We start from the raw sequence: 70,923 nt of genomic DNA on the forward strand, positions 1-70,923 counted from the left end.
AGATTATGCAGTGCAGTACTTCAAGTCCCTTATCAAAATAGGAGACATATTATCTTGAACAGGAGGGAGACTAATCTTCTTTTCCATATTCCCCCTTAGTGTTTACAGTATTGAGTTTCTTAAGAATTTAGGGGTATATATTACTGTACAAAAGAAAAATAATTTAGTTTGTTGATTGCCAATCCTTTTCTTGGACAGCAGTCTTAGGTACAGGGACTTTTACTAATACAAATGGTGCTTCTCAAGTCATGCTTGTTACTATTGTAGGGATGTAACAAGTATAAGCAGCAGAAGATTGATTTGATAAATTCTTTTTCTGTATGACTTGTTTACTTTGAGTTGGATTTGAATATCACAGCTCTATCTGCCACTGTCCTTCCATCCTATAAAGTCTCCGTCGACGAAGATTGAAACGATAACGACTATGACGGAGACGACGACAATGTTTTCAATGACGCCGGCCCCAACGAAAAATGTAGCCGTCTCTAGTCCACTCCAGGACAAAGGCCGCAGACATGTCTTTATTCAAATCTGAAATAATCAACATACCGTGTGAACAATGGGTAAGATTCATTGAAATAAGCAAGCTTTTGTATTGAGATTTATTAATTCAATAATTACCCCGTATTCATAGATACCCTCCCACCTTCTCACAATATAGTGGGCTCTGAAACAAACTGGATATACAGTAGTGTAAACATCAGTTACTACAGTCGCAGCATTGACATAAGGTGATGAGTGGGTGTTAGCTCATTGGTGGGGTATTTAAATCTAAAAGAAACTTCCGTTTCCACGTTATCTCGCTGAAAGTTGGTGCTAGGAGGATATGGTACAGTATAAACAAATTAATATTGGGCTAGTATTGAAATAATTAATTTAATCAGGAATTTAAAAGCATAACAGTGATTACATTTCATCTTAAATCTTTACATTCAGATTGATTTTCAGTTTACTCATAACTCATGCACTTAGATTTGATATGAAATTTTTTGTGTTAATGGCAACTTTCCTCTTGGTAAGGGTAGAAGAGACTCTTTAGATATGGTAAGCAGCTCTTCTATGAGAAGGACACTCCAAAATCAAACCATTGTTCTCTAGTCTTGGGTAGTGCCATAGCCTCTGTACCATGGTCTTCCACTGTCTTGGGTTAGAGTTCTCTTGCTTGAGGGTACACTCGGGCACACTATTCTATCTAATTTCTCTTTCTCTTGTTTTGTTAAAGTTTTTACAGTCTATATTGAAATATTTATTTAGATGTTGTTGCCGTTCTTAAAATATTTAATTTTTCCTTGTTTCCCTTCCTCACTGAGCTATTTTCCCTGTTGGGGCCCATGGGCTTATAGCATTCTGCTTTTCCAACTAGGGTTGTAGCTTAGCAAGTAATAATGATAATAAACGGATTTTGAGCGAAGCGAAAAATCTATTTTTGGGTAAGATGGCCATGTCGTTCTGATGGAAGTTCCTTAAAGGCAGCTTCCTAGGGTATATTACAACTACGGCGATATTCCCAGAGAATTTACCTTAAGGTACCCAGAATTCTAACTCCTGGAGCGAGTATCCCTAAAAAAGACCTTAGGGATATCGTAAATATCAGTGGACATATTCTTGACACGCCTCATAGCAATCTATACCCCGAATAGAGTTAACACTTCGTAGGGGTCAAATGGCAAGAAAACGAAAATGAGAAAGAAAAGGGGAGAGCCGTTCGTAAGGCCCTCTCTTCTCCCGTTTCGTAAGCGTGCACTGCGCCAATTCTGGCGCCATCTGCATTCCTTGTAGCGAAACACGAGGTGCTACAGATACTGTATGTAGGGAGGGGTCCTACGGCCCTTTCATTGAAAGGGAAGGGCGGGTCCATCAGGACGACATGGCCATCTTACCCAAAAATAGATTTTTCGCTTCGCTCAAAATCCGTTTTTTGGGCTCAAGCCATGTCGTCCTGATGGAAGTATACCAGAGCATTACTGTATCTGTGGATTCTCAAAATGTGCCGTACTCCTCAGAAGTATTTCCCCCAGTCGACGCGACCTAGAGACCTAAGATGTTACCGTCATACATCTTTTCAACTAATCATAAACCATGATAGAGCTTCCTGCCCCCAACAAGGACGAGTCTTACTAGACTCTGGGAAAGTCTCGAAGAGTACATATATCTAAGTATGAACCCCAGGCAAGCGAGTATAGTGGTCTCACCCCATACTGGGTAAAGCGAAGTTCGAAAAGAATCACTGTGTCAATATGAAATATCGACCAGTCCTCCGCTCAAAACACGTATTGGACAAAGGTTCATATCTGCTTAGGAGGAAACTCGTAAATCCGCCACCATCCCTTTATGGGATGGAGTCCTCCAGCTAAGGGGAAGCATAAACCAATGCAATATTAGCTTGCATAAGGGAACATTCTATTAGAATTATCCCCCGGTAAATATACATAGAATGAATGCTCACAGGTGAAGGAGACGCAAGGTTCTCAAGAACCAGTTTATTGACAGACAATAAACAAACAGGTTAACCACACTCATATATATATATATATATATATATATATATATATATATATATATATATATATATATATATATATATATCTATATATAAGAGGCGGATAACTAAAACTTTAAGCATAAGTATGATAGTAAACAGCAACTTGTTTGTCTGAAAGAAAAAACATTGGAGCCACTTTTAAGATACCAAAGTATCAAAGTCAAAAGTCTGTTTTACTAATCAGTCACATTAGCGTTAGAAACGCTCGGCACGCATGTTTGCACTTATGCTGGGTTCACCTTTGAAAGTGGAACAGTCAACGTGGGTCACCCAGTACCCTCACATAGTTTGTAGTACAACATGTGACTACATACTCACCCTGGAATTAATTGTCCCAATTAAGCTACTGTTCCTCGCAGAGTTAAAATGCAGGGTTAACGACGCAACCCACTGCCACCACAGAACCTCTTAGTTGCTGCACTTGCTTCGCATAGTGACAAAAGAACACTCTGGAAGACTTCCAGCCAGTGTACGAACGAAGATGTCCAAAATCCCTACAACTAAAGAAGTTTAAGGATGAAGCAACTTTCCTCGGATCGTGACCTGTGGGTGAACAGTCAGGATCCGCTCTGCGAATAAGATATGTGATTTTCGCCCTGAGTTATTTCAGTAATAAAATTTTGAGCCTGACGTTTCTCCCCTGGCCAGATGGCCATCCTTGAAGTCTGAAGTTCTACGAAGATAGACCTTTAGGCATTCTACTGGACATAGAGATGCATCTTCTTTCAGAGGGCAGATTCTTCAGGGGCCCCACCTGATGGTGGGTAACTCGTTCTTGGTGAGAAACGTAGGATCCGGAAACAGGTTCAGTTCACCCATCCAGGAACTGAACACGACCTTCCTCTCTCGAGAGGGGTATGATCTCACTAACCCTGGCCCCGGACGCGAGTGCAAAAAGGAGGATAACTTATGGGTCAAATCCTTTAACGCACACTCCTTATTGTTCAACAGTGAAGCAACATGAAGAACTTTTCTAGAGACCATGAATTGGGCTTTGGAGGTGCTAAAGGTCTGAGCCTAGCGCAGGCTTTCGGAACTTTTATAAAAGATCTCGTTAGCGAGGTCGACCTGGAAGGCATATAGAATGGGTCTTGTCAAAGCAGGCCTACATGATAAAATCGTGTTAGTTACCGATCCATAACCATGGAGATGGATGAAGAAAGACAAGCAGAAGTCCGTCGTGATCTCCTGCGGAATCTTCGTCTGACAAGGGCTACCCATTCTCTCCAAGATGACTCATATTGCCTTATAAAAGGTTTGCACTTATAATCCTCTAGGAAGTCCATGCTGGCTTTCGAAATCCCGAAACACTTTCTCACCTGTTAAGGAAAGAAATCATGAGCTGTGGGTCCGGGTTTTCTGTGATGAAGCGCAGACAATCGACTTCTGGACTCACTGGGTCAGAACTGGATCTGGTAGCGGTCGAAACTCCAATCGTAGTTCCAATGCCAGAGGGAACCCCACACTGTTCGGTCATTTGTGGGCCACTACTGCCGCTACTCCCTTAAATGATCTCAGTTTGTTGAGGACCCTCAACAGAAGGTTGTAAGGAGGGAACAGATAAATCCTGAACCATCTGTTCCAGTCGAGGGACATCGCGTCCACTGCTTCCGCCAAGGGGTCCTCGTACGGGGACACATACAGGGGCAACTTCTTGTTGTCTTTCGTCGCAAAGAGGTCTAGCTGCAGTTCTGGGACTTGACTCAGAATGAAGGAGAATGGTCCTGCGTCTAGGGACCATTCCGACTCTATCGGTGTGAACCTGGATAGAGCGTCCGCTGTCACATTGCGGACTCCTTAAAGGTGAACTGCTGACAGGTACCATTTCTTCTTCCCCCAAATCGGAAGATGGCCAACATCACCTGGTTGAGAGGTGGCGACCTTGATCCTTGTCGATTCAAGCATCTCACAACTCCCCCGCTGTCCAGCACCAACCTAATGTGGATCGAGGGATGCGGGGAGACTTTCTTTAAGGAAAGAAGGACTGTCATAGTCTCTCGAAAATGACTGTGAGGGGTCTTGAATAGACTGGACCAAGACCTTTGGGCCTTTTTCTGATGAGAGTGAACTCCCTATCCCTCCTTCGAGGCGTCTGAGTGACTCGTCACCGACGGGGGAGGTGGATGAAGAAGAACAGACTTCCTAAGGAGTCTGGTTTGGGACCAAGGCCTGAGAAGAGTATTTCGACGAAGCGGAACTGGTCTTCTCAGATCTCTTCGCGCATCTGATGCATAACTACTCCAATCTCCGGTTGCATCCTTTAGCTGTGCTCTTAGCACCGGGTCTGTCACCGAAGTAAACTGGAGAGACCCCAGTACACTCTCCAGTTTGCATCTGATATCCATACGGAATCTCGAAGTCTCTTGACAGAACCAGCTATCTCCTTTCATTTCTCCGCCATGACGGAGAAAACGGTGTGACATTAGGTCCCAGTGGATTCACACCCACCGGAACTTAGAGATGGAGGAAGTTGAGACTTTTCCTGTTGATCTTGAAGCCTAGATAATCTAGGAAATGGATCACATACAGGGAAGCTTGCAAGCATTCTGTCCTGGGTGCTGCCCACACCAGCCAAAAATCCAGGTAGGCTACTACCTGAATTCCCTTTAGGCGTAATTGACTGAGAACTACGTTCGCAAGCATTGTGAAAATCCTTGGGGCTATTTTAAGCCCGAGAGGCATGGCTTTGAAGACGTATAGTCTTCGTTGTAGCCTTAACCTTAGGTAGGAGGGGAATCGACAATAGATTGGAACGTGCCGATAGGCGTCTGACAAAACTATTAGAGGCGGTAAATGCCCTTTTGGGCAGTAAGGTCCTTATGTGTTGTATTGTTAGCATCTTGAACCTGTAGTTCGCTATGAACCTGTTAAGTGGCGACAAGTCCAGAATGACTCCGAGTTTTCCGAGTCTTTCTTGGGAACACAAAACAGCCTCCCTTGGAATTAGATGGACTTTACCCTTCGGATCACTTTTCCTCTAACAGTTCATGAATGAACTCCTCCAGAACGGGGGTGGAGTATCGGAAAAACGCCGAGGGTATGGGGATGGAGTGCTGTACCAGCTCCAGCCCAGTCCCTTCTTGAGTAGGCTGTGGACCCAGGGATCGAAGGTCCACCGATCCCAAAAGCGTTGGAGACTCCCTTCTACCAATATCATCTCGCTCGGACTGTTGTCCTGAGGTCTTGCCTCTCTGACCTCGACCACCCATGAAACCCCTTCTCCTTGAGGGGCGCCTAGACGAAATTCTGGCTGCTCCTCTAGGCTTGTTCGACAGGCAGTTGACTGACCTTCGAACGATGGGTTGAATGCCGGAGACTGTGTCGACACGAATTGGGGAACCCACTGAAGTGTGGTCGGGGTTTTTGCCACCATCTGGGGCACTGAGGGCATCAGCAAATGCCGTTGCTGCTGATGTCTACTTGACTTAGCTGGCCGAGAAAGTATCCTAATCCTTTTAGTCTTCCTCCAAGGTTGGGGACCCCATCCGGGGAAGAATTTCTCTTGGTAGACAGGCCCCACTCCTGGAGAAGATTTCTATCGTCCGTGGCGGCCCTATCAACCTTTTTGACCGACTCACTAGGGAAAAGGTCTTTGTCCCAACTGTTGGAGGAGATTAGTTTCCTTGGCTCGTGCCTCATCGTAGCCCGGGCGAACACGAATTCCCTACAGGTTCTCTTCGCCCTGACGGAGCTGTAGAGATCCTTCGTCACAGTGGCCAGATGAGTCTTGATCACAACCATGAACGTTTCATGGACCTTGGGATCACTTGTCATCGTCTCAAACGTGGACTGAAGAGACAAAGAGGCAGCCAGTCTTTCTTTTGTCTAGAGTTCTCTCCGCAAAAGATAGCCAGACAGCTTAGAGAGGATCTCGCCGAACCGGCATCCGGCAAAATCCGCCTCCCACATCTGGACTGAGAAGGTAAGATGGACGTCCTTCCAGTCCTTGTTTTGCTTACTAAATCTTCCTTTCTAAAGGCCAGCAACAAGGGTTTACACTCCACCAGGGAAGGGAAAGGCTTGCCAGCCTCGACTGTTTTCAAAACCGCCGCAAACCCTTTCAGCGAAAAAGGGGGAAGGCTGTGGCAGGAGAGGACACAAAGGAAGGGAGCCTCTTACTCAAATACAGCTACCTTTGAGTTCATGAAGCCCCTCTCTTTCATCGAAGAAGAAAGCAAGGCATGAGCCTAGCATGGTCTATCACTACGACCTCCTTCGGCTCTGTCTCTTCCTTTGAAGCTGGTATCTCCTTCCACCGGACCTAGCAGTCCGGATGTGCCCCTGCAGTTACAATGCAGCTGCCTTCCCATTCTTCTCCCTCTGCCTTTGTTGGATCAAGCCAACAATGGAGGGAGGGCCTGCTCTACTGCGAGAGCAGATGATGTTGAGGGAGCAGGTTCAAGGACCTGAACCGGAGCAGCCGACCTCTCTCGGCCTCTTCCGCTACCTTGTCCGGAGCTCGAACTTCATCCTGGCCTTCTGCCAGGAGGTCTTCCTCCAGACGTTCGGACACATCTGGTATCCTGTCGTCCAACTGGATGCTAAGCAAGGCGACCGTGACTTCAGCATCCACGGGATCTGAATTAAGGGGACCTCCTCTGAGGTTGGGGAATCACTGTAACAGTTGATACCCTAGGAAAAGAAAGCCCTCATCTTCTCATTTGGAAGATAAGGTCCAGAGGTAATCTTCTGAAAGCCCCTCACCCAGGTACGAAGCTTCTCCCTAGCTATATCCCTTGAATCCACCGTTGTAGGGGAGACGAAAACGGATTTTGAGCGAAGCGAAAAGAAAAAACCTCAATAGATAGGTTAGTGCATATGAAACATACCTGGGGAACCCAATACCGGAGAACATCCGTGGAGACAGCGCATGCCACACGCCTCCTTCAGAACCATGTCCGCAGAAGCCCTACTGCGGACGTTGCAGAAATACATCCGCACTACGGATGGTCCTCCTGTAAAGAGAAGAAATTTCCATGAGTATCAAGTGAACTACGTATCACTGGATATGCACAGTAGCATAACAAAACGGAAAGACACATCCTTGTATTTCCCGAACACCCAATTGTTGTAGCCTTCCAAATCATAAAATCGTATAGTTAATCTATGCCAGATTAACCAATGGAAAATTTCCAAAGGAAGAAGGTGTAGCCCCCCCAAGGAATGATTTTAAAATACCGGATAGTAGACAAGAAAGAACTCACTTTCTTATCTGTAAGGCCAACAACAACGGGTCGTGCAAGACCACAAAGAATAAGGAAAAGACACATACTTGTGAATCCCCCACAATCACCTGTGGAAGCCCACCAGCCATTAAAATCAAATGGTTAGTCTTTGCTAGAATAACCAAAGATCATATTTCCCGAGGGAAATTAGGTGTAGCTCATACCTAAGGTAAGATTTTACCATTCTGGCTAAAGATGAAAAGAGTTCTCTTTTCATCCCTGTAAGGCAACACCAAGTGATTGCACAAGGCAACACAAGTAAGTTAGAAAAGACAGTGTTGTAACCTACTATATCATGTTCTCCCCTGGTAGAAGACACTAAACAGGGAAGAACTGATACAGTACATGAGGGTGGTGTGCCGGCCGGCTCTTGCCGGTCAGCACCCCCACCCCCTTTTCCAAAGGTAGGTCTCAAGTATGCAACTTAGGATCACCCAGACGGGGGAGAACTCCAGTTCCTATGCCTGAACCGGTCGGTAGTGGTTGCCGGTCCATAGCTACCCGGTTGGCACCCAGCTGCCGGCCATCACTCTTAGTGGCCGGCCAACCGAGTGATGTAGCAGGCCGGCCCGGCAGCGGTGAGTAAACCCTGCCGGCTGGCATCCACCCCAGGTAGCGCCCGGCTGCCGGCCGCCACTCAAAGCGGCCGGCAGGTGAGCAAGGAGACCGGCCAGCAAAGGCATAAGACCACCGCCGACCGACAGCAAGAGAACTAGCGAACACCCCCCTACCGACGGCCGGCCACTAGGCCGGCAGACGGCAAGGACAACACAAGAGAAGACAACAGAATGGGTGCCGGGCTAAGAGGCTATGTACCTCCGCGCCCGACACCCGAAAGAGTGCCGAGAGGAAGGGGAGACACTAAGTCAAGCTTCCTAACCACTGCTTACTGAAACTACAGACGGCAGCGGTTGAAGGACCAAGGAAGGACCGGGCAGCACTCAAAGGATAGGGCCTCTGCCGGTCGGCACTCTCTGCCAGCCGACAGGGGACCACGTCAGCTCCCCATCCCAACCTATGCTAGGTACGGATGTGAGACGACTGACACAAAGGAAACGGAAAAATAGAAGGAAAGGACAGAGGGTCCTGTCCAACCTTGCCTTGGTTAAGGATCATTCCAAACTAAGAAAGCTCATCTCAGCCAGAGAGATCCAGGGAGGGAGGCCGGCACTACTGGCTGCCTCCCTAAAACCAAGGCAAGGAAGGAATTGCTATTCCGGAAAGGGAACATATCCCGAACCCGGAACAGCAAAGAGGACAAGTCTGAGGGGTCACCGAGCGAAGGGATCATAATTACCGAAACCTTCCAAGGTGAATCAAGGAGGATAAACCTCCTATGCCCGTGTCAGGCAGCAAGGGAGACTCTGCCCCACGCTAGACCAACACGGACTCAGACTAATACACTGCTGTACTGTCCCCCTCTGAACCAATTCAGTTGGAGCAGGAAGGTACAGTACTACTCCAGCATAGTTATATTTGAAAATTAATTCAAACAAACCACTAGAGTTAAGCCTAAGGCTTAAACAGAGGGAAAGGGTTTGCCCCTTCCCCGAAGAGAAGGGAGCAAACGGGGAAACAGATAATATTATCAAGACCTAAGACAACCTAGCCTAGGCACTAAGAGAATTGATTACCTAAATCACCGAAACTCACTCCAATACTATCTTGGAAATTACTCGAAAAGGGCTGTATGTATAACGTTGCCTAACGCTTTAAGCAATATAAAATCACACTTGGAAGACTAATTATCATGCAGGAAGTACAAGGACCAATAACTAGGCTACGAAGACTAGTGTTGGTCAGCCTAGGCAAAACTTTCGCCAGGCGCACTACTAACGCATCATAACAGAATTCCTAATTAAGCTAAGCAGCTAATTATTAAAGCGCAGGGGGCTGGGAACGTCGCTCTTGCTAACAAATAAATCCTATTCTAGCGAGCGACAGCGTCCATGACGCCTCCAGCAGGCAACAGCTCTTGTATCAAAGATAACTCTTTTAAATACTTTAATTTTAAACAAGAGCCTACATTTATACATAAAAGAAAAAGTACTCAACTTATCCGAAGCAGAAGAAGTTGGAGAAAGCATAATATGAGAGTAAATCCAAGATTTGGTAGAAACACAGGAAAAAACACCGAGTTGTAAAGCTACGCAAAAAGGAATGCAGATGGCGCCAGAATTGGCGCAGGGCACGCTTACGAAACGGGAGAAGAGAGGGCATTACGAACGGCTCTCCCCTTTTCTTTCTCGTTTTCGTTTTCTTGCCATTTGACCAGTACGAAGTGTTAACTCTATTCGGGGTATAGATTGCTATGAGGCGTGTCAAGAATACGTCCACTGATATTTACGATATCCCTAAGGTCTTTTTTAGGGATACTCGCTCCAGGAGTTAGAATTCTGGGTACCTTAAGGTAAATTCTCTGGGAATATCGCCGTAGTTGTAATATACCCTAGGAAGCTGCCTTAAAGGAACTTCCATCAGGACGACATGGCTTGAGCCCAAAAATATCATCTCATAGATTCCATAATTATGGTACTGTACTTGTTTATCCAAGCTTGTGAGGAAGCTGTTGCTGCAAAGAGAGAAAAGGTTGCCAAGGCACTAAACAAGAAGAGTTGATTGTTTCTTCCTCATAGATGTATACAAAATAATGTGAATGTATTTTTAAATATTTAACTTAGCCGGTGAATATATAGCTGCAACTCTGTTGCTCGACAGACAAACTGTACAGAAAAAACTCGCCAGCGATCGCTATACAGGTTGCGGGTGTGCCCAACAGCGCCATCTGTCGACCAGATACCAAGCTCAATGTAAACAAAGACTCAATTTTCTCTCTGTCGACGTGTCGACAAGACATACTTTACTCGCTGTTGCTAAACTGGAGTTTTTCACATCATATTGGTGAAGTACTATATTCTGGTTTTGAGCTTTCGCTGTGCAGGGTTTTTCTTCAAACAAATCCTTGAACTCTTTTTTTGTATCGGATTCTTTGTTGATGACTTAGATAGTTTTTTGGAATTTTCCCTTGACCAATTCAAAATGGCTGACCCTTCACAAGTTCCCAAATTTAGAAAATGCAATGCTAGGGACTGTTCTAGGCGTCTTCTGAAGGCTTCTATCGACCCTCACACTGTTTGTTCCAATTGTCGGGGTAAAACCTGTCAATTGGAAGATCGGTGTGAGGAGTGCGTGGGCCTTTCGGAATTCGATTTTATCGAATTTGAAAAGTACACACGCAGGCTAGAGAGAGATAGAATTAGGAGAAGTTCTTCTAGGTCTATTGATGTTTCCTCTCCTCATGCCCCACAACCTATTCCTTCCCCTGTAGTGGTTGTTCCTAACCCCCCTCCTAGCACTCAGGAACCTTCGATGGCTGACATGATGCGTGCCATCCATGCCCTGGGGGAGAGAGTTGAGTCCCTTGCAAGTGACCGCAATCAGCTCATGGCGGATGTTAAGGAGCTTAAGTGCCAAAGTGCAGTGGGAAGTGCTAAAGTGCCAAGTGATAGTGTTGTGAACAGTGTTGCGCTTGAGGATTCGTCTGTTCGTGCCTGTCGTCCTCCTAGTCCGGGACCTCTTGCAAGCTCCCAAGTCCAGGGGAGAAGCAATGTCGCACGACGCATGGGTTCGAGAGGCTTTAATCAGCGAACAGACGTTCCCTCCATGGTATCAGGCGTATCTCCCCAAGATCGCCCCTACCTACGTAAGACGAGAGAGCCCATTTATACCTCATCGTCTGAAGGTGTTTCTCGTAAGAAACTTTGGACCAAGGTATCACGACCTTTAAAACGTAAATCGGTCCCTTCAGGACAAGTCCAACGTCCCGGCTGTAGCCACTGGGTCAGTTCGGACTCGTTGCCGTCATCTGATGACTGCTCACCGCCTAAGAGAGGCAAAGCGGTACCACTTCAGGCACTAACACCGTCTGTCGCCGCACCTGCTCCCGTAGACCCTAAATGGGCTTTGCTGCAAGACATGCAGTCCAAGCTTACGTCTTTGATGCAGGACTTTCATGCGGAGAAGGTTGCTGCCGTACCAGCAGCGAGTGCAGTACCTAGCCTACAACCTTCCAAGCGATCGGTTGTGCGTCCTGTTGACGCTGAGGTAACCTTCTCACGTATTCCAGTTGAGGGGGTTCCTCCACCGATGCGATCCAGTGTGGGTTGCCAGCCGCATGTTGACGTTAAGCGACGCACGGAGGTGGTTGTTGACGTTCTGGACGTTCAACAACCATCAGAGGTGACTTGTTTTGACGCGGTGCGTCAACCTCCGCAACCCAGTGCGGTTTCCACTGCGCAACCCAGTCGGTCTAGACAGTCTCGGGTAGACGCTGTGCGTCCTCGCGCTACCATGGTTGTTGACAGTTCACAGACTGTGCAGCAGTTCCATGACGTTGCGCCCGGCTCCGTCACGCATGCACCAGTGCGACCGGACTCAGCGAACCAGACGTTACCCACTCCGTTGCCGTTTCCTCATCAGTTTTCGGATGAGGAACTTTCTGATGATGATGTTGCTGCACATCAAGATGATCAACAATCGGAACTGGACGAGCCTAAGTCAACGCAACCATCTTTGGACTTTAGAAAAGTTTTGGCTATTTTCAAAGAGTTGTTTCCTGACCAGTTTGTTTCTGTGGCTCCTCGTTCTCCGCCTTCAGAGTTTGTTTTAGGCATGCCTTCTACCGCACCTGCCTTTACTAGACTCGTCCTAGCACGCTTTGAGGGTGATAGGAGACTGGTTAGAGTCCAAGAAGAGTTTAGGGAAGACAGCATTTGCTTTTCCCCCTGCTAAACTCTCTTCTAGATCGAGCGTCTGGTATGCCACGGGAGAAGTTCTCGGCTTGGGAGTTCCTGCCTCTGCCCAGGGCGACTTCTCAAGTCTTGTAGACTCTCCCCGCCGCCTTGCCATGAGACGCTCAAAGATTTGTTGGTCATCATCGGACCTGGACCACCTTATGAAAGGAATCTTTAGGGCTTTTGAAGTCTTTAACTTCTTAGACTGGTGCCTAGGAGCCCTGAGCAGGAAAATCTCTTCGACAGATAAAGAGACTTCTTTGCTCATTATGTCCTGCATGGACAAGGCCGTCCGTGATGGGTGCAATGAGCTTGCTGCCTCATTTGCGTCCGGAGTCCTGAAAAAGCGAGAGTCTCTCTGCTCGTTCCTGTCTGCTGGAGTTACACCATTCCAGAGATCTGAGCTTCTCTTTGCTCCCCTTTCCAAGTGCCTATTTCCAGAAGTCCTGATTAAGGAAATAGCTGCTTCGTTAGTGCAGAAGGACACTCACGATCTAGTTGCGTCCTCAGCTCGCAAAGCTCCCCCTTTGCCTACATTGTCTGCTAGACCGAGGATTGACACTCCAGCGTCTCGCTTTATTCCGCCCTTTCGTGGCAGAGCCTCCAGCAGAGGAGGTGCTCGTGCCGAAGGGAAGCGAGGGAAGAGGAAAGGATCCAAGTCCTCTAAGGGCAGAGTCTGACTGCCCGCAACTTCAGACAGCAGTGGGAGCCAGACTCAAGAACTTCTGGCAAGCCTGGGAGAGGAGAGGCGCAGATTCATAATCTGTGAAGTTGCTCAGAGAGGGGTACAAAATCCCTTTTGTACGCAAACCCCCTCTAGCAACGTCTCCCATCAATCTCTCTCCCAGGTACAGAGAGGAAGAAAAGAGAACAGCCCTGAAACTGGAAGTGTCTCTTTTGCTAGAGAAGGGAGCGGTGGTCAAAGTCTCGGATCTTCAATCACCGGGATTCTACAACCGCCACTTCCTGGTTTCAAAGAAGACAGGAGGGTGGAGACCGGTGCTAGACGTCAGTGCTCTGAATGTCTTTGTCACAAAGACGAAGTTCTCCATGGAGACCACAAAGTCAGTCTTAGCAGCGGTCAGAAGGGAAGACTGGATGGTCTCCCTAGACCTAAGGGACGCCTACTTCCACGTCCCCATTCACTCAGACTCCCAACCTTTTCTGAGATTCGTTTTCGAAAATGTGGTCTACCAGTTTCGGGCCCTGTGTTTTGGCCTAAGCACAGCTCCTCTCGTGTTTACGAGGCTGATGAGGAATGTAGCCAAATTCCTCCACTTATTGGACATCCGAGCCTCCCTTTATTTGGACGACTGGCTTCTCAGAGCCTCTTCCAGTCGTCGCTGTCTGAAGGATCTCAAGTGGACTCTAGATCTGACCAAGGAATTGGGACTCCTTGTCAATTTGGAAAAGTCGCAACTGGTCCCATCCCAAACTATTGTGTACTTAGGGATGGAGATTCACAGTCTAGCTTTTCGGGCTTTTCCGTCGGCCCCCAGAATAAGTCAAGCCCTGTTATTCATCCAGAACATGCTGAAGAAGGAACGCTGCTCAGTCAGACTGTGGATGCGTCTGGTAGGGACGCTATCATCCCTGGAACAATTTGTGTCTCTAGGAAGACTACACCTCCGTCCGCTTCAATACCATCTAGCTTTTCACTGGAAAAAGGACAAGACGCTAGAAGCGGTCTTGATCCCGATTTCCGAAAAGATGAAGTCTTGTCTGACTTGGTGGAAGGACAATATCAACTTAAGAGAGGGTCTTCCCCTGGCTGTTCAGACTCCCAACCACGTTCTCTTCTCGGACGCATCGGACGTGGGCTGGGGCGCGACACTAGACGGTCGGGAATGCTCAGGACTGTGGAACTCGAGTCAGAGGAGCATGCATATCAACTGCAAGGAGCTGTTGGCAGTACATCTGGCCTTGAAAAGCTTCAAGTCTCTCCTTTGAGGCAAAGTGGTGGAAGTAAACTCAGACAACACCACGGCCTTGGCGTACATCTCCAAACAAGGAGGGACCCACTCACTGACGTTGTACGAGATCGCAAGGGACCTGCTCATCTGGTCAAAAGGTCAAGACATCTCCCTAGTAACGAGGTTCATCCAAGGCAACTTGAATGTCATAGCAGATTGTCTCAGTCGGAAAGGGCAAGTAATTCCAACAGAATGGACCCTCCACAAGGATGTGTGCAAGAGACTTTGGGCCACTTGGGGCCAACCTACCATAGATCTCTTTGCAACCTCGCTGACCAAGAGGCTTCCAATCTATTGCTCCCCAGTCCCGGACCCAGCAGCAATACATATAGATGCCTTTCTCCTAGATTGGTCACATCTGGATCTCTACGCATTCCCACCGTTCAAGATTGTCAACAAGGTACTGCAGAAGTTCGCCTCTCACGAAGGGACAAGGTTGACGCTAGTTGCTCCCCTCTGGCCCGCGAGAGAATGGTTCACCGAGGTACTTCGATGGCTAGTAGACGTTCCCAGAAGTCTTCCTCTAAGGGTGGACCTTCTACGTCAGCCTCACGTAAAGAAGGTACACCAAAGCCTCCTCGCTCTTCGTCTGACTGCCTTCAGACTATCGAAAGACTCTCGAGAGCTAGAGGCTTTTCGAAGGAGGCAGCCAGTGCGATTGCTAGAGCAAGGAGAGCATCCACCATTAGAGTCTACCAATCGAAGTGGGAAGTCTTCCGAGACTGGTGCAAGTCAGTTTCTATAGCCTCGACCAGTACCTCTGTAGCTCAAATAGCTGATTTTCTCTTATACTGTACCTGAGAAAAGGTCGTTCCCTTTCAGCTCCCACTATCAAGGGCTACAGAAGCATGTTGGCATCGGTCTTCCGGCATAGAGGCTTAGATCTTTCTAACAATAAAGATCTTCAAGACCTCCTTAAGTCTTTTGAGACCACCAAGGAGCGTCGTTTGGCTACCCCTGGTTGGAATTTAGACGTGGTACTAAGATTCCTCATGTCAGACAGGTTTGAGCCGCTACAATCAGCCTCCCTGAAAGATCTCACTCTAAAGACTCTTTTCCTGGTATGCTTAGCCTCAGCTAAAAGAGTCAGTGAGATTCATGCCTTCAGCAAGAACATCGGATTTTCGTCAGAAAAAGCCACCTGTTCGCTACAACTTGGTTTTCTAGCCAAAAATGAGCTGCCTTCTCGGCCTTGGCCTAAATCTTTCGATATTCCCAGCTTATCGGAGATTGTAGGCAATGAACTAGAAAGAGTCTTATGCCCTGTGAGAGCTCTTAAGTTCTATTTAAAGCATACTAAACCTTTACGAGGCCAATCTGAAGCTTTATGGTGTTCAGTTAAGAAACCATCTTTGCCTATGTCAAAGAATGCTTTATCATACTTTATCAGACTATTAATACGAGAAGCTCATTCACATCTGAGTAAGGAAGACCAAGCTTTGCTTAAGGTGAAGACACACGAAGTTAGAGCTGTTGCAACTTCCGTGGCCTTTAAGCAAAACAGATCTCTGCGAAGTATAATGGACGCAACCTATTGGAGAAGCAAGTCAGTGTTCGCGTCTTTTTATCTAAAGGATGTCCAGACTCTTTACGAGGACTGCTACACACTGGGACCATTCGTAGCAGCGAGTGCAGTAGTGGGTGAGGGCTCAACCAATACAATTCCCTAATTCCATATCCTTTTAATCTTTCTCTTGAAATGTTTTTAATGTTGTTTTTATGGGTTGTCCAGAAGGCTAAGAAGCCTTTCGCATCCTGGTTGATTTGGCGGGTGGTCAAAGTCATTTCTTGAGAGCGCCTAGATTAGGGGTTTGATGAGGTCCTGTTTTATGGGTTGCAACCCTTGATACTCCAGCTCCTAGGGGTCGATCAGCATCCTAAGAGGATCGCGAGGCTCCGTAAGGAAGACGTACTTATAAGGCAGAGTAATCGTTCAAGTCGACTTCCTTACCAGGTACCTATTTATTTTGTTTTTGTTATTTTGATAACTTCTAAAATGAAATAAAAAACTCTTAGCTCATAAAATGTAAACATATATTACTGGTCTCTACCCACCATCCTGGGTGTGAATCAGCTATATATTCACTGGCTAAGTTAAATATTTAAAAATGATATTTTAATTATAAAATAAATTTTTGAATATACTTACCCGGTGAATATATAAACTAAATGACCCTCCCTTCCTCCCCAATAGAGACGCAGTGGGACGAGGAGAAAATTGAGTCTTTGTTTACATTGAGCTTGGTATCTGGTCGACAGATGGCGCTGTTGGGCACACCCGCAACCTGTATAGCGATCGCTGGCGAGTTTTTTCTGTACAGTTTGTCTGTCGAGCAACAGAGTTGCAGCTATATATTCACCGGGTAAGTATATTCAAAAATTTATTTTATAATTAAAATATAATTTTTCTTTAAGTTGATTTTGAATGAAGTCAATTATGTGCATAAACTAATTTTAATTGATGAAGTCTTGATATGTTACGCAAAAGAATTTACTTTGAATTTGTTTCCTTTGTTGTTTGTACTGTATTTGGAAAATCCTTTGTGTTTGTTTACTTGTTATTTGGTGTCATTCCTTTCCTCGGGTGACTATTTTTCCCTGTTGGAGCCTTTGGGCTTATAGCATCCTGCTTTTCCAACTAGGGTTGTAGCTCAGCTAGTAATGATAATAATAAGTCCATAATCCATACAGAAACATTGTGTTTTTATTCATCATTAGAATGTATCTATATTGTGTTGAATTAAATAGGCAGCTTTTTAAAAGGAGAATGAAAGAGTGGTTCATGCAGTATTACATTGAGAACTTTTACCCATTGCATATTTTCCAATATTAAACTTACCCGATGATCATATAGCTGCAACTCTGTTGCCCGACAGAAAAAACCTACGGTCGGGATACGCCAGCGATCGCTATACAGGTGGGGGTGTACATCAACAGCGCCATCTGTCAAGTAGGTACTCAAGTACTCGATGTCAACAAAGAACCAATTTTTCCTCTGTCGTGCCACCGGCAAGACCTACTAAATACGCCGTCCCTAACTGGATTTGTTTTCACAACGATTTGGTGAAGTACACTATTCCAGTTTTGAGCTTTCGCTATGCAGGGGTTTTTCAATATTAATCTTACCCGATAATCATGTAGCTGTCAACTCTGTTGCCGACAGAAATCTACGGTCGGGATACGCCAGCGATCGCTATACAGGTGGGGGTGAACACCACAGCGCCATCTGTGGTCAGGTACTCCAGTACTTCTTGTCAACACCACCTCAATTTTTCCTCTGTCGTGCCTCCGGCTAGACCTACATGGATACGCTGTTGATTCTGGAGTTATTGCTCACGATTTGGTGATGTATTTGCTCTAGAGTTTAGCCTTCGCTATTCAGGAAGCTATATCATTAGCTTAGCAAGTTTTTGGAATTAATTTGATTTAATTTTTTATTTAATTTTGGTACGAAGAGAGTATGAACTCTCTTTCACTTTTAAATGGCCGACCCTTCCCTTAGACGGAAGTGTTGGTGTCGAAGAGAGTATAGACTCTCTTAATTTTGCTTAACAAAGTTATAGATTTATTTTATATCTCTCCGCCTTTTATAGGCCTCTTTGATTAACTTCCTTTTATTATAAACTTATTAAAATTAATTTTTATTTTTGTTTATATTCGACCTTTCCTAATAGTAGGCGGTCTTTTCTTGGAACCGAAGTTAATTAACATTGAGCCCGTCATTTCGTTTTTACCTGTTAACATATTATGCTATTTAATGTTTTTGAAAGAATTTCTTTGATAGTCTTGTACTGTTTTCAAAGTTGAACTAACGTTTTGTTTTGTCTCTGCAGTTGTTGACGTTCAGAACGTTCAACTTGCGCTCTATCGTTACGATAGAGAGAGAGTCTATCACGGTGTCACGTTGCAGTAAGAGTAAACCGATTCTAGCGTTTTGTTCATTCTTTCTTAGCTTAAATGGTTTTGATTCTAATAAAGGAACTTTTTATTTGGGAAATCTTTCAGTTTTTTTCCTTTAACAATAATATGTTTTAACGATATATATAATTGGGCTCTTCTCTCAGGTGCTAAGTCAAGAGAGAGAGAGAGAGAGATAGAGACGGAGGGAGAGAGAGGAGGATAAACGTTTCGTTCAAGCGGGTAACGTTGTTATCGTTTTTGCTCTTCTCCCTAGTCTCTTTAGGGGAAGAAGGTAAACGTTTCTAGAGTTTTATTCTTGTTCTCAGGCTTTATGCGGTGAGAGATTTTAAACGTAGTTTATTTGATCTAGTGTTTAGTCTCTTTTCCAGCCACTGAATTATTTATCTTTCATTATGTTTTTCTGTTACATTGTAATACTGTTTTCGCAATTACTAACTTTTAATGAAGGATAGAATTGCGTGTTTCAGGTACAAACCACTTAAAGTTTCGAGTTCAGTGAAATAAGTGCAAACAGAAAATCAAAAGTGATAAAGTGATAAGCGCAAAGTGTTACAGTGTTGCGTTCGAGGGTTCGTCTGTTCGTGCCAGTTGTTCGCCTAGTCTGGGACCTCTTACAAGCTCCCAAGCCCAGGGGAGAAGTAATGTCGAAGGACTTATGGGTTCAGCAGGCCTTGATCGACGAACAGACGTTTCCCTCCGTGGTTTCGGATGTTACCAACTCACGTAGCCGACGTGATCACCCCACCCACACAAAGACGAGAGAGCCCTTTTATTCCTCGTCTGCGGAAGAGGTTTCTCGCAGAAACCATGGACCAAATCTTGCAGCTTTTAAGTGCAAGTCGGTCCCTTCCGCGCAAGTCCAACTCCTAGGTGGTGCCATTAGCACTGGGTCAGTTCGGACTTGCTGCAGTACGACAACTGCACACCTCCCAGAGAGGCAAGGTGGTATCGCAACAGACAGTAACTCCGTCTGTTGCCGCACCAGCTGTTTTAGACCCTCAGTTTCAACGGACAGTAGCTCCGTTTGTTGTTGTCTTTCTTAAACTCTAGTGGTCTATGCTGCTGACGATGCAGTCTCAGCTTGCGGTGTTGATGCAGGAGTTTCAGGCAGAGAAGGTTAGCACACCTCCTCCTGCGAGCGCTCATGAGGCAGCCGCCTCAACTCCACCTCTGCGCAGTCCACCCTGCCAGACGTATGATGTTGAGGTTCCTCAACCTACTTCCACGCGTGAGCTGCCGCATTGGGAGTTGCCAGATACCAGCGCTGTGCAGCAACCTCCACTTTCCTTGAGGCAGGAGCCTCTTGCTATGCGGCAACCTCCTCAACACTTGAGGCAGGAGCCTTATGCTTTGCAGCAACCTCCTCTACCCTTGAGGCAGGAGCTTCATGTGTTGCGAACAACCTCCTCCATCCTCGAGGCAGCAACCTCTTGCGTTGCGGCAACCTCCACCATCCTTGAGGCAGCAACCTCAACTCTTGCGGCAGCCACCTCCACTCTTGAGGCAAGAACCTCAACTCTTGAGGCAAGAGCCTCAACTCTTGAGGAACCTCATGCTATGAGGCAGCCGCCTCAACGCATGCAGCAACCGCATTCTTCACAGCATGAGCCTCTCTCTGCGCAGCTACCTCCTCAACCCTTGAGGCAGACGCAACTCTTGAGGCAGGAACCTCACAGGAGCCTCATGCTATGCGGCATCCTCCTCAAACCATGAGGCAGGAGCCTCATGCTATGCGGCATCCTCCTCAACCCATGAGGCAGGAGCCTCATGCTATGCGACATCCTCCTCTACCCATGAGGCAGCCTCATGCTATGCGGCATCCTCCTCAACCCATGAGGCAGGAGCCTCATGCTATGCGGCATCCTCCTCAACCCATGAGGCAGGAGTCTCATGCTATGAGGAGCCTCATGCTATGCGGCATCCTCCTCAAACCATGAGGCAGGAGCCTCATGCTATGCGGCAACCGCCTCAACCCATGAGGCAGGAGCCTCATACTATGCGGCATCCTCCTCAACGCATGCGGCATAAGCCTCATCCCTTGCAGCTTGAGCCTCATCCCATGCAGCATGAGTCTCATACCATGCAGCATGAGCCTCATCCCATGCAGCATGAGCCTCATCCCATGCAGCATAAGCCGCACGCCATGCAACATGCTCTGCTTACCTTACAGCATGCTCTACATACAGCATGCTCTGCATACAGCATGCTCTGCATACCTTACCGCATGCTTCTCAGTCACACATCTTTGGTTGTTGCCAACTCACTAGACTGTCAAGCAGTTTCATAACGTTGCCTTCTAGTCTGCTGCTTTTGCACCAGTGAAACCCTCACTGAGAGAACTTAGCTTTTCTCGGATATGGTTCCTGTAGATGAGAAAGTGCTATTCTCCCTCCTTCTGATTTTCCCTTGAGGACTCTGTCATTTGGAGAGGAGCCTTTAGCTGCTTAGCCTCCTATGGACTTTTATTTAAGCATAGCATGCTTCCAGGGAGGGTAATGGTTCCACTTCAGTCGCTAACCCCGTCTGTTACCACACCTGCTCCCATAGACCTTGAGCTGTGTTGCAAGACATGCAGTCCAAGCTTAGTCCTTGTTAGAGGATTTTTTGTTTACGGAGTCAGTGTGTCACTGGGAAGACGTTCAACAACCAGCAGAAGTGACTTGTTGTGACGCAGTGCGGCAACCTCAGCAACCCGATAAGGAGTTGTCTGTACGACCCAGACAGTCTAGACAGCTTCGGGTTGTCACTGTACTTCCTCGCTTCCCCATGGTTGACAGTTCACAGACTGTGCAGCAGTACCATGATCTTGTGTCCGGCTCCGTCAGACGACTAGCTTTTAAGAGCTCCCACAAGTCGTCGCTGTCTGGAGATTCTCAGATGGACTATGGATCTGACCAAGGAACTGGGCCTCCTGGTCAATTTTGAGGAGTCCCAGCTCGTCCCATCCCAGACCATTGTCTACCTGGGTATGGATCTTCAGAGTCGAGCTTTTCGGGCTTTTCCGTCGGCCCCAAAGATATACTAAGCCCTAGATTGCATCCAGAGCATGCTGAGAAGGAACCGATGCTCAGTCAGGTAGTGGATGAGTCTAACAGGGACACTTTCATCGCTGGCCCTGTTCATCGAGTTAGGGAGACCCCACCTCCCCCCCTTCAGTATCATCTAGCGGCTCACTGGATAAAGGACATGACGCTAGAGACGATCTCAGTTCCTGTTTCCGAAGAGAGGAGGTCTACTCTCACGTGGTGAAAGAACAGCTTTCTTCTCAAGGAAGTCTACCTTTGGCTGTTCAGAAACCCGACCGCCGTCTCTTCTCTGACGCATCAGACACGGGCTGGGGTGCGACTTTGGACGGACAGGAATGCTCGGGAACATGGAATCAGGAGCTAAGGACACTTCACATCTATTGCAAGGAGCTGTTGGCGGTTCATCTGGCCTTGATAAACTTCAAGTCCCTCCAGCTTAACAAGGTGGTGGAGGTGGACTCTGACAACACCACAGCCTTGGCTTACATCTCCAAGCAGGGAGGGACTCATTCGTGGAAGTTGTTCTAGATCGCAAGGGACCTCCTCATCTGGTTAAAAGATCGAAAGCTCACGCTGGTAACGAGGTTCATTCAGGGCGATATGAATGTCATGGCAGATCGCCTTAGCCGGAAGGGTCAGGTCATCCCCACAGAGTGGACCCTTCACAAGAATGTTTGCAGCAGACTATGGGCCCTGTGGGGTCAGCCAACCATAGATCTGTTCGCTACCTCGATAACCTAGAGGCTCCCGTTGTATTGTTCTCCGATTCCAGACCCAGCAGCAGTTCACGTGGATGCTTTTCTGCTGGATTGGTCCCATCTCGACCTGTATGCATTCCTGCCGTTCAAGATTGTCAACAGGGTACTTCAGAAGTTCGCCTCTCGCAAAGGGACACGGCTGACGTTGGTTGGCTCCGCTCTGGCCCGCGAGAGAATGGTTCATAGAGGTACTGCAATGGCTGGTCGACATTCCCAGGACTCTTCCTCTAGGAGTGGACCTTCTACGTCTACCTCACGTAAAGAAGGTACATCCAAACCTCCACGCTCTTAGTCTGACTGCCTTCAGACTTTCGAAAGACTCTCAAGAGCTAGGGGCTTTTCGAAGGAGGCAGCCAGAGCGATTGCCAGAGCAAGGAGGACATCCACTCTCAGAGTCTATCAGTCTAAAGGGGAAGTCTTCCGAAGCTGGTACAAGGCCAATGCAGTTTCCTCTTCCAGTACCACTGTAACCCAGATTGCTGACTTCCTGTTACATCTAAGGAACGTAAGATCCCTTTCAGCTCCTACGATTAAGGGTTACAGAAGTATGTTGGCAGCGGTTTTCCGCCACAGAGGCTTGGATCTTTCCACCAACAAAGATCTACAGGACCTCCTTAGGTCTTTTAAGACCTCAAAGGAACGTCGGTTGTCCACTCCAGGCTGGAATCTAGACGTGGTCCTAAGGTTCCTTATGTCATCAAGATTTGAACCTCTCCAATCAGCCTCTTTTAAGGACCTCACATTAAAAACTCTTTTCCTCGTGTGCTTGACAACAGCTAAAAGAGTAAGTGAGATCCACGCCTTCAGCAGGAACATAGTTTTCACATCTGAAACGGCTACATGTTCCTTGCAGCTCGGTTTTTTGCTAAAACGAGCTTCCTTCACGTCCTTGGCCTAAGTCGTTCGAGATCCCAAGCCTGTCCAACTTGGTGGGGGACGAACTGGAGAGAGTACTTTGCCCAGTTAGAGCTCTTAGGTACTATCTAAAAAGGTCATAACCTTTACGAGGACAATCAGAAGCCTTATGGTGTGCTATCAAGAAGCCTTCTCTTCCAAGGTCTAAGAACTCAGTTTCTTACCTATTCAGGCTCCTGATTAGGGAAGCACATTCTCATCTGAAGGAAGAAGACCTTGCTTTGCTGAAGGTAAGGACACATGAAGTGAGAGCTGTGGCTACTTCAGTGGCCCTCAAACAGAACCGTTCTCTGCAGAGTGTTATGGATGCTACCTATTGGAGAAGCAAGTCAGTGTTCGCATCATTCTATCTCAAAGATGTCCAGTCTCTTTACGAGAACTGCTACACCCTGGGACCATTCGTAGCAACGAATGCAGTAGTAGGCGGGGGCTCAGCCACTACATTCCCATAATCCCATAACCTTTTTAACCTTTCTCTTGAATACTTTTTATGGGTTGTACGGTCGGCTAAGAAGCCTTCCACATCCTTGTTGATTTGGCGGGTGGTCAATTCTTTCTTGAGAAGCGCCGAGGTTAAAGGTTGTGATGAGGTCCTTTAGTATGGGTTGCAGCCCTTTATACTTCAGCACCTAAGAGTCGTTCAGCATCCTAAGAGGACCGCTACGCTCAGTAAGAAAGACGTACTTAATAAAGGCAGAGTAATGGTTCAAGTCGTCTTCCTTACCAGGTACTTATTTATTTTATGTTATTTTTGAATAACTAATAAAATAAAATACGGGATACTTAGCTTCTTTGTTAACATGTATGCTGGTCTCCACCCACCACCCTGGGTGTGAATCAGCTACATGATTATCGGGTAAGATTAATATTGAAAAATGTTATTTTCATTAGTAAAATAAATTTTTGAATATACTTACCCGATAATCATGATTTAATTGACCCACCCTTCCTCCCCATAGAGAACCAGTGGACCGAGGAAAAAATTGAGGTGGTGTTGACAAGAAGTACTGGAGTACCTGACCACAGATGGCGCTGTGGTGTTCACCCCCACCTGTATAGCGATCGCTGGCGTATCCCGACCGTAGATTTCTGTCGGCAACAGAGTTGACAGCTACATGATTATCGGGTAAGTATATTCAAAAATTTATTTTACTAATGAAAATAACATTTTATCTTCATCTCAAAACTTGAACTCGTTTTGGATAGATTTAATTATGGTGACTAAGAGAGTATGGACTCTCTTTCACTTTTAAATGGCCGACCCTTCCCTTAGACGGAAGTGTGTTTAGGTTTTGGTAATTTTGCTTAACACGTTATAGATCCATTTATTTTATATCTCTCCGCCTTTTTAGGCCTCTTCGGTTAACTTTCCAATTATTATAAATGAAAAAAAAAAAAAAAAAAATTTTGTTTGTTTATATGCGACCTTTCCTAATAGTAGGCGGTCCTAACTTGGAACCGAAGTTAATTAACTTTGAGCCCGTTATATCGTATTTAACCTTTAAAAAATTTAATACTTTTTTAATTTTAATGTTTTATGGAAGATTTTCTTTGATAGTCTCGTACTGTTTTCAAAGATGAACTAACGTTTAGTTTTTAGTCTCCGCAGTTATTGACGTTCAGAACGTTCAACTCGCGCTCTATCGTTACGATAGAGAGAGAGTGTATCACGGTTTCACTTTGCAGTAAGAGTAAACCGATTCTAGCTTTTCGTTCATTCTTTCTTAGCTTAAATGGTTTAAATTCTAAATAAAGGAACTTTTTATTTGGGAAACCTTTCAGTTTTTTCCTTTAGCAAATAACATGTTTTAACGATATATAATTGGGCTCTTCTCTCAGGTGCTAAATCAAGAGAGAAGAGAGAGAGAGATAGAGACGGAGGGAGAGAGAGGAGAATAAACGTTTCGTTCAAGCGGGTAACGTTGTTCTCGTTTTTTCTCTCTTCTCCCTAGTCGCTGTAGGGGAAGAAGGTAAAACGTTTCAAGGGTTTTATTTTTGTTCCCAGGCTTTATGCGGTGAGAGATTGTAAACGTAGTTTATTTGATCTAGTGTTTAGTCTCTTTTCCAGCCACTGAATTCTTTATCTTTATTTATGTTTTTCTGTTGCATTGTAAAACTGTTTTCGCAATTACTACCTTTTAATGAAGGATAGGATTGCGTGTTTCAGGTAGAAATCAGTTAAAGTTTCGATTTCAGTGAAATAAGTGCAAACAGAAAATCAAAAGTGATAAAGTGATATGCGCAAAGTGTTACAGTGTTGCGTCCGAGGGTTCGTCTGTTCGTGCCAGTTGTTCACCTAGTCCGGGACCTCTTACAAGCTCCCAAGCCCAGGGGAGAAGTAATGTCGAACGACTTATGGGTTCCACAGGCCTTGATCGACGAACAGACGTTTTTCCCTCCGTGGTTTTGGGCGTATCTACACACGTTTGCCGACGTGAGATCGCCCCACCCACACAAAGACGAGAGAGCCCATTTATTCCTCGTCTGTGGAAGAGGTTTCTCGTAAGAAACCATGGACCAAATCTTGCAGCTTTTAAGTGCAAGTCGGTCCCTTCCGCGCAAGTCCAACGGCCTAGGTGTAGCCACTGGGTCAGTTCGGACTCGCTGCAGTCATCCGACGACTACACACCTCCCAAGAGAGGCAAGGTGGTACCGCAACAGGCAGTAACTCCGTCTGTTGCCGCACCAGCTGTTTTAGACCCTCAGTCACAACGGACAGTAGCTCCGTCTGTTGCCGTTTTTTGTAGACCCTAAGTGGTCTTTACTGCAGTCTATGCAGACTCAGTTAGCTGCGGTTATGCAGGAGTTTCGTGCGGAGAAGGTTGACACTGCTCTCGTTAGCCTACAACCTGCCACTGTTGTGCGCCCAGCTCACGCTGAGGCTGCCTGCTCCCACACTCCGGCTGCGGAGAGCTCCACCTCCGATGCGCAATCGACCCTGCCAGACGCATGTTAACGTTAGCCGACGTGCGGCTCCCTCCGTTAACATGCGTGAGCTACCGCATCAGCAGTGGGAAGGTGGAGTCAAGCTGCCGTGTTTTGACGCGATGCGTTAGTTTCCGCAACCCACGGCAGTCCCCACCACGCACCACCACTCCGCTTTGGTTGTTGCCTGCTCCCACACTCCGACTGCGGAGAGGGTTGACGATGCACCCGTTTGCCTACAACCTGCCACGGTTGTGCGCCCAGCTTGGCTGCCTGCTCCCACACTCTTGTTGTGAGAGCTCCTCCACCCATGCGCTGTCGACCCTGCCAGACGCATGCTGACTCCCACAGACACACGGAGCACTCCGTTGCCGTGCGTGAGCTACCACAAGCTGCCGTGTTTTGACACGGTGTGTCAGCCTCCGCAACCCACTGTGGTTACCGCCACTCGCCCGCAGCAGACTAGTCAGTCAGGAGTTGAGGCTTCCCCACACAGCTTTGGTTGTTGCCAGCTCACAGACTGTCAAGCAGTTACATGACGTTGCCTTCTGGTCTGCTACTAATGCACCAGTGCTGTATGTCCTCACGCACCTGTTGTGGTTGACAGTTCAGTTTTTGACAGTTCACAGACTGTCAAGCAGTTACATAACGTTGCCTTCTGGTCTGCTGCTTTTGCACCAGTGAGACCCTCACTGAGATAACCTAGCTTTTCTCGGACATGGTTCCTGTAGATGAGAAAGTGCTGTTCTCCCTCCTTCTGATATTCCTTTGAGGACTCTGTCATTTGGAGAGGAGCCTTAAGCTGCTTAGCCTCCTATGGACTTTAATTAAAGCATAACAAGGCTTCCAGGGATGGTAAATGGTTCCGCTTCAGTCGCTAACCCCGTCTGTTGCCACACCTGCTCCCATAGACCCTAATGGGCTTTGTTGCAAGACATGCAGTCCAAGCTTGTGTCCTTGTTAGAGGATTTTTTACGGAGAAGAACCTTCTAGCCAACAACCTTCCTACCGGTTGGTTGTACGCCCTGTTGACGCTGAGGTATCCTACTCACGTCCGCCAGTTGAGATGGTTCCTCCACCGGTGCGACCCAGTGTGGGTTGCCAGTCGCACGTTGACGTTAAGCGACTCTCGGAGGTGGTTGTGGACGTTCAGTGTGTCACTAGGAAGACGTTCAACATCCAGCAGAGGTGACTTGTTGTGACGCAGTGCGGCAACCTCAGCAACCCTGTAGGGGGTTGACTGCACAACCCAGACAGTCTAGACAGTTTCGGGTTGACGCTGTACTTCCTCGCGTCCCCATGGTTGACAGTTCACAGACTGTGCAGCAGTACCATGATCTTGTGTCCGGCTCCGTCACGCATCCACCAGTGCGACCGGATTCAGCGAGTCAGACGTTGCCCACTCCGTTGCCGTTTCCTCATCAGTTTCGGATGAGGAACCCTCTGATGAGGACATTGCTGAACAAGACGATCAACCCCCAGCCCTGCTATCCATCCAGGAGATGCTGAAGAAGGAACACTGCCCTGTCAGGCTGTGGATGAGTCTGGTTAGGACACTGTCATCCGTGGTTCAATTTGTGTCACTTGGAAGACTACACCTCCATCCTCTTCTGTATCATCTAGCTTTTCACTGGAAAAGGACAAGACGCTAGAAGCGGTCTCGATCCCGGTTTCCGGAAAGATAAAGTCTGGTCTGACTTGGTGAAAGGACTTTATCAACCTTTGAAAGGGTCTTCCCCTGACTGTTCAGACTCCCAACCACGTTCTCTTCTCGGACGCATCGGACGTAGGCTGGGGTGCGACATTAGGCGGTAGGGAATGCTCGGGATTATGGAACTCGAGTTAAAGGACAATGCATTTCAACTGCAAGAAGCTTCTGGCAGTACGTCTGACCTGGAAAAGCTTCAGGTCTCTCCTTCAAGGCAAAGTGGTGGAGGTGAACACGGTCAACACCCTGCTTTGACGTACATCTCCAAGCAAGGAGGGACCTACTCTCTGACATGGTACGAGTTCGCAAGAGACCTCCTCTCCTGTTCAACAGGTCTAGACTTTTCACTAGTAACGAGGTTCATCCAAGGCAACTTGAATGTCATAGCAGATTGTCTCAGTAGGAAGGGACAAATAATTCCAACATATTGGACCCTCCACAAGGAGGTATGCAAGAGACTTTGGGCCACCTGGGGCCAGCCAACCATAGATCTCTTCGCAACCTCGATGACCAAGAGGCTCCCAATACTTTGCTCACCTATCCCGGACCCAGCAGTAGTTCATATAGATGCCTTTCTACTAGATTGGTCACATCTAGATCTATATGCATTCCCTCCGTTCTAGATTGTCAACAAGGTACTGCAGAAGTTCGCCTCTCACGAAGGGACAAAGTTGACGCTAGTTGCTTCCCTCTGGCCCGCGAGAGAATAAGTCACCGAGGTACTTCGATGGCTAGTAGACGTTCCCAGAACACTTCCCCTAAGGGTGGACCTGCTACGTCTGCCACGCGTAAAGAAGGTACTCCAAGGCCTCCACGCTCTTCGTCTGACTGCCTTCAGAATATCGAAAGACTCTCGAGAACTAGAGGTTTTTCGAAGGAGGCAACCAGAGCGATTGCTAGAGCAAGGAGAACATCCACCCTTAGAGTCTACCAATCAAAGTGGGAAATCTTCCGAAACTGGTGCAAGTCAGTATCCGTATCCTCGACCAGTACCTCTGTAACTCAAATAGCTGACTTCCTCTTATATCTGAGGAAAGAACGATCTCTTTCAGCTCCCACTATCAAGGGTTACAGAAGCATGTTGGCATCAGTCTTCCGTCACAGAGGCTTAGATCTTTCCAACAATAAAGATCTACAGGACCTCCTTAAGTCTTTTGAGACCACGAAGGAGCGTCGTTTGGTTACACCTGGTTGGAATTTAGACGTGGTTCTAAGATTCCTTATGTCAGACAGGTTCGAACCACTTCAATCAGCCTCCCTGAAAGATCTCACCTTTAAGACTCTTTTCCTGATATGCTTAACCACAGCTAAAAGAGTCAGTGAGATTCATGCCTTCAGCAAGAACATCGGATTCTCATCCGAAACGGCTACATGTTCTACAACTTGGTTTTCTAGCCAAACACGAGCTGCCTTCTCGGCCTTGACCAATATCGTTCGATATTCCAAACTTATCGTATGGTTGGAAATGAACTAGAAAGAGTATTATGTCCTGTAAGAGCTCTTAAGTTCTATTTTAAAAACCTTTACGAGGCCCGTCTGAAGCTTTATGGTGTTCAGTTAAGAATCCATCTTTGCCTATGTCAGAGAATTCTTTATCCTATTTTATCAGACTGTTAATACGAGAAGCTCATTCCCTTCTGAATGAGGAAGACCAAGCTTGGCTGAAGGTAAGGACACACGAAGTTAGAGCTGTCACAACTTCCGTGGCCTTTAAACAAAATAGATCTCTGCAAAGTATATTCGACGCAACCTATTGGAAAAGCAAATCAGTGTTCGCGTCTTTTATCTTAAGAATGTCCAGTCTCTTTACGAGAACTGCTACACTCTGGGACCATTCGTAGCAACGAGTGCAGTAGTGGTGGGGGCTCCACCACTACAATTCCCTAATTCCAGAACCTTTTTAATCTTTCTCTTGAAATATTTTTGGGTTGTCCGGAAGGCTAAGAAGCCTTTCGCATCCTACTTGATTTGGCGGGTGGTCAAAATCATTTCTTGAGAAGCGCCTAGATTAGAGGTTTTGATGAGGACCTTTAGTATGGGTTGCAACCCTTCATACTTCAGCTCCTAGGAGTCGCTCAGCATCCTATGAGGATCGCGAGGCTCAGTAAGGAAGACGTACTTAAAAAGGCAGAGTAATTGTTCAAGTCGTCTTCCTTACCAGGTACTTATTTATTTTATGCTTGTTATTTTGAATAACTGCTAAAATGAAATACGGAATACTTAGCTCATAATAATGTCAACATGTAATGCTGGTCTCTACCCACCCCCCTGGGTGTGAATCAGCTATATGATCATCGGGTAAGTTTAATATTGGAAAATGTTATTTTCCTTAGTAAAATAAATTTTTGAATATACTTACCCGATGATCATAAATTAAAGGACCCACCCTTCCTCCCCAATAGAGACCCAGTGGACAGAGGAGAAAATTGGTTCTTTGTTGACATCGAGTACTTGAGTACCTACTTGACAGATGGCGCTGTTGATGTACACCCCCACCTGTATAGCGATCGCTGGCGTATCCCGACCGTAGGTTTTTTCTGTCGGGCAACAGAGTTGCAGCTATATGATCATCGGGTAAGTATATTCAAAAATTTATTTTACTAAGGAAAATAACATTTTTCTACTGTGAAGAATTTTATAAAAGTATTAGCAGTATCCTAAGGGGATGTTATGGAGAAATATTTTGTTTTTTACACCATAGGTGAAATACGGTAATTTATTTTTTATGTAAATGTGAAAATAAATAAAGGCTTTTTTCACTATTTTTTATAAATTTCATGCCATACTTGTCATTAGTGGAGTAAGTTTCTAAGACTGAATGTAACTATAACATGGAAATCAATTAAAAAATTGCTTTTTGTGCTTAAAGTATTGTTCTAAATTTACAATATTTTGGGGGGTCTCAAGCCATGTCGTGCTGATGGAAGGTTCCTATTGGTAGCTTTCTAAGGGATATTTGGCTACAGTGATATTCCCAGAGAATTAACCTTTAGGTCTCCAGAATTCTAACTCCTGGCGCGAATATCCTTAAAATTTCTCTTAAGGATATCGCATAATATCAGGGGACGTATATCTTGATACGACACATAGCAATCTTCACCCTGAATAGCGTTTTCATTTCGAGGGGGAAGAGTACCTACCTAATGAAAGGATGCGCGACTTGCTGTTCCCGAAAGCAGGTATCGAAGCTGTCGTACCCCAAGCACGACCTGAACCCCCCTGCGTCCAGATTGCCATCGAGACGGATGTCAGTGAGGCGATGCAAGGCATGGACATTCACCAGGAGGAAAGGATGTCTGAAGTGTCCACGGACACTGAAAGGGATCTACTGAAGGATGATCCCGAGGAGGAGTCTACTCTACCTCCGGATGAAGATGATGATGTCGAGTCGGAGTCCCTTTCGTCTGTGCCAGCACCGGAGCCGTTACTGTCAACATCTTCCTCCTCTGCCCCTCCATCAGGCGACATGAGACAGGCACTGGCCAATCTTACGGCCCTAATGGAGAGCATTCGCAAGCAAGGCGAAGCTAGGGAAGCGAAACTCGAGAAAGAGCTCCGTGAAGCTCGACTCTCCGCCTCCCGAGTTTTATACAAGCGACTCAGAGTCCAAGACCTCCCACCCTCCTCCGAAACTAATCCCTGGAGGTATGCGGAGTTTATGCCGATCACCAATGGCAAACTCTACATATCGGAGAAGATGGGAGCCGTCCCCCTAAATGACATTCAGGTCTGGCCAAGCTTTAATCCTTACCCAGACTGCTTGATCCGACTGAAGCAGGAGCCAGCGTCTAAAGAAGAGACGGAACCCAAAGAGGTCATAGTACTCGACCACGACAAGGCACAGGCTCTCTTGTTGAGCAGCCTAAAGAAGGTGGGCTACACGAACTCTAAAGTGTCCGCCCTGAGCAAGAAGCATCCTACTTTTCTTGCTCCAGCTTCAATAGCCTTCCCCTTTACATCGAAGGCTTTTAAAGCCGTTGCCAAGGCAGTGGAGGCAGGCAAACCTTGTCCTACACTGGAGGAGTGTAGGCCTCTGTTGTTAGCCCTGGCCATGGAGGATATGGAATGGAAAGAAGTCCACCTAACCTTCTCAGTAGGGAAGTTGGATACAGATATCGCGGGACGACAGTTCAGCGAGAGTCTTCCGAAACTGTCAGACTTTCTCTTGCGTAGGGAGCAAGAGACGAAGGAGAGACTAGCGGCATCCCTATCCCTACAGAACTGCATGGAGATGTGTGCAGGCCTAAAGAGCACCCCAGACATGAACATGGTCATGGCCAAAATGCACATGGCCACCTTAGTAAAGGACCTGTACGACTTTATGAAAGCCAGGAGAGCATGTAGAGAGTTCATGTTTGCTGCAGCAACAGTAAAACACGAACCCAGGAAGTTGATAGCTTCCAGTATCTGGGCCAAAGACCTCTTCCCAAATAAAGTGGCAAGGAGGTAATTGACAGAGCCGCCACGGAGAATAGGAACCTTCTCCAGAAGTAGGGCATGTCATCTAAACGTAAGTCTTCCTCGGATGCGGGTCCCCAACCTAAGAGGAAGACCAAGAGACCCAGACTACCCTCTCGGCCTGCCCAACAACAACATCCCACAGCCATCATGACCGCGGTGCCCCAAGTGGTTGCTCAACCACAAACCACATTCCAGATGGTGCCTCAACAGCTGGTTGCCCAGTCACCAGCATTCAACCCCGGGTTCGAGAGGCAAACCACTACCTTTCGTCCCAAAGGTAGAGGCTCCAGACGGGGCTCCTCAAAACACCCCTCACGAGATAAGGGAGGACGCGGTCAGGGAGGTAAATACTCTGGACAATCGAAGCAATGAGATGCTTCAGGTAGGAGGGAGGCTCCAACAATTTCAGGATCGTTGGACCTTCGATCCCTGGGCCCACAGCCTAATCAAGAACGGACTTGGATGAAGCTGGAGCAAGCCTCCACCATCATTTCCTCAATTCTTCCAACACTCCACCCCCTCTTTGGAAGAATATACCCTAGAACTATTGAGCAAACAGGTAATAAGGAGGGCAAAGTCCATCAAATTCTAGGGAAGGCTGTTTTGTGTTCCCAAGAAGGACTCAAACAAACTCAGAGTCATTCTGGACTTGTCGCCATTCAACAAGTATATTGAGAACAGCAAGTTCAGGATGTTAACCCTTCAGCACATAAGGACCCTGTTACCAAAAGGGGCGTACACAGTCTCAGTAGACCTGGCAGATGCTTACTGGCATATTTCAGTCAACAACCCCCCTCTCCTCCTACCTAGGATTCAACCTACAGAAGAAAAAGTGTCTTCAGAGCCATGCCCTTCAGACTAAACATAGCCCCAAGGATCTTCACGAAACTTGCAGACGCAGTCGTTCCACAACTAAAGATGTTTAGTAATCAGAAGACAGATAAACATTGGTAATTTTACGAATATGCTCACTTCCGGTGATACTCTAGGCAAGATTTTTCTTGGCACTTTAATCCCTCATACATACTTATAATGAGAATGTCTGATAATAGATGGATATGAAGATTAACTGAATGGGTCCCTAGATATTTCAAAAGAAGCAAGGGAAGGAAGACCATAAACAGATGGGAGTTGAAGGACATGTCTGAGGCATTTCTCCTGCACTGGACTAGTTACGGCTGATGATGATGACATACCTCGCACTATATATTTGTCTGGTACCATTACTTCTCCACAACCATAGTTATTCTGCTTCTGTGAAATATGCCTTTACATGTCACTCCCATTATCTTGTAATTTATATTATTCTTAGCTTCCTCGAAGAGAGTGGGATTTGTTTTTCTTAAATGTGTACTGTGCAGTATGTTGACCAGTAGCCTACTCTACCATATCACAAAAGACTGTTTTGACCTTATTGGTAACGTCTCTGCCTGGTGGTCAACAGACGGGGTTTCGAGTCCTGCTCATACTTGTTAGGTCCTTTAGTGTCTGCAACCTCACCATCCTTGTGAGCTAAGGATGGGGAGTTTGGGGGACCCTATAGGTCTACCTGCTGAGTCATCAGCAGCCATTACCTGGCCCTCCCTGGTTCTAGCTTGCTAGCTTGGGTGGAGAGGGGTCATGGGCACTGATCATATGATATATGGTCAGTCTCTAGGGCAATGTCCTGCTTGTTGGTGCAATGTCACTGTTCCTTGCCGCTGCTATTCATGAGTAGCCTTTAAACCTTTAAAAGGGATAGCTGCAAGACAGAGCATCTAATAGACAGCAAGGAAGGTGTCTTAACTGACTGCATATTTTATGATGCTGAATTCTGACAAGGGATTTTTCTTTTTGTATTTTGATTTTGTTACTTTTCTTAAATCATTTTATTTTCATTGTTCATTACTTCTCTTGTAGTTTATTTATTTCCTTAGTTCCTTTCCTCACTAAGGTATTTTTCCCTTTTGGAGTCCTTAGGTTTATAGTATCCTGCTTTTCCAACTAGGGTTGTAGCTGAGCTGATAATGCTGATGATATTGATAATTTATATAGCACCATTAAAAAGTGGCAAACATTATATAAACAGTGAGTCTTTAAGATCAGTGTGGGAAATTTTACATTCCTTATAACCTCATGCTTGGTACTAATGAAACTTTTTATATCATTAGCCTTTGAATAGTGTTAACCTTCCCTGAGTTATGTTGTAAGGAAGAGTAATGAGAAATTCACGCCTAACAGTCAAAACTGTGCTCATACAGATACTGACTTAGTTACCAGTACCTTGAATTCAAGAATTTGTAAAATCAGCCTATAATGTACTTTTAGGATAGTCAGGAATGCCCCTCATTTTCAATATGTCCAACTTTCATTATTGAATAAATTTTATGCTTTTGTGATAATACTAATAGTTTGATAATAAACAATGTCCTTCATTTTTTGCGGGTACTTGTGATGTTTATATCTCTCTACTCTGGTTTCTGATGTTCTTGTAAAGTAAAAGAATATTAGTCATCTATACTGTTTTAATAAGATTAATTCAAAAGAATCTGCTATCGTTGGTTTTCAATTTGCATTCTCATGGCTAAAGTTAGGCATACAGTTCTGTAATGTCGTTTCTTGCCTTTGCCTTGTAATTTGACATTGATTGTTGCATGCTTGGTGATGATGCAGATGAAAAATTATTATTGTTTCGAGCCTATGTGCTCAGTATTATACTTTTCAGCACAGTTAATCCCATAGAAATACAGTTGAATGATTATGTGTACAAATGCTATTTACTGTACAGTCGTCGTCGGCGCCCACTCGTGTCCAAGTATTGGGTTCTGTCGTTAGCCATCAGCCTCCTGAGAAAGAGATGAAGAAGGGTGGAGGAAACGACAGAATGCCAGTAGCTGGGTATATTGTTTGGGTGGTCGTGGCTTTGCAACGGCCACGCACACACACATGGCCCACACCGTTTTCACCGCGGCTCAAGACATATGAGACAGGCTGCTTCTCCGATGTTGGTTGCATCGGGCTGCCGGGTTCTTGTTATGTCAAGGCCCGCCTTGTTGCCTGCCCGACAGGCATTGCCCTCTTCCGCCGGCGCTGGGAAGCTCCCCCTGTACAGTACATATACATAATATACTCAACAGATGCACCATTCAGTATTATCCTGCTGGCTGTCATTTAGAATTATATATATTACTGTACAGTATATGGTTACTGTCTTACATTAATGGTATTTTTCAATCAATGTACTGTAGGCCTGCCAAGGTATTATTGTAGCAGCCAAGAGAGTGGTTGACTGAGGATAAAAGTGATCTTAAGTATTAAGTCATGAAGTCATGTATGATAAGATCACCACTTGTCAGACTGCTTCTCAGGCTACTGTTGTTGATAACGACAAAACCAAGACAAAGTCACTTCCTGTTAAGGAGGTTCGTGAAGCATTCAACCTCATTGAACTTACTGACCAACCCAAGTAAAACAGGAAATGGTCATTTGATATCTTGATTACCTTCTGTAAGGCAAGAACCATTATCTCAAGGCTTTAGTGGGATATATTTATCTGTTTGATTAGACTAGGATCTCTTCAGGGTTGCTCCCCTCGTAACAACATGCATCACAATCAGGTAACCTGTAGCCACAAGCCAGTAAAATGTGCATCAGTATCATTCCAATGTCATACTCTGTTTCTGCTGAGTCAACCATACATCCTTTGGATATTCTCGGATTCTATCATACCTTACACTCCTCGAAGCTCCTGCCTGTGATGTCCCAGGGCCACTTGCATGCATGTAGGGGTAATATTTTTTAAATTACCCCTACCACTGAAAATTTTAACTTACAGTATACATAGTGAGGTGGCCAATTTGGTAAGTGTTTAAGTTACTCCTTGGTACCATGTTGAAATATTTGAATAAGAAACTGAGAAAGAGGTATACATAGTTGCTTTAAAAGGTAACTCATTTTATCTTATAGATTTTAACCCTTTTGCGATTCCAACGATGTCATATTATATTAGGCAAGTTTCCTCCTTTTAGATTCCATTGATGTGAGTGAGTGATGTTGAGCTAGAATTGCCACGAAAATGAGTGGAGAAAAGTATCAACTTTCATATTAGTAAAGAAAAAGAATTCTAGAGCATACATAAAAAAAAAATACAGAAGACAGTAGCTAATGTAGCCTATACTTCTACTGTATTATTATTATTATTATTATTATTATTATTATTATTATTATTATTATTATTATTATTATTATATTATTATTATTATTATTACTTACTAAGCTACAACCCTAGTTGGAAAAGCAGGATGCTATAAGCCCAGGGGCTCCAACAGGGAAAATAACCCAGTCAGGAAAGGAAACAAGAAAACATAAAATATTTTAAGAACAGCAACAACACCAAAGTAAATATTTTATACATGAACTATAAAAACTAACAAAAGAGGAAGAGAAACAAGATAGAATAATGTGCCAGAGTGTTGGCCTACCCCCATTCCTGCTTCTTTCTTCCATCTTGCTGTCCATTCTCTTAACTTTTGATTCATACTGTAGGGGTTTGCCAAATTGCAAATCCATTCTAAACTATATGATGTAGACTACAGCAAATACAGAAGTTATTGAAATTACAGCAAGTGCATTTGATGAAAATCTTTTTTGGCCTCAAGCCATGACGTCCTGATGGAAGGTTCCTTCAGTAGCTTCCTGAGGGTATATATGACTACCTTCCATCAGGACGTCATGGCTATCTCACCCAAAAATAGATTTTTCGCTTCGCTCAAAATTCGTTTATATAGTGGAGCCAGTTTACTCATAAATAAGGGAAATATTTCATTGTTTAAACGACTTATTGAAGATTTGAATGAAGAGTTAATTATTGAATAGTATAGGCAAAATTTTGGGAACTGTGCAATATGAAAAATAGAAAATGTCATGGCCTATCTAGACACTGAAGTTTATAAGGCATAAAAGGATAAGTAAAAGTTTTAAGAGAATTATATTTTCATTGAAAGAATATGAGGAATTACGTGATATCAATACCTCCATGTGCCATAAAGATTGAAAAATATTATCAACATGATAACAAATAGCATGAATGGGCTTCATAGACGTTCAGATTTAGATTCTCTCTCTCTCTCTCTCTCTCTCTCTCTCTCTCTCGAAAAAAAAAAAAAAAAAAAAAAAAAAAAAAAAAAAGCTATAAAAGCATAAACTGAACCATTTTTCTTCAGATATTTACTAAACTTTAAAGAGCTCTCTCTCTCTCTCTCTCTCTCTCTCTCTCTCTCTCTGGAAAAAGCTATAAAGGAGCATAAACTGAAAGCCATTGCTCTTCAGATATTGACTAAACTTTAAAGGTCTCTCTCTCTCTCTCTCTCTCTCTCTCTCTCTCAGGAAAAAGCTATAAAGGAGCATAAACTGAAAGCCATTGTTCTTCAGATATTTATTAAACTGTAATGGGCTTCATTCTCTCTCTCTCTCTCTCTCTCTCTCTCTCTCTCTCAGGAAAAAGTTATAAAGGAGCATAAACTGAAAGCCATTGCTCTTCAGATATTGACTAAACTTTAAAGGCCTTGTCCTTCTCTCTCTCTCTCTCTCTCTCTCTTCTCTCTCTCTCTCTCAGGAAAAAGTTATAAAGGAGCATAAACTGAAAGCCATTGCTCTTCAGATATTGACTAAACTTTAAAGGGCTTCTCTCTCTCTCTCTCTCTCTCTCTCTCTCTCTCTCAGGAAAAAGTTATAATGGAGCATAAACTGAAAGCCATTGCTCTTCAGATATTGACTAAACTTTAAAGGGCTTGTTCTCTCTCTCTCTCTCTCTCTCTCTCTCTCTCAGGAAAAAGTTATAAAGGAGCATAAACTGAAAGCCATTGCTCTTCAGATATTGACTAACTTTAAAGGGCTTCTTCTCTCTCTCTCTCTCTCTCTCTCTCTCTCTCTCTCTCAGGAAAAAGTTATAAAGGAGCATAAACTGAAAGCCATTGCTCTTCAGATATTGACTAAACTTTAAAGGGCTTGTTCTTCTCTCTCTCTCTCTCTCTCTCTCTCTCTCTCTCAGGAAAAAGTTATAAAGGAGCATAACTGAGAGCCATTGCTCTTCAGATATTGACTAAACTTTAAAGGGCTTGTTCTTCTCTCTCTCTCTCTGCTCTCTCTCTCTCTCGTCTCTCAAAAAAAAGCTATAAAGGAGCATAAACTGAAAGCTTTGCTCTTCAGATATTTACTAAACTTTAAAGGATTCTTAAATCTCTCTCTCTCTCTCTCTCCTCTCTCTCTCTCTCTCAGGAAAAAGTTATAAAGGAGCATAAACTGAAAGCCATTGCTCTTCAGATATTGACTAAACTTTAAAGGGCTTCTCTCTCTCTCTCTCCTCTCTCTCTCTCTCTCAGGAAAAAGTTATAAAGGAGCATAAACTGAGAGCCATTGCTCTTCAGATATTGACTAAACTTTAAAGGGCTTGTTCTTCTCTCTCTCTCTCTCTCTCTCTCTCTCTCTCTCTCAGGAAAAAACTATAAAGGAGCATAAACTGAAAGCCATTGTTCTTCAGATATTTATTAAACTTTAAGAGGCTTCTCTCTCTCTCTCTCTCTCTCTCTCTCTCTCTCTCTTTCTCTCTTTCTCTCTCTCTTCTCTCTCTCTCTCTCAGGAAAGAAGCTGCTAAGAGTATAAACTCAAAGTCATTGCTTTTCAGATATATGATCAAACTTTAAGTGGCTTGTTCTCTCTCTCTCTCTCTCTCTCTCTCTCTCTCTCTCTCTCTCTCTAGCCGTTTAAGATATCACGGTAAAGCCTGAGTACAATGATTCAGGGCAGGGCTGCCAAAACGTGGAATTTACGTCATCGATACGGCCAATCTGCTCCACATCTTGATCAAGTGTGTAATGTGAAATCCGAGTGGATAAATTCCACACTTTGTAAAGAGATGATGTATGTCGATTAAAATGTAATAAAAAGTAATAAATAATGAACACGAGTGTTTTATTATTTATTTTCCCCGTGATATCTATATAAAAATTACAATATTTGTAAAGTCTATGAAAGTGTGGATGCTATGGAACTAGGAGGCTCAGTGGAGTCCAGCGCTTGATGTTGCAGACTCACTGATAGACTGATTCTTGAATCAGTGTTGAGGGAATTAATTGCAATTGCCGCACAACAGTTGCCTTTTGACGAATTGATTCGTCGTCTCAAGAAAAATCCTCCTCAGTTCAATATAATGTAACACAAACGTTATCAAGTGAGACTTAGTGAGGTGAAACTGGGATTAATCAGCGACACCTCTGAGGCTGAGCGTGGGAGAATCCGGCAGCCCTGATTCAGGGTACTACATGGCCAGTATTAATCTAGTTTGTGTGCTGTGTACGTACACTTCTATCTACACACTTACTGTCACTATTCTGACATATTTAAAGTGGCTAGTTAACAGTGGTTTTCCTGCTACTACTTTTCCAAGGTAAGTAATGAAAGAAATATATGTTTCCGGCGTTTTAAGATTCCAAAGTAAGAAGAATATATCTTTGGTGACAAAGATAGGAACTTGAAGCAAATTCTTTAACTGATGTGTACATCAAATCCTTTATAAATAGACCATTAACTTTTATTTACTTTTTAGGCGTAGTACAGTATACAGAATGGATTAATGGTTGTGTATGCATGTTTAGTGGCATTTGTAGGCCTACTATACAAAATACACACACACACACACACATCACACATATATATATATATTATATATTTTATATATATATATATATATATGTGTGTGTGTGTGTGTGTGTGTGTGCGCGCGCGCGTAATGACGTCGTGGAAATGCGTACGGAAGAGCGTATGTGGAATGTACACATAAGTTTAAGAACTATTTCCATTTGCAAAGTATTTTAGTCTCATGAAAACGATGCATACTAAAAAAAACGCTGATATCAAGATTTAAACGTGGACAGTGAATAGGAAATTTTCCATTACTTTAACTCATTTATATAAACTTGTGTTTTCTATAAATAAGAAAATAGGCCTATGTTAGAACTTCTGGCAAAAGAAGCAATTGCTCAAAGATTATACTAGTTAAGATTATGGTAAGAAAAGAAGTATCATGAACTATAATAGTCTGACTTAGTATTCGAAATAATGGGGTAAATACATAAAATTGGGAAAATTGTTTGAAAGCCTTTGAAAACTCACTATTTAGGGGGTTAAAAATGGATAGTAGGCCTATGTAATCGGCTAGTTTTTAATAATTTGATATATGATATTAAGTACTTTGTGACATAATTAACCTATAATTTAAATTAAATTTTCATCTCGATTTTCTTAATTATTCTTATACCATAAATTACTGTCACATTATCTTTGTTGTTGCAAAAATATGTTATCAATGAATTAGTATGAATTGACCTAATGGTTTTTCGATTTTATCTAAATGTCTTTTGATTTATTTCCTAAGAAAATTGTATTTAGTAAACCATTTAGAGAAAAAGAAACAATGTAGATGGCGTTGTTGTTCCTCCAAGGACACTAAAACTCTCCAAGAAAATCATAAAAATGTTTTACATGTATCTGGGATCCTTGCTTTACAGAAAGTGAAATTTAAACATCACGTATTTTGTCTCCGTTTTTGTACGACAGCTTGTGGTAGAAATCGTTTACAATTATTCCAGTTTTCAACCAAAGGACTATTTTTGTGGTAAGTTATGTTAGTTTTTCTAGTTCTTTGTGTTAATGTGTTGAAATGAGTTAATATTGGCGTTATTTCTTAGTTATGTATTTCAAGACAATATAACCTAGGTCGCTTTGGCGTGCGGGATGTTATATTTGAAATTGCTCTCGCCCAGTTTAAGGGAAACCAACTTGGTTTATAACTATATGCAAACTTTTTATTGCATTTATTAGACCTATCTGCTTCGATTTATCGTTGGTATAATTTTCAAATCTAGTTTCGCAATTAGTCTGTATTAGACCTGCCATTGTAGGTTGCAGTTAATGGCCAATTTAAACGGTCCTTAACGTCTGGCTTGTCTTGATTCAATTATAGATTGCCTTTTTTTTTTTTTTTAATAATGCATTATCGGACAGATTTAAGATAGGCCTGTCGCATGGATAGAATTTTAGGGTTAGCTGGTTACCTATTTTGTGCAGCGTACTAGACGATAATTAATTACTCTAACTAGACTTTTCTCCATGTTTTAAAATATCTTAAAAACGATCTGCTGGCTTGGGGTTAGGCTCTCGCCTGAGCTTGTTAGTTTGTCTGTAACAGCATCCTCGTGATTTAAGGATAGACGATTGGGTACCCTATTTATAGGCCTAATCTGCCGAGTCATCAGGAGCTATTGCACGGTCCTAACTCATATGGAGATAGGCCTAAGGCCATTGTCACGGTCTCTTGCCTTTGCCATCTATCAGTGACCTTTTAAACTGCCGAGCATTTTTAACGCAGTAGGCCTAATCCTAAATTCGAAGTTAGTTTGGTTAAAGGTATGCAGGAAATGGTTTAACTCGTTTGATTTTACTGTAGTGTACCGTCGAGATATGAAATATTTTGTAATTACTTTTTAAAATTTCAGTTTGTACCGATAATTTAGTGCATTTATAATAGGTTAAGAAAAGACTGATATTTTAACTAAAGTGATGCATGGTTTGCTGTTTTTCATTCGTAATTAGATATAAGATATTTGTTCTGGGGTAGCATAGAATATTTTTTTACTGCGTAAATTTAGAGATTTCTGATGAATTACAAATAGCCAGATAGGAATCTTTACACGTTTGTAAATGATCATATGTTTTAAGGTAGTAAGATTTAAACTTCAGTTTAAAAAATTACTTTTTTTAAACTTTTTTTTTCTTTGTAGGCAATGATTGATTTTGAGTCATGGTTACTTCAGATTATGCCGAATATCAAGGTAGCATTTGCCGGAGTTAAAAATTATAGCATTTTTTCGTTATTCGTTAAATAAGTTGGATAATGCAAGCGATTCTACTTTTTGAGATTTATCGGAAAGATTGGAAGTAAAATTGTAAGTAAAATTTTTATTATTATGAAACCCTTAGTGCTTAGGCTCGCTGGGCTGGTAGTCTAAATCTTATAATTATTAAGTAATAATCCGGGAAGGCATAGAAAAGGTTATGAAATGTCGGGGGGTTATGAGAGAATTTCAGTCTCTATCAGTAAGCCTAATTTTTTTTAGAAATCTTATTTTAAATATTAATGTTTTTTTTCAAATTACTAAACTAAATAGGTCTGAATAGCTTTCTAAACATACGATCTAACTCGAGTGGAACTTCTGAATTGATAAGATAAACAGGAGCAGTTTAGTGTTTATTAAAGTAGAAATTATATGCAATGATAAACAATCAGAATCGGACGTACCAAAATATATCAGAATTGCTATAGTGCAGCCAACGAATTGTCGACAAGAATAGTTTAGTTATTGGAGCAAAGATGTAGCCTATACTGTTTTAGAGCCTTTCAAGTATGCGGCCCAAGATAATTAAACCCGAAATACTTAAATATTAAGATTTTAAAGCTGACGTCGAAGCTGAAGTCTTTCTCGTTTAAAATTAATTGATAATGCAGATCTGACCACTAAAGGAGTAGCTGTGATATTTAAATGCCTTGTGTATGGTGTATAAGACAAGATCTCGTAGGCCGTGTAGAATATAGGGTTTCCCTGAGATAGGACCAAGAAAAGCGCCATTCAACTACAGTGTGGAAACTAGGCTTCACTGCAAATCTGGAAGCTACGTAATACGAAAATAATTCAAGTTTTTTAATGATAGTGCACTTCTGGTTAAAACCTTTCATGGACTTCAAAATGTAAAAGATACTATTGATTTCAATTACATCTGAGAATATTAAAGACTGATTGCATGGTAAGTAGCTTAGTATTTTCAGAAATATAATATTTACAGTACTGACACTGGGATGAGCTCGGTTCAATTTTATTCTTTAATGTCTGTCAGAAGTACTAAGACATTCACAATTATTTTTTTTCTATCGCCAAAACAGTTGAGCAGACTAGTTTTGAGGGATATAAATTAAGTGATTATACTTTAATTCCCGCAAACATCAACCATAATTTGTTTCACTATGCATGTACGGCTCTCAATATTTAGATAAACTAGTATCCCAGTGGAATCCGCCATAGGTTTTTATAAAGGGTAAGAGTAGTAATACTCATAATTGAGGGTTTTGCCCTGGTATTCATGATCGGAAATGGATAACAAAAGATAACCAACTGGAAAACTATTTAATATATTTGACCAAAAGCTAAAGTTATAAGTTTACTTAATTGAGTTATTTTCTAGGGATGAGAATTGAGTAACCTTAGTGTCCGTGATTAGTCAATTTGCTGCATATAACTTCGTGAATTGTTCAAATTTTCAAGTATTAGTTTACTCTTGACGCGATTTGTCTAGAATTACATAGTGATTTTTTAATGGGGGACGTGATGCGTTTCAACTTACTGGGTACGTAGTTTATGTTCAGATGTACGGGGAACGTAATTTTAGGTATACGGGGGGACGCAATTGTTCACATGTAAGGGGCCGTAATTGTTCACATGTAAGGGACCAAAATTGTTCACATGTATGGGGCGCTAATTTTCAGATGTAGGAGGGGACGTAATTTGATTAGATGTACGGGGGACGGAATTTGATTAGATGTACGGGGGACGGAATTTTAGATGTACGGGGGACGGAATTTTAGATGTACGGGGGGACGGAATTTTAGATGTACGGGGGGACGGAATTTTAGATGTACGGGGGGGACGGAATTTTAGATGTACGGGGGACGGAATTTTAGATGTACGGGGGACGGAATTTTAGATGTACGGGGGACGGAATTTTAGATGTACGGGGGACGGAATTTTAGATGTACGGGGGACGGAATTTTAGATGTACGGGGGACGGAATTTTAGATGTACGGGGGGACGGAATTTTAGATGTACGGGGGGACGGAATTTTAGATGTACGGGGGGACGGAATTTTAGATGTGGGGGGGACGGAATTTTAGCTGTGCGGGGGGACGGAATTTTAGCTGTGCGGGGGGACGGAACTTTAGCTGTGCGGGGGGGACGGAACTTTAGCTGTGCGGGGGGGACGGAACTTTAGCTGTGCGGGGGGGGACGGAACTTTAGCTGTGCGGGGGGACGGAACTTTAGCTGTGCGGGGGGACGGAACTTTAGCTGTGCGGGGGGACGGAACTTTAGCTGTGCGGGGGGACGGAACTTTAGCTGTGCGGGGGGACGGAACTTTAGCTGTGCGGGGGGACGGAACTTTAGCTGTGCGGGGGGACGGAACTTTAGCTGTGCGGGGGGACGGAACTTTAGCTGTGCGGGGGACGGAACTTTAGCTGTGCGGGGGGACGGAACTTTAGCTGTGCGGGGGGACGGAACTTTAGCTGTGCGGGGGGACGGAACTTTAGCTGTGCGGGGGGACGGAACTTTAGCTGTGCGGGGGGACGGAACTTTAGCTGTACGGGGGGACGGAACTTTAGCTGTACGGGGGGACAGAATTTTAGATGTACGAACACAAATCACGCAACCCCTACCTACGAACACAAATTAAGCACCCCCTACCTACGAACACAAATTAAGCACCCCCTACCTACGAACACAAATTAAGCACCCCCTACCTACGAACACAAATTAAGCACCCCCTACCTACGAACACAAATTAAGCACCCCCTACCTACGAACACAAATTAAGCACCCCCTACCTACGAACACAAATTAAGCACCCCCTACCTACGAACACAAATTATGCAACCCCTACCTACGAACACAAATTATGCAACCCCTACATACGATCACAAATTACGCCCCCGTACATACGAGCACAAATTATGACCCCGTACGGGGTCGTATGTACGGGGTCGTAATTTGTGCTGGGGGGGGGGGGGCTTAATTTTAGATGTATGGGTGGACGTAATTTCTGTTCAGATGTGGGGGGGGGGGCCGTGATTTCCGTCCAGATGTGGGGTGGGGCGTGATTTGCGTCCAGATGTGGGGGGGGGCCGTGATTTGCGTCCAGATGTGGGGGGGGGCAGTGATTTGCGTGCAGATGTGCGGGGGCCGTAATTTGCGTGCAGAGGTGCGGGGGCCGTAATTTGCGTGCAGAGGTGCGGGGGCCGTAATTTGCGTGCAGAGGTGCGGGGGCCGTAATTTGCGTGCAGAGGTGCGGGGGCCGTAATTTGCGTGCAGAGGTGCGGGGGCCGTAATTTGCGTGCAGAGGTGCGGGGGCCGTAATTTGCGTGCAGAGGTGCGGGGGCCGTAATTTGCGTGCAGAGGTGCGGGGGCCGTAATTTGCGTGCAGAGGTGCGGGGGCCGTAATTTGCGTGCAGAGGTGCGGGGGGCCGTAATTTGCGTGCAGAGGTGCGGGGGCCGTAATTTGCGTGCAGAGGTGCGGGGGCCGTAATTTGCGTGCAGAGGTGCGGGGGGCCGTAATTTGCGTGCAGAGGTGCGGGGGCCGTAATTTGTTCAGATGTACGGGGGCCGTAATTTGTGTTCAGATGTACGGGGGTCGTAATTTTAAATGTGCTTGGGGGGAGCCTAATTTTAGATATACGGGGGGGGGACGTAATTTGTGTTCAGATGTTGGGGGGCCATAATTTCTGTTCAGATGTACGGGGGCCGTAATTTGTCAGATGTACGGGGGCCGTAATTTGTCAGATGTACGGGGGCCGTAATTTGTCAGATGTACGGGGGCCGTAATTTGTCAGATGTACGGGGGCCATAATTTATCAGATGTACGTGGCCCGTAATTTGTGTCCGAATGTGCGGGGACCGTAATTTGTGTCCAGATGTACGGGAGGTTGTAATTTAGGTCCTGGTGTACGGGGGGCCGTAATTTATGTTCAGATGTTCGTTGGGGGGAGGGCGTAGTTTGTGTTCAGATGTAGGGGGGGGGACTTAATTTGTGTTCAGATGTACGGGGGGACTTAATTTGTGTTCAGATGTACGGGGGGGGGACATAATTTGTGTTCAGATATACGGGGGGGGGGACGTAATTTGTGTTCAGATGTATGGGGGGGGGACGGAATTTGTGTTTAGATGTACGGGGGGGGGGACGGAATTTGTGTTTAGATGTTTGTTGGGGGGGGGGGGCGTAGTTTGTGTTCAGGTGTAGGGGGGGACTTAATTTGTCTTCAGATGTAGGGGGGGCTTAATTTTTCTTCAGATGTAGGGGGGGGGACCTAATTTGTCTTCAGATGTAGGGGGGGGGCGTAATTTGTGTTTAGATGTAGGGGGGACGTAATTTGTTCAGATGTACGGGGGGACGGAATTTGTGTTCAGATGTACGGGGGGGACGTAATTTGTGTTTAGATGTACGGGGGGGACGTAATTTGTGTTCAGATGTACGGGGGGGGGGGGGGGACGGAATTTGTGTCAAGATGTTCGTTGGGGGGGGGGCGTAGTTTGTGTTCAGGTGTAGGGGGGGACTTAATTTGTCTTCAGATGTAGGGGGGGGCTTAATTTGTCTTCAGATGTAGGGGGGGACTTAATTTGTCTTCAGGTGTAGGGGGGGGGGACGTAATTTGTGTTTAAATGTAGGGGGGACGTAATTTGTGTTTAGATGTACGGGGGGGAAGTAATTTGTGTTTAGGCTGGAGGAACGTAGAGAGTAGAGGTCCCCTTTTTGTTTTGTTTCTTGTTGTTGTCGGCTACCCCCCAAAATTGGGGGAAGTGCCTTTGGTATATGTATGTATGTATGTACGGGGGGGACGTAATTTGTGTTCAGATGTACGGGGGGGGACGGAATTTGTGTTCAGATGTACGGGGGCCATAATTTATCAGATGTACGTGGCCCGTAATTTGTGTCCGAATGTGCGGGGACCGTAATTTGTGTCCAGATGTACGGGAGGTTGTAATTTAGGTCCTGGTGTACGGGGGGCCGTAATTTGTGTTTAGATGTTCGTTGGGGGGGGGATGTAGTTTGTGTTCAGATGTAGGGGGGGACTTAATTTGTGTTCAGATGTAGGGGGGGGACTTAATTTGTGTTCAGATGTACGGGGGGAACGTAATTTGTGTTCAGATGTAGGGGGGGGACGTAATTTGTGTTCAGATGTACGGGGTGGGGACTTAATTTGTGTTCAGATGTACGGGGTGGGGACTTAATTTGTGTTCAGATGTACGGGGGGGGGACGTAATTTGTGTTCAGATGTACGGGGGGGGGGACGTAATTTGTGTTCAGATGTACGGGGAGGGACGTAATTTGTGTTCAGATGTACGGGGGGGGACGTAACTTGTGTTCAGATGTACGGGGGGGACGTAATTTGTGTTCAGATGTACGGGGGGGACGTAATTTGTGTTCAGATGTACGGGGGGGACGTAATTTGTGTTCAGATGTACGGGGGGGACGTAATTTGTGTTCAGATGTACGGGGGGGACGTAATTTGTGTTCAGATGTACGGGGGGGACGTAATTTGTGTTCAGATGTACGGGGGGGACGGAATTTGTGTTCAGATGTACGGGGGGACGTAATTTGTGTTCAGATGTACGGGGAGGGGGACGGAATTTGTGTTCAGATGTACGGGGGGGACGTAATTTGTGTTTAGATGTACGGGGGGGGACGTAATTTGTTCAGATGTACGGGGGGGGACGTAATTTGTGTTCAGATGTACGGGGGGGGGACGTAATTTGTGTTCAGATGTACGGGGGGGGGGACGGAATTTGTGTTCAGATGTACGGGGGGGACGGAATTTGTGTTCAGATGTACGGGGGGGGACGTGATTTGTTCAGATGTACGGGGGGGGACGTAATTTGTTTAGATGTACGGGGGGGGACGTAATTTGTGTTCAGATGTACGGGGGGGGGACGTAATTTGTGTTCAGATGTACGGGGGGGGACGGAATTTGTGTTCAGATGTACGGGGGGGGGGACGGAATTTGTGTTCAGATGTACGGGGGGGACGTAATTTGTGTTTAGATGTACGGGGGGGGGGGGGGGGGGCGGAATTTGTGTTTAGATGTACGGGGGGGGGACGTAATTTGTTCAGATGTACGGGGGGGACTTAATTTGTGTTTAGATGTACGGGGGGGACTTAATTTGTGTTTAGATGTACGGGGGGGACGTAATTTGTGTTTAGATGTACGGGGGGGACGTAATTTGTGTTTAGATGTACGGGGGGGGGACGTAATTTGTGTTTAGATGTACGGGGAGGGGGACGGAATTTGTGTTTAGATGTACGGGGGGGGGACGGAATTTGTGTTTAGATGTACGGGGGGGGGGACGTAATTTGTGTTTAGATGTACGGGGGGGGGGACGGAATTTGTGTTTAGATGTAGGGGGGGACCTAATTTGTTCAGATGTACGGGGGGGGACGTAATTTGTGTTTAGATGTACGGGGGGACGTAATTTGTGTTTAGATGTACGGGGGGGACGTAATTTGTGTTTAGACGTACGGGGGGGGACGTAATTTGTGTTTAGACGTACGGGGGGGGGACGTAATTTGTGTTTAGATGTACGGGGGGGACGTAATTTGTGTTTAGATGTACGGGGGGGACGTAATTTGTGTTTAGATGTACGGGGGGGACGTAATTTGTGTTTAGATGTACGGGGGGGGACATAATTTGTGTTTAGATGTACGGGGGGGGACGTAATTTGTGTTCAGATGTACGGGGGGGGGGGACGGAATTTGTGTTTAGATGTACGGGGGGGACGTAATTTGTTCAGATGTACGGGGGGGACTTAATTTGTGTTCAGATGTACGGGGGGGACTTAATTTGTGTTCAGATGTACGGGGGGGGACTTAATTTGTGTTCAGATGTACGGGGGGGACTTAATTTGTGTTCAGATGTACGGGGGGGGACGTAATTTGTGTTCAGATGTACGGGGGGGACGGAATTTGTGTTTAGATGTACGGGGGGGTGATGGAATTTGTGTTCAGATGTACGGGGGGGGGACGGAATTTGTGTTCAGATGTACGAGGGGGGGGACGGAATTTGTGTTTAGATGTACGGGGGGGGACGGAATTTGTGTTTAGATGTACGGGGGGGACGTAATTTGTGTTCAGATGTACGGGGGGGGACGTAATTTGTGTTTAGATGTACGGGGGGGGGGACGGAATTTGTGTTTAGATGTACGGGGGGGGACGGAATTTGTGTTCAGATGTACGGGGGGGACGTAATTTGTGTTTAGATGTACGGGGGGGGACGTAATTTGTGTTTAGATGTACGGGGGGGACGTAATTTGTGTTCAGATGTACGGGGGGGGGGGACGGAATTTGTGTTTAGATGTACGGGGGGGGACGTAATTTGTTCAGATGTACGGGGGGGACTTAATTTGTGTTCAGATGTACGGGGGGGGACGGAATTTGTGTTCAGATGTATGGGTGGGGGGACGGAATTTGTGTTTAGATGTACGGGGGGGGACGTAATTTGTTCTGATGTACGGGGGGGGACGGAATTTGTGTTTAGATGTACGGGGGGGGGGACGGAATTTGTTTAGATGTAGGGGGGGGACGGAATTTGTGTTTAGATGTACGGGGGGGGGACGTAATTTGTTTTTAGATGTACGGGGGGGGACGTAATTTGTGTTTAGACGTACGGGGGGGACGTAATTTGTGTTCAGACGTACGGGGGGGGGACGGAATTTGTGTTTAGATGTATGGGGGGGACGTAATTTGTGTTTAGATGTACGGGGGGGACGTAATTTGTGTTTAGATGTACGGGGGGGACGGAATTTGTGTTTAGATGTACGGGGGGGGGACGTAATTTGTTCAGATGTACGGGGGGGACTTAATTTGTGTTTAGATGTACGGGGGGGGACGTAATTTGTGTTTAGATGTACGGGGGGGACGTAATTTGTGTTTAGATGTACGGGGAGGGGGACGGAATTTGTGTTTAGATGTACGGGGGGGGGACGGAATTTGTGTTTAGATGTACGGGGGGGGGACGGAATTTGTGTTTAGATGTACGCGGGGGGGGGGGGACGTAATTTGTGTTCAGATGTAGGGGGGGGGACGTAATTTGTGTTCAGATGTACGGGGGGGGGGGACGGAATTTGTGTTCAGATGTACGGGGGGACGTAATTTGTGTTCAGATGTACAGGGGGGAGACGTAACTTGTGTTCAGATGTACGGGTGGGGGACGTAATTTGTGTTCAGATGTACGGGGGCCATAATTTCTGTTCAGATGTACGGGGGCCATAATTTATCAGATGTACGTGGCCCGTAATTTGTGTCCGAATGTGCGGGGACCGTAATTTGTGTCCAGATGTACGGGGAGGTCGTAATTTATGTCTTGGTGTACGGGGGGCCGTAATTTGTGTTCAGATGTTCGTTGGGGGGGCGTAATTTGTGTTCAGATGTTCGTTGGGGGGCGTAATTTGTGTTCAGATGTTCGTTGGGGGGGCGTAATTTGTGTTCAGATGTTCGTTGGGGTGGCGTAATTTGTGTTCAGATGTACGGGGGGGGGGGGCGTAATTTGTGTTCAGATGTACGGGGGGGGGACGTAATTTGTGTTCAGATGTAGGGGGGGACGTAATTTGTGTTCAGATGTAAGGGGGGTGACGTAATTTGTGTTCAGATGTTCGTTGGGGGGGCGTAATTTGTGTTCAGATGTTCGTTGGGGGGGCGTAATTTGTGTTCAGATGTACGGGGGGGGACGTAATTTGTGTTCAGATGTAGGGGGGGGACGTAAATTGTGTTCAGATGTACGGGGTGGGGACTTAATTTGTGTTCAGATGTACGGGGTGGGGACTTAATTTGTGTTCAGATGTACGGGGTGGGGACTTAATTTGTGTTCAGATGTACGGGGGGGGACGTAATTTGTGTTCAGATGTACGGGGTGGGGACTTAATTTGTGTTCAGATGTACGGGGTGGGGACTTAATTTGTGTTCAGATGTACGAGGGGGGGCAGCGTAATTTGTGATCAGATGTACGAGGGGGGGCGGTGTAATTTGTGATCAGATGTACGAGGGGGGGCGGCATAATTTATGATCGGATGTACGAGAGGGGGCCGGCATAATTTGTGTTCAGATCTACGGGGGGGGGGGGGGGGGCGTAATTTGTGTTCAGATGTACGTTTCGCGTAATTTGTGTTCAGATGTACGGGTGCCGTAATTTGTGTTCAGATATACGGGGGGGGGGACGTAATTTGTGTTCAGATGTAGGGGGTGCATAATTTCTGTTCAGATGTACGGGGGCCGTAATTTATCATATGTACGGGGGCCTTAATTTATCAGATGTACGGGGGCCGTAATTTATCAGATGTACGGGGGCCGTAATTTATCAGATGTACGGGGGCCGTAATTTATCAGATGTACGGGGGCCGTAATTTATAAGATGTACGGGGGCCGTAATTCATCAGATGTACGGGGGCCGTAATTCATCAGATGTACGGAATTTGTGTTGAGATGTACGGGGGGGGACGTAATTTGTTCAGATGTACGGGGGGGGGGGACGTAATTTCTTTAGATGTACGGGGGGGGACGTAATTTGTGTTCAGATGTACGGGGGGGGACGTAATTTGTGTTCAGATGTACGGGGGGGGGGACGGAATTTGTGTTCAGATGTACGGGGGGGGACGGAATTTGTGTTCAGATGTACGGGGGGGGACGTAATTTGTGTTTAGATGTATGGGGGCGGGGGCGGAATTTGTGTTCAGATGTACGGGGGGGGACGTAATTTGTTCAGATGTACGGGGGGGGACGTAATTTGTTCAGATGTACGGGGGGGACGTAATTTGTTTAGATGTACGGGGGGGACGTAATTTGTGTTTAGATGTACGGGGGGGACGTAATTTGTTCAGATGTACGGGGGGGACGTAATTTGTTCAGATGTACGGGGGGGACGTAATTTGTGTTCAGATGTACGGGGGGGACGTAATTTGTGTTCAGATGTACGGGGGGGACGTAATTTGTGTTCAGATGTACGGGGGGGACGTAATTTGTGTTCAGATGTACGGGGGGGACGTAATTTGTGTTCAGATGTACGGGGGGGACGTAATTTGTGTTCAGATGTACGGGGGGGACGTAATTTGTGTTCAGATGTACGGGGGGGACGTAATTTGTGTTTAGATGTACGGGGGGGACGTAATTTGTGTTCAGATGTACGGGGGGGGACGGAATTTGTTTAGATGTACGGGGGGGACGTAATTTGTTCAGATGTACGGGGGGGACTTAATTTGTGTTCAGATGTACGGGGGGGGGGGACGGAATTTGTGTTCAGATGTACAGGTGGGGGGACGGAATTTGTGTTTAGATGTACGGGGGGGGACGTAATTTGTGTTTAGATGTACGGGGGGGACGTAATTTGTGTTTAGATGTAGGGGGGGGGACGGAATTTGTGTTTAGATGTAGGGGGGGGGACGGAATTTGTGTTCAGATGTACGGGGGGGGACCTAATTTGTTCAGATGTACGGGGGGGGGGGACGTAATTTGTGTTTAGATGTACGGGGGGACGTAATTTGTGTTTAGATGTACGGGGGGACGTAATTTGTGTTCAGATGTACGGGGGGGGGACGGAATTTGTGTTTAGATGTACGGGGGGGACGTAATTTGTGTTTAGATGTACGGGGGGGACGTAATTTGTGTTTAGATTTACGGGGGGGACGTAATTTGTGTTTAGATGTACGGGGGGACGTAATTTGTGTTTAGATGTACGGGGGGGACGTAATTTGTGTTTAGATGTACGGGGGGGACGTAATTTGTGTTTAGATGTACGGGGGGGACGTAATTTGTGTTTAGATGTACGGGGGGGACGTAATTTGTGTTTAGATGTACGGGGGGGACGTAATTTGTGTTTAGATGTACGGGGGGGACGTAATTTGTGTTTAGATGTACGGGGGGGGACGTAATTTGTGTTCAGATGTACGGGGGGGGGACGGAATTTGTGTTTAGATGTACGGGGGGGGACGTAATTTGTTCAGATGTACGGGGGGGGACTTAATTTGTGTTCAGATGTACGGGGGGGGGGACTTAATTTGTGTTTAGATGTACGGGGGGGATGTAATTTGTGTTTAGATGTACGGGGGGGGACGGAATTTGTGTTCAGATGTACGGGGGGGGACGGAATTTGTGTTTAGATGTACGGGGGGGGGACGGAATTTGTGTTTAGATGTACGGGGGGGGGGACGGAATTTGTTTAGATGTACGGGGGGGGGGGACGGAATTTGTGTTTAGATGTACGGGGGGGGGACGGAATTTGTGTTTAGATGTACGGGGGGGGACGTAATTTGTTCAGATGTACGGGGGGGGACGTAATTTGTTCAGATGTACGGGGGGGACGGAATTTGTGTTCAGATATACGGGGGGGGGGACGGAATTTGTGTTCAGATGTACGGGGGGGACGTAATTTGTGTTTAGATGTACGGGGGGGACGTAATTTGTGTTCAGATGTACGGGGGGGGACGGAATTTGTGTTTAGATGTACGGGGGGGGGGACGTAATTTGTTCAGATGTACGGGGGGACTTAATTTGTGTTCAGATGTACGGGGGGGGGACGGAATTTGTGTTCAGATGTACGGGTGGGGGGACGGAATTTGTGTTTAGATGTACGGGGGGGGGACGTAATTTGTTCTGATGTATGGGGGGGGACGTAATTTGTGTTTAGATGTACGGGGGGGGGACGGAATTTGTGTTTAGATGTAGGGGGGGGACGGAATTTGTGTTCAGATGTACGGGGGGGGACCTAATTTGTTCAGATGTACGGGGGGGACGTAATTTGTGTTCAGATGTACGGGGGGGACGTAATTTGTGTTCAGACGTACGGGGGGGGACGTAATTTGTGTTCAGACGTACGGGGGGGGGGGGACGTAATTTGTGTTCAGACGTACGGGGGGGGGGACGTAATTTGTGTTCAGATGTACGGGGGGGACGTAATTTGTGTTTAGATGTACGGGGGGGACGTAATTTGTGTTTAGATGTACGGGGGGGACGTAATTTGTGTTTAGATGTACGGGGGGGGACGTAATTTGTGTTCAGATGTACGGGGGGGGACGGAATTTGTGTTCAGATGTAGGGGGGGGGACGGAATTTGTGTTCAGATGTAGGGGGGGGGACGGAATTTGTGTTTAGATGTACGGGGGGGGAGGACGTAATTTGTTCAGATGTACGGGGGGGACTTAATTTGTGTTCAGATGTATGGGGGGGGGACTTAATTTGTGTTTAGATGTACGGGGGGGACGTAATTTGTGTTTAGATGTACGGGGGGGGGGGACGTAATTTGTGTTCAGATGTACAGGGGGGGGGACGGAATTTGTGTTTAGATGTACGGGGGGGGGATGGAATTTGTGTTTAGATGTACGGGGGGGGGACGGAATTTGTGTTTAGATGTACGGAGGGGGACGTAATTTGTTCAGATGTACGGGGGGGACGTAATTTGTGTTCAGATGTACGGGGGGGGGGACGGAATTTGTGTTCAGATGTACGGGGGGGACGTAATTTGTGTTTAGATGTACGGGGGGGGACGTAATTTGTGTTCAGATGTACGGGGGGGGACGTAATTTGTGTTCAGATGTACGGGGGCCATAATTTCTGTTCAGATGTACGGGGGCCATAATTTATCAGATGTACGTGGCCCGTAATTTGTGTCCGAATGTGCGGGGACCGTAATTTGTGTCCAGATGTACGGGGAGGTCGTAATTTATGTCTTGGTGTACGGGGGGCCGTAATTTGTGTTCAGATGTTCGTTGGGGGGGCGTAATTTGTGTTCAGATGTTCGTTGGGGGGGCGTAATTTGTGTTCAGATGTACGGGGGGGGGGCGTAATTTGTGTTCAGATGTATGGGGGGGGCGTAATTTGTGTTCAGATGTACGGGGGGGGGGACTTAATTTGTGTTCAGATGTAAGGGGGTGACGTAATTTGTGTTCAGATGTTCGTTGGGGGGGCGTAATTTGTGTTCAGATGTTCGTTGGGGGGGGGGCGTAATTTGTGTTCAGATGTACGGGGGGGGGGGGCGACGTAACTTGTGTTCAGATGTAGGGGGGGACGTAAATTGTGTTCAGATGTACGGGGTGGGGACTTAATTTGTGTTCAGATGTACGGGGTGGGGACTTAATTTGTGTTCAGATGTACGGGGTGGGGACTTAATTTGTGTTCAGATGTACGGGGTGGGGACTTAATTTGTGTTCAGATGTAAGGGGGTGACGTAATTTGTGTTCAGATGTACGAGGGGGGGCAGCGTAATTTGTGATCAGATGTACGAGGGGGGGCGGCGTAATTTGTGATCAGATGTACGAGAGGGGGCCGGCGTAATTTGTGTTCAGATGTACGAGGGGGGGCCGGGCGGCGTAATTTGTGTTCAGATCTACGGGGGGGGGGGGCGTAATTTGTGTTCAGATGTACGTTTCGCGTAATTTGTGTTCAGATGTACGGGTGCCGTAATTTGTGTTCAGATATACGGGGGGGGGGACGTAATTTGTGTTCAGATGTAGGGGGGGCATAATTTCTGTTCAGATGTACGGGGGCCGTAATTTATCAGATGTACGGGGGCCGTAATTCATCAGATGTACGGGGGCCGTAATTCATCAGATGTACGGGGGCCGTAATTCATCAGATGTACGGGGGCCGTAATTCATCAGATGTACGGGGGCCGTAATTCATCAGATGTACGGGGGCCGTAATTCATCAGATGTACGGGGGCCGTAATTCATCAGATGTACGGGGGCCGTAATTCATCTGATGTACGGGGGCCGTTATTCATCTGATGTACGGGGGCCGTTATTCATCTGATGTACGGGGGCCGTAATTCATCTGATGTACGGGGGCCGTAATTCATCTGATGTACGGGGGCCGTAATTCATCAGATGTACGGGGGCCGTAATTCATCAGATGTACGGGGGCCGTAATTCATCAGATGTACGGGGGCCGTAATTCATCAGATGTACGGGGGCCGTAATTCATCAGATGTACGGGGGCCGTAATTCATCAGATGTACGTGGCCCGTAATTCATCAGATGTACGTGGCCCGTAATTTGTGTTCAGATGTACGTGGCCCGTAATTTGTGTTCAGATGTACGGGGGCCATAATTTGTGGTCAGATGTACGGGGAGGGCGTAATTTGTGTTCAGATGTACGGGGGGCATAATTTGTATTTAGATGTACGGGGGACGCGTAAGTTGCGTGCAAGTGTACGGGGGAGCGTAAGTTGCATTCCAATTTAGGGGGTATTTTTTTGAGTTAATGGGGGATGTGATGCGTCTTCATGTTTGCCGCGTTAAAGTGTACGGGGGAGCGTAACTTGCTCTGGAATTTACGGGGAGAAATTAACTTGTGCTGAAATTTACGGGGGGGATATGTAATTTTTTAGAATTTACGGGGGCGTGATGCACATTCGGGTTTGCCGGGGTCGTGAAGCGCGTTCTTGTTTAGAAACTGCTGCATTTATGGTTGTTACAGAATGCATTTTTAGTGCTGAATTTCATTTTTTAATACGTGCACAAGTAATCGGTGTTTTTGGAACTGGGTTATTTTTTGGGACATACCTAGGTGACTTTTAAATGGTGCAGATTAAGAATAGAATAGAATAAAGAAAAGTATGTGATATTAAAGTATCAAGCTAATGAATTAAAATTTGTGAAACATCCCTAGACAGTAGTAATATTCTCAAGTTACCTATTTAGAGCCATATTTTGAAGAAAATGTCAGATAGGATAAATCTTAAGGCAAAATTAAATAAACCACTGGAAACTATTTTAATGTTTCTCAATGGGTCATGGAAATAATGCTTATTCAGAGAAAGTAAAGGGTAAAATTAAGAAACCATTTTGATTCTGACCATTTGATATAAAAAGAAAAAAAAACTGCCTTCCAAATACTCCAAAACAGGTGTTCAGACAATTTTTTTTTTTTTCATTTTAACTAAACAGTACGAATGATATTGTTTGGAATTTCTATGAACAACTTATACAGAATTAAAGCTGATTTAAAACGAAATAATTTAATCGACTGTAGCCCTTTAAGATGAATAGTTTTAATCCACTGTAGTACTTAATATGAATATTTCCTCTACATTTCAGATGGACTCCAAATGGTAAAATGTGCTTTATAACTACTTCAAACTTAGTAAGGAGGATCCAGTGAACTGGCAATGAAGAATTTAAGATTGATCCAGATAAAGTAAAGTTTTTTAAAGGTAAGATATTGCTGTTTCCATAAATAACTTTTAATTTAATTAGTAAGGCTACCAGGTCAGGTCTATTAATTTAACTATTTAACTTGGGAGATAAAGTTAGGTCTCAGGAATCTTGAATGAAAAGCTTTTCTCCAGTGTTTCAATTTGTCAAAAGTAGGCCTACTCATCTTTCAAGGAAATTTAATTTCTTTACTATTAAGAAGGCCTAGACGTGAGCTAGTTTGCAATGGGAAAATGTGGTAACTAGTGTCTTTTCAAATATCCTATTTACTTTTAGAAGCAGTTTCTCTAGTGTTTCAATTTGTCAAAAGTATGCTTAATCATCTTTCAAGGAAGTGTCAATTCTGTAATAGCAAGGAAAGTCAATTCTGTAATATTTAGAAGGCTAAGTCCTGAACTAGTTCGCAATGAGAAACGGTCTGGGGTAACACTTCTTTTCAAATATCAACTATTCAATTCTAGATTGTAATAGGTCTGTTATTTTCAGATTGTCTTTGGAGTCTAGTTGGAGTATTATTGGTGGCAGGTTACTCATGGATCAAATTGAGCGATTTTAACAAGCATTCATCTGATGTTGAACCATTGTTCGGTTTTATATGGATGGCAGACGGTGACTTTGAGAAAAAATAAATAAGTTTACATTGGAAACTGTGACTCGACATTTTAAAGGATTAAAAAGTGTTATACTGTGTTTATCCAAATAAAAAAAAACTAAATACTTAAACAATAGCAGAAACTAAAGGAAATTTCTTAGCTATATCGATTCTAAGCTCTGCCAGTTTCATTGACTTTAATAGCTAGAACAAGTGGGTTTCTGGTTGTGGAAAAATACACTTCAATAATTCCAGCAAGATATTTTGAGTCCCTAACTCTTGACTAGTTTGCTGAAAGGATTAACTTCAGCGATCATTATGGAGCACAACTTCCGAAGAGGGGTAAGACTAGACATTTTTATATAAAAAAGTTGCATTAAGTTCTTGAAAAGTTAATGGTATGATTTTATATATTAGCTTGAATTAATCGTATATTCAATTTTAATCTACGAACCAAATCAAAACCATTAATGGCGTTCTAGTTAAACGTAATATTTTATTCATGAATGGAAAAAAATCTAGGTTGCATATTATAGCTTGACACTTATGATTTCTGTTTCAGGTTCAATTTGGCGAACTTAATGAAGTTGACCTATATCGTACTATGGTTTTTAAGGTTGTGATGACCACATGGAAGTCAGCTTGAGAATGTCAACTACTACATACAGCAATTTAAGTAGAATTTCCTATTTTCCTTTTCCATGTGGTTCTTTAGCATCTGAGCATGACGTTCGTTTTTTTCTACTTATAAGAATATATTTTTATATGCAAACTAAAGTTAAAAAAATATTTGGACTATCAAAATATTTCAAGTTTAAACTGAGAGGTAATGTAATTAAATTGAGGGTTTGTTCACCACCCATTAGCACCAATATTTGTAACAAATCTTAGGTCACACTTATATAATCATGTTTTCTCAAAGTTAATCTTGGCATATCGAAAATATTTTATCTCAAACTAATTATTGGTAAATTAAAACTATAAAACTGTCATGTTTGCAAAAAATTAGTTGTATTTTTTTTTCTAGGTTCACCTTTCAACTGATAGAAGACAACTAATGGGAGACACTTTTGAATCATGTCATCTAAGCAGTATTATTCCAGTACAAGAACTGCTCATTCAGCATCTGAAGCAGACTTCATAATGGAAACCTTAATTGATCCAGACAATGTGATTTAAACATGTGCATAAGGCGGACTGAGCCTAGGTGGACTGAGCCAGTGTCAGTTGACATGAGAAAGTGGATTATTTAAACGTTATGAATCTCTTTAGTGGGGAAAACTGTTACTGAGGTACACTAGTAGACACGCTATAAAGCAGTTTATAATTCTATCCTAAAGCAGATTATTCAGCCTAGTGATTCTTTTTTTTTTATCCCGTCTAAATGGCATAGGAAGATCATTCTATGGCTCTCTAATATCTAGTTAACACTAGAGGATTTCTGATTAGATGATAGTTGAAATTGATTGCTTTAGCCTTTCCTGTCAGTATTTGAAATAGTTAATTTAGGCCGTAAAGCATTAATTTAAAGTATAGCCTTGCCCTATACAGATTTAGCTGAATTTTATTACTTCTGCTTTTCCACTTAGTTCCCCAAGTAAAGGTTAATTTTCATACAGTGCTGCTTCATTATGCTATTGGGGATCTTTAAATTTTCTCTTCAGTTTTCTACAAATTTGCTTATGTAGATTCTAAATTTTTACCTATAGATTGTTACTTGCACAATCATGTTTGGTAGACAATCCCTTCCAGTATAATGTTGAGAACTAGGGAACCACTCCAGTTTACTTAATCTTAATTGCCTTTTTATAAACGAGGACTACCTTAATAATATCCACTCCAGATTTGCTTGTATTAAAACTGTATTAGTCAAATCTGAATTACTATAAAACTCATTAGGATGTATGAGGAACACAATTAAAATATCTTCAACTTGTGGAGTAGGCTATAGATGCAGGTATTATTGTGAATTTTATAATTGTAAGGTTTAAGGAATTTATTTTTCTAATTCTTTTTTAACATATTTTTTTTTATTCGAAATAAACTTGGAATTTAATTGAAAAAGATTCGTTGCTATTTATAGAGTAGCCGATAAATTTCTTGCAACTGAGAATTTCCATATTGTATTTCCCTGCCGGTTTTAATATTTATCAGTAAATCCCCAAGTTGGTAAATCCCCAAGTTGGTAAATCCCCAAGTTAGTATTTCACTGCCAGTCCCCAAGTTAGTATTTCACTGCCAGTCCCCAAGTTAGTATTTCACTGCCAGTCCCCAAGTTAGTATTTCACTGCCAGTCCCCAAGATAGTATTTCACTGCCAGTCCCCAAGATAGTATTTCACTGCCAGTCCCCAAGATAGTATTTCACTGCCAGTCCCCAAGTTAGTATTCAACTTTCAGTCCCCAAGTTAGCATTCAACTTTCAGTCCCCAAGTTAGCATTCAACTTTCAGTCCCCAAGTTAGCATTCAACTTTCAGTTCCCAAGTTAGCATTCAACTTTCAGTTCCCAAGTTAGCATTCAACTTTCAGTTCCCAAGTTAGCATTCAACTTTCAGTTCCCAAGTTAGCATTCAACTTTCAGTTCCCAAGTTAGCATTCAACTTTCAGTTCCCAAGTTAGCATTCAACTTTCAGTTCCCAAGTTAGCATTCAACTTTCAGTCCCCAAGTTAGCATTCAACTTTCAGTCCCCAAGTTAGCATTCAACTTTCAGTCCCCAAGTTAGCATTCAACTTTCAGTCCCCAAGTTAGCATTCAACTTTCAGTCCCCAAGTTAGCATTCAACTTTCAGTCCCCAAGTTAGCATTCAACTTTCAGTCCCCAAGTTAGCATTCAACTTTCAGTCCCCAAGTTAGCATTCAACTTTCAGTCCCCAAGTTAGCATTCAACTTTCAGTCCCCAAGTTAGCATTCAACTTTGTCCCCAAGTTAGCATTCAACTTTCAGTCCCCAAGTTAGCATTCAACTTTCAGTCCCCAAGTTAGCATTCAACTTTCAGTCCCCAAGTTAGCATTCAACTTTCAGTCCCCAAGTTAGCATTCAACTTTCAGTCCCCAAGTTAGCATTCAACTTTCAGTCCCCAAGTTAGCATTCAACTTTCAGTCCCCAAGTTAGCATTCAACTTTCAGTCCCCAAGTTAGCATTCAACTTTCAGTCCCCAAGTTAGCATTCAACTTTCAGTCCCCAAGTTAGCATTTCACTTTGTCTCCAAGTTAGTATTTCACTTTGTCTCCAAGTTAGTATTTCACTTTGTCTCCAAGTTAGTATTTCACTTTGTCTCCAAGTTAGTATTTCACTTTGTCTCCAAGTTAGTATTTCACTTTGTCCCCAAGTTAGTATTTCACTTTGTCCCCAAGTTAGTATTTCACTTTCAGTCCCCAAGTTAGTATTTCACTTTCAGTCCCCAAGTTAGTATTTCACTTTCAGTCCCCAAGTTAGTATTTCACTTTCAGTCCCCAAGTTAGTATTTCACTTTCAGTCCCCAAGTTAGTATTTCACTTTCAGTCCCCAAGTTAGTATTTCACTTTCAGTCCCCAAGTTAGTATTTCACTTTCAGTCCCCAAGTTAGTATTTCACTTTCAGTCCCCAAGTTAGTATTTCACTTTCAGTCCCCAAGTTAGTATTTCACTTTCAGTCCCCAAGTTAGTATTTCACTTTCAGTCCCCAAGTTAGTATTTCACTTTCAGTCCCCAAGTTAGTATTTCACTTTCAGTCCCCAAGTTAGTATTTCACTTTCAGTCCCCAAGTTAGTATTTAACTGCCAATCCCCAAGTTAGTATTTAACTGCCAATCCCCAAGTTAGTATTTAACTGCCAATCCCCAAGTTAGTATTTAACTGCCAATCCCCAAGTTAGTATTTAACTGCCAATCCCCAAGTTAGTATTTAACTGCCAATCCCCAAGTTAGTATTTAACTGCCAATCCCCAAGTTAGTATTTAACTGCCAATCCCCAAGTTAGTATTTAACTGCCAATCCCCAAGTTAGTATTTAACTGCCAATCCCCAAGTTAGTATTTAACTGCCAATCCCCAAGTTAGTATTTAACTGCCAATCCCCAAGTTAGTATTTAACTGCCAATCCCCAAGTTAGTATTTAACTGCCAATCCCCAAGTTAGTATTTTAACTGCCAATCCCCAAGTTAGTGTTTTAACTGCCAATCCCCAAGTTAGTGTTTTAACTGCCAATCCCCAAGTTAGTGTTTTAACTGCCAATCCCCAAGTTAGTGTTTTAACTGCCAATCCCCAAGTTAGTGTTTTAACTGCCAATCCCCAAGTTAGTGTTTTAACTGCCAATCCCCAAGTTAGTGTTTTAACTGCCAATCCCCAAGTTAGTGTTTTAACTGCCAATCCCCAAGTTAGTGTTTTAACTTTTAGTCCCCAAGTTAGTGTTTTAACTTTTAGTCCCCAAGTTAATGTTTTAACTTTTAGTCCCCAAGTTAATGTTTTAACTTTCAGTCCCCAAGTTAGTGTTTTAACTTTTAGTCCCCAAGTTAATAGTATTCAACATTAACATTTGAAGTAAAGCCCCAACTCTAAATAGCATTCAATGCTCAAGTAATCAGATGAAGCCTAGTTCCAATTAAGAACGTCATTTTAAAAAATCATTGATGAAACTTGCCCCAGATTCACTATTGAATTTGTCGTTTAGTGATTCAGAAATTTGTGCATGATTTATATTTGCCCATAAAAATCAAATTGCTTTTATATCAATTTAATCTGGCCAATGTTCCATTTGATAATCACTTTTTACACGAAATTATCTGGAAGTTTCATTACTTTTTACTAGTTTCTCAGAAATTGTCAACAGGAATAAGTTTGAACATTATGCAATATCTTGAACTATACAAAGGATAATATAAATAATTAGATGTCCTGAATGTAAAATGGCTTACTGATAATTCTGATAATTTCAAAATATTGGTTAGTGATCATTTCAAAATGTTGATTAGTGATAATTTCAAAATATTGGTTAGTGATCATTTCAAAATGTTGATTAGTGATAATTTCAAAATATTGGTTAGTGATCATTTCAAAATATTGGTTAGTGATCATTTCAAAATATTGGTTAGTGATCATTTCAAAATGTTGGTTAGTGATCATTTCAAAATGTTGGTTAGTGATCATTTCAAAATGTTGGTTAGTGATCATTTCAAAATGTTGGTTAGTGATCATTTCAAAATGTTGGTTAGTGATCATTTCAAAATGTTGGTTAGTGATCATTTCAAAATATTGGTTAGTGATCATTTCAAAATATTGGTTAGTGATCATTTCAAAATATTGGTTAGTGATCATTTCAAAATGTTGGTTAGTGATCATTTCAAAATGTTGGTTAGTGATCATTTCAAAATGTTGGTTAGTGATCATTTCAAAATGTTGGTTAGTGATCATTTCAAAATGTTGATTAGTGATCATTTCAAAATATTGGTTAGTTATCATTTCAAAATATTGGTTAGTGATCATTTCAAAATGTTGGTTAGTGATCATTTCAAAATGTTGGTTAGTGATCATTTCAAAATATTGGTTAGTGATCATTTCAAAATGTTGGTTAGTGATCATTTCAAAATGTTGATTAGTGATAATTTCAAAGTGGTCTAGATTATAATTTTAATCTTCTTGATTGAATGTCTTAATGTTTTTGTTTTTTACTTATGAAGTGATTGATTTGATTAATTTATTTTTAATGTTTATTGGTTTATATGTATTTTGTATATTTGTATATTTTGTTTGACGAGAACTTCTGTAATATAGTTGCCAGTTATTTTACATAAAGCTCTCATTATGCCCTTTTTAGGATATCGCACTCCTGTCTTAAATAAGATCGTTGGGTATTAAATTGGAACTGCACATGCAGTAGCTCAGATAGCTTAGGAAATTCTTGACTAAATTAATGAAATTTAAACTTACGCGGATCACTAAACTTTATATGTCCATTTCAGCTAAAATAGTAGGCCTCAACCTCCATATGATTCAGTAATGCTTTGGTTAGTCTAGTTAAAATGTTAATGTCTGCCATCTTGTTGTTTCTAAAGCGGTAGAGCAAGTTTGTTTAGAAGTTTATGGTTCAATGTTTTATAACAAAGCTATTGATCAATTAATGGTCAAATTTGCTGTCATCAAATGTTCCCACCTGTAGAAGCTAACAATACATATGATAATCGTGTTTACACTACTGATTCATTACTTAAAATTAATAACGTTAAATTTAAACCGTTAAAGGTTGAGATAGTATGTAAAGCACTTTAAACGTAAGATTAGTTTAAATAACTTGTCATATACAAAAGTATCTCGTGTAAGGTTCCCTCCAGTCCACCAAACTTTTTGCTATTGAGCGTTCAGCTTCCAATGTCGAATAATGTTAGTATACCATAGATTGTTTCAGATAGCGAACGTGAAATGTTACTTCTGTTATTTTGGAAAAAAATATGGGCATTGCGTGTATATAGTTCCTTAGTTTGCATAATATTTCATTATGTTTTCATTCATTACTAGTATTATAGAAATTTTTTTTGTGTAGGTTACGCGGCAGTGAATTAAATAATCTGGTAACTATCCTCTATGCTGCTCAAATAATCTTGATTCTTTGACAGGTAGATTGATAATCAATAGTGATTTATAGAATTTTAATGTTTATTAAAATCATAGCCATATTTAGGTTATTTTAAAGTCATATCTTCTAGATTGCGAGAATGGCATTTGCCTATATTAGAAAATTTGTATAGTAAAGTCTTATCAATTAGTATACCTAGTATCTTATGACCTAAAGTAATTTGATTATCCCTGTAAATATTGAATATGAAAGTTTTAATTCCCTCCCTTATAACTTATTCTAGAATTACTCTAATAATGTTCATACCGTTGACATATATTCCGCCATTATTTCAAATGTAATGTATAAATCTGAAATGTTGTAATATTCTTCCCATATCTTAATAAATAGCAATTGAATAAAGTCCGTAAACATTAAACATTAAAATTCTTTAATTTAGTCAAAATGCAGCTCAAATTTTGGAGATTCATTAGTTTCAGATTTACAGTACAACAAAATTTTCATATTGGAGTTTGCATTAATCTGTTTAGTATTAACGTTAGGTTCGGTTATATTACTATTTTCAAAGCAGCAACTCTTGGTTGATAAAGCAAAATGCCACAAGCCCAACGTCTTCAACAGGGAAAGCAGACTGGAAAGGCAAGGAAATAGGAAATTATGAAAAAGTAATGAATGAAAAATATGAAATTTAAAGATAACATTAAAATAGACCAGTCATGTATTCACTATATAACGGAACTTGGGGTCAACCTGTTCAACTAAATAGAATTACCAAGTTCGAAATTCTGAAGTTCGACAGTCGTCTTTTTGTAAAGTAATTGATAATTTCTAACCACCCTTTTTAATATTTTCCTTGAAGGGCAAAATGATAAGCTAAGGTATATTGTAAGTTATAATAATTTGAAATACTTAGATGTCAATTGTAAGGATAATTGACATAACATAAATGTAGATTTTGGTTTTTGACGATTTTATACAGAAGTTCTCGCCAACCTTGTGTAAAACTTGGAAAGATAAAAAATAAAGAAAAAACTATTGGAGCCAACACTACAAGTGACTCGAGGAAAGTGAGCGAGTGTTCTCAGCAAAGGACAACCAGGAAAGTCTCATTGCCCGTTCTAGAAAAAGGTTTGAACTCCAAGTCATGAGGAAGGTTTCTTGTTATATATCAGATTTGTTCAGAGAGGAAAGGAACCCTTCTAGGCCTTGTTTTCACTCAAATACTAGTGTCCACTGTCAATGCTGATAAACTAGCTGGTTTTCTTTACTTGTGATTTTAAAGGGAGGAACTATCTTGTTTGAATACGACCTGGTTACTTGGCAAACAAAGGTATTTTTAGGTCGCAATATTATATTTTGTCATGGCAGTAGTTTCATATGTCCAGACACATTTTACTGACCAAGGCTTTTACTCGTTTTGTCTAGTATTTGTGCGTTAAGTATATTAAATAATTATTAACAGAGAAAAGATGTAAGATAAATGTCGGATTTAATCTTAGTGTTTTCTTAGTTAACTAGATAAGTGTTTTTATTATGAATTCGATTATGAATTTAACACTACTCTTTATTGCTTTTATCAAAGTTTAATGACATTTATCATTGGTAAATGATATACAGCAGTTTTAGAATATCCAGACATTTTGCCATATTTGAAGAAAAAAAAGCTATTCCCTTTCCATTTACAGAAAAGTCATCCTTAACATCTTGTATATGATACTTTTAGTTGCAATTTGTGGTCCGTGGGCCATCTTAAAAGGGGGTACCAGCTTGTGGCTCAAACATCACCTTTTGTCTATATATTTCTTTGCGTTCTGTGTACTTGACATAGTAGAAGGGCTAGAATATCACTCGTGACGTCTTCTGGTAACTGTATGGGGGTTACTTCAATTGCATTCTATAGTGTATAGAGGGCTACTGAGGTAGTAGCTTATTGGACATTGGTATAAACTGTTAGGCGAATATCTTCATGAAATTCCTAGCTTGGTAAACTGTAAGGCACAGGTAATATATTTGAAATATTGAAGATTAACTTGGTGGATCTTTTGGAGATAGAGAAACATTATATTTTCTATGAAACTCGACGGTATAGCTACTTAACTAATCGTGTGTGACTTAAACTAACTTGAATCAAGGATCCTCTTAATCTGGTTTTAATCATTTTTATGTTCAGGCAGGCATAGCATCGTTTAGGACTGGTAGTGACTCAGAATTATTCTGTACAATAATTTTATTTAAAAACTTGCAACCTCAATATCTAAAGTTTATACAGTAGTGTTCTCTTAAGATTTAGGGTGTTCTTAATTGTATAGCTTTGTCAACTATGTTTAGAACAATTTCTATGCTTATTGTATTACAAATATCACCGAGAAATGTCGTTGACTGGTATTTTCCCTTTAGACAAAAATTTTTGACACTTCGTTGTTGTTTGGCATAGTTGTTATTGAATGCACAATTTCTTATGTAATGAATGTCAAGATTGGCACTACACAATGATAGATTTGGTCAAACTTAGTTTAATTAAAACTTTAGCCATCAAACTATAAGTTTACATTTACACCCCATAGGTTCCATCAAGGAAGTGCACTTACAGGTAACAGACCATCTTAACCAATATTCAATACTACAAAAGTATGCCCACCTCCAACTTATCAAAAATATGTTGAATGCTATTTTCATGTAATTTTTACTATTGGTAAACTTTAGAGTCTTAGTGGAACAATTGGCATTCTTTAACTAATTTCATACTTGAATAAAGGTTATAAATATCAATAAAGATTATCAGAAATTAAGATTCTATTATTCACTGAATAAAGTCTAAATTTTTAAGCTTTTACTAATTACTATCTTGGAAATCCTCTCTCTCTCTCTCTCTCTCTCTCTCTCTCTCTCTCTCTCTAGTTTAGGAATGCTCTTTTTCTCTAGTTTAGGAATGCTCTTTTTCTCTAGTTTAGGAATGCTCTTTTTCTCTAGTTTAGGAATGCTCTTTTTCTCTTGGTTTAAGAATGCTCTTTTTCTCTTGGTTTAAGAATGCTCTTTCTCTCTTGGTTTAAGAATGCTCTTTCTCTCTTGGTTTAAGAATGCTCTTTCTCTCTTGGTTTAAGAATGCTCTTTCTCTCTTGGTTTAAGAATGCTCTTTCTCTCTTGGTTTAAGAATGCTCTTTCTCTCTTGGTTTAAGAATGCTCTTTCTCTCTTGGTTTAAGAATGCTCTTTCTCTCTTGGTTTAAGAATGCTCTTTCTCTCTTGGTTTAAGAATGCTCTTTCTCTCTTGGTTTAAGAATGCTCTTTCTCTCTAGTTTAGGAATGCTCTTTTTCTCTAGTTTAGGAATGCTTTTTTCTCTTTTAGATATGCTCTTTTTCTCTATTTTAGAAATGCTCTTTTTCTCTATTTTAGAAATGCTCTTTTTCTCTATTTTAGAAATGCTCTTTTTCTCTTGGTTTAGGAATGCTCTTTTTCTCTTGGTTTAGGAATGCTCTTTTTCTCTTGGTTTAGGAATGCTCTTTTTCTCTTGGTTTAGGAATGCTCTTTTTCTCTTTAGCTTAGGAATGCTCTTTTTCACTTAGTTTAGGAATGCTCTTTTTCACTTAGTTTAAGAATGCTCTTTTTCACTTAGTTTAGGAATGCTTTTTCTCTTTGTTTAGGAATAATCTTTTTCTCTTGGTTTAGGAATGCTCTTTTTCTCTTGGTTTATGAATGCTCTTTTTCTCTGTTTAGGAATTATCTTTTTTTCTTTAGGTTAGGAATGCTTTTTCTGTTTAGGAATGCTTTTTCTGTTTAGGAATGCTTTTTCTTAGTTTAGGAATGCTCTTTAATCTTAGGTTAGGTATGCTCTTTTTCACTTTGTTTAGGAATTCTCTTTTTCTCTTTAGCTTGGGGTTGTTTTTCTCTTAGTTTAGGAACGCTCTTTTTCTCTTAGTTTAGGAATGCTCTTTTTTTCTTTAGCTTACGAATACTTTTTCTGTTTAGGAATGCTATTTTTCTCTTTAGCTTAGGAATGCGCTCTGTTTAGGAATTCTTTTTCTCTTTTATTTTAGGAATGCTCTTTGTTTAGGAATGCTCTTTTTCTTAGTTTAGGAATGTTTTTCTCTTTAGCTTACGAATACTTTTTCTGTTTAGGAATGCTATTTTTCTCTTTTGCTTATGAATGCTCTTTCTGTTTAGGAATGCTCTTTTTCTCTTTAGCTTGGGAATGCTCTTTCTGTTTAGGAATGCTCTTTTTCTCTTTATCTTAGGAATGCTTTTTCTCTTAGTTTAGGAATGCTCTTTTTCTCTCTATTTAGGAATGGTCTGTTAGTTGAGGAATGGTCTGTTAGTTGAGGAATGGTCTCTCTCTCTCTCTCTCTCTCTCTCTCTCTCTCTCTCTCTCTCGAGACCAATAAGAGGACAGATAAGAGATTAAAAATTCTTAAAGGAATAACATGTATATTACAACAATCTATTCACGCTTAGCACAAATCAGTCCAGAGGTAAATGATACAAACTAGAATTGGCGAGATACAAAACTACCCAGTATTAAGTTCCTTATATACAAAACAGCAAATACGTGGAACAGACTTGAAGAGCATGTAGTGAACAGTAACACGGTGAACGAGTTTAAAAATAAGTCAAATCACTCGACAAAAATTCTTGTAACATTTTTTCTCTCTCGCTCCCCCCCCCTCTCTCTCTCTCTCTCCTCTCTCTCTCTCTCTCTCTCTCGTTCTCTTGTTCTCTTGTTCTTTCTCTCCTCGTTCTCTTGTTCTTTCTCTCCTCGTTCTCTTGTTCTTTCTCTCCTCGTTCTCTTGTTCTTTCTCTCCTCGTTCTCTTGTTCTTTCTCTCCTCGTTCTCTTGTTCTTTCTCTCCTCGTTCTCTTGTTCTTTCTCTCTTCGTTCTCTTGTTCTTTCTCTCTTCGTTCTCTTGTTCTTTCTCTCTTCGTTCTCTTGTTCTTTCTCTCTTCGTTCTCTTGTTCTTTCTCTCTTCGTTCTCTTGTTCTTTCTCTCTTCGTTCTCTTGTTCTTTCTCTCTTCGTTCTCTTGTTTTTTCTCTCTTCGTTCTCTTGTTCGTTCTCTCTTCGTTCTCTTGTTCGTTCTCTCTTCGTTCTCTCTTGTTCTTTCTTTCTCGTTCTTTTTTCTTTTTCTCGTTCTCTTTCGTTATCTCTTGTTCTTTCTCAAGTTGTCTCACGTTCTTGTTCTCTTTTCTTTGGTTCTCGTTCTCGGTATCTCGTTCTCTCTTGGTTTCTTGTTCTTGCTCTTGTTCTTTCTCTTGCTCTCTTGTTCTTTCGCTTTCTCTCTTGTTCTCTCTTGCTCTTGTTCTATTTCGTGTACTCGTTAACACCGTAACTGATCATTCTAAGTTTTGTCTAGAACCAAACAGCCTTATCAATAAAATGTACCATAAAATGTTAGTTCACAAATATGAAAGAAAAGAAAATCGTGGTATATCAGCAAACTGAGGTACAAGCTTTTTATAATATATAATATAAATCTCCTTGGTGTTTCATTATATTAATTAATTCTTAGCAAAGGAGCAATTTGGTAGAAATGTGGAAGTTGAAATTGTATATAGGGTTAGAAGTGATTAGCCTTGTAATTTTGGTTTCTAAGAATCAATTTAGGTAATATTTTTAGTTTAGGCATTAAATGGAAAATGCATCAATACATCTGAAATGTCAATATAAAACTTATTGTAAAAATTATGTAAAATAGAATGCATATTAAAGAATCTCTCATAACATTTACCAGAGTTGGTCTGTGGTCCATGTGCAGAAGAAGGCGACTTCGGTCCGATTTGATTATCTCGCTGGTGGGAGAAGTAGAGATAATGAGAACATTCGCTGTACATCTCTTCCTCTCTACCCGACTCAATCACTTACATGGCATGGAAGACAATTTGGACAAGATTTGGTGTTTGCGTTGTCTTGTCTGCTTTTGAGGGGGCTGGTCGGATCTCTTGCAACCAAAGTGTATCACTTATTGTAGATTTATGGATGACTTTTTAACCCCTTTTGAAAATAAAAAAAATTATTTTGCATTCCTTAGTTTTCCTGGATGACCTTTAAAGTTTCCTATAGCTCAAAATAAGTTTCATTCTATGGAAAAATGGCCGTAACTTGGCTCTAAATTCCTTTTAATTGGCCTTAAAAGTTTGAGTACATATATGATTACTTGGAAGTAGGCCTACACAATCATTCAGTATTGTAGGCTTTTGCCTTTTGTCCTAAATGAGTAACTTGAGTAGATTATTGAACTCTGCATAACCACTTAAATGGTTCATATAGATACCTCTGATAAGAGAAAGTAATAACTGCTGTATATCATTACTCAAGGTAAATTGTCATAAATTTAATATTTAAACTAATATGAAACTTAACTAGTTTATCAAAGCGTAAAATGTCTATGAACTGACCACAAACTTTGCTTAGTCATAGCTCAAAAGCGTTAGCTAGGTAAGTTTTCTATATACAACTGAAAATAGTTTATAAAACATATTTGCATTTATTTTGAAAAAAAGTATAGGAACTAATATT

The 70,923-nt window shown here is 43.1% G+C and overlaps 1 long non-coding RNA gene across 1 annotated transcript; it reads left to right on the forward strand.

Moving 5' to 3' along the window:
- The first annotated feature begins 40,849 nt into the window (after positions 1-40,849).
- On the forward strand, positions 40,850-58,138 carry LOC137644883 (uncharacterized). The gene is made up of 3 exons (XR_011045223.1): positions 40,850-40,897; positions 57,171-57,286; positions 57,774-58,138. It is a non-coding gene; the product is annotated as an uncharacterized lncRNA (long non-coding RNA).
- Positions 58,139-70,923: the final 12,785 nt, after the last annotated feature.

The sequence above is a fragment of the Palaemon carinicauda genome, chromosome 8 (assembly GCF_036898095.1).
Source record: "Palaemon carinicauda isolate YSFRI2023 chromosome 8, ASM3689809v2, whole genome shotgun sequence".
Lineage (NCBI taxonomy): Eukaryota > Metazoa > Arthropoda > Malacostraca > Decapoda > Palaemonidae > Palaemon > Palaemon carinicauda.